Genomic DNA, 72089 nt, shown 5'->3' with positions numbered 1-72089 from the left:
GGATAACTAGTGCCTACCGCCCTTGGGTGACCCCACAGATTTAATTCTGGACTTTGGCTAGGCCATTACAAATCTATTTTTTTTCTCTCATAAAGTTATTCTGTTGTTGATTTGGATGGATGCTTGATCGCACTGTGATACTAAAATATAAAATCCTCCCTCATATTTAGCTTTTTAGCAGACGAATGGCAGAACTGGCTGGTATTATGACATGTTTATAATTTCCATCCACTCTAACAAAAATCAAAAAAATTGAAGACAGGTAACCACTGATCATTATGCTGCCACCACTATGTTTCACTTTGGTGATGGAGTTCTTTTGGTAATGTTCATTGCTGTTTTTGCATCACACTTAACATTTTGAATTTTTAGCCAAAATTTCAAGTTTATTTTTATGAGATCATAATTCCCACAAGGTTTTGGGTGATTATACCTATGGTCCGGATGATTTCATTTGAAGAAAACTCTTACGTGTGTTGTGGATGTTTTGTAGTCCTATCCTGACTGATTCATTTGAACAGTGAGATCATTGTAGCAGTTTTCACCTTTCCGCACTATTGCTTTAAAAACCCCAGAGAGATAAAAAAAAAAAAAAAAAGATGAATTTCATTATAACTGATGTTTATTGGGCTGAATGCTGATATTAAATCAACAAAGTATTGGGTTAAGGTGTGCACACTTGTGACCAGGTCATTGCACCTTTTTATTTTTTACATCTGTTCTACAGGCTGCACGGTGGCGCAGTTGGTAGCACTGTTGCCTTGCAGCAAGAAGGTCCTGGGTTCAATTCCCGACCGGGGGTCTTTCTGCATGGAGTTTGCATGTTCTCCCTGTGCATGTGTGGGTTCTCACCGGGTACTCCGGCTTCCTCCCACAGTCCAAAAACATGCCTGTTAGGTTAATTGGTCTCTCTAAATTGCCCTTAGGTGTATGAATGAGTGTGTGCATGGTTGTTTGTGTGTTGCCCTGCAATGGACTGGCGACTTGTCCAGGGTGTACCCTGCCTCTTGCCCATAGACTGCTGGAGATAGGCACCAGCTCCCCGGTGACCCACTATGGAATAAGTGGTAGAAAATGACTGACTGACATCTGTTCTACTAACAGATTTGCCTGTTTTTCAGGATGCCAGGTATACAGGATGTATTCATAAATATTCCATAAATTAGAAGACGCTTTGCGATGAGGCTCGTTTGTCAGATTAAAACTACCTTTTCAAAATAATAACCTTAAAGCAGGTATGAACCATACGTATCATTAAGCAGACATTTCTGTACTAAAAAGTTCGTTCGTTCGTTCGTCGTCTTCCGCTTATCCAGGACCGGGTCGCGGGGGCAGCAGACTCAGCAGAGACGCCCAGACGTCCCTCTCTCCAGACACCTCCTCCAGTTCCTCCAGGGGGAGCCCAAGGCGTTCCCAGGCCAGCCGAGAGACATAGTCCCTCCAGCGTGTCCTGGGCCGTCCCCTGGGCCTCCTCCCGGTGGGACGTGCCTGGAACACCTCCCGAGGAAGGCGTCCAGGAGGCATCCGGTATAGATGCCCGAGCCACCTCAACTGGCTCCTCTCGATGTGGAGGAGCAGCGGCTCTACTCCGAGCCCCTCCCGGATGGCCGAGCTCCACAATGGACAATGGACCGGCACAGCGCCCCCATTACTGTGGCAGCCGCACCGATCCGTCTGTCGATCTCCCGCTCCATTCTTCCCTCACTCGTGAACAAGACCCCGAGATACTTAAACTCCTCCACTTGAGGCAGGGACTCCCCTCCAACCTGAAGAGGACAAGCCACCCTTTTCCGGTCGAGTACCATGGCCTCGGACTTGGATGAGTTGATCCTCATCCCAGCTGCTTCACACTCGGTTGCGAACCGCCACAACGCATGCTGTAGGTCTTGGCTAGAGGGGGCCAGCAGGACCACGTCATCCGCAAAAAGAAGAGACAAAATCCACTGGTCCCCAAACCAGATCCCCTCCGGCCCTTGGCTGCGTCTAGAAATCCTGTTCATAAAAGTTATGAACAGGACCGGCGACAAAGGGCAGCCCTGCCGGAGTCCAACATGCACTGGGAACAGGTCCGACTTAGTGCCGGCAATGCGGACCAAACTCCTGCTCCGCTCGTACAGGGACCGGATGGCCCCTAATAAAGGGCCCCCGATTCCATACTCCTGGAACACCCCCCACAGGGCATCATGAGGGACACAGTAGTTGGAACACACCCTCCGGTCCCCCTTCTTATAAAGGGGGACCACCACCCCAGTCTGCCAGTCCAGAGGCACTGTCCCCGACCGCCACGTAATGTTGAAGAGGCGTGTCAACCATGACAGCCCTACAACATCCAGAGACTTGAGGTACTCAGGGCTGATCTCATCCACCCCCGAAGCCTTGCCACCGCGGAGCTTTTTAACCACCTCGGTGACTTCAGCCTGGGTGATGAAAGAGTCCAACCCCGAGTCCCCAGCCTCTGTTTCCACCACAGAATGCGTGATGGCAGGATTGAGGAGATCCTCGAAGTACTCCTTCCACCGCCCGATAATGTCCTCAGTCGAGGTCAGCAGTCTCCTGCCCCCACTATAAACAGTGTTGACAAAGCACTGCTTCCCCCTCCTGAGGCGCCGGACGGTTTGCCAGAATTGCTTCGAGGCCAACCGGTAGTCCTTCTCCATGGCCTCACCGAACTCTTCCCAGGCCCGAGTTTTTGCCTCTGCCACAGCCCGGGCCGCAGCACGCTTGACCTCACGGTACCCGTCAGCCGCCTCAGGAGTCCCACAAGCCAACCACAGCCGATAGGACTCCTTCTTCAGCTTAACAACATCCCTTACTGCCAGTGTCCAGGTGGGAGTTGAATACATCCCTGGCCGAGGGCTCCGCCAGGCGTTCCCAGCAGACCCTCACTTTGCGCTTGGGCCTGCCAAGTCTGTCAGGCTTTCTCCTCCTCCAGCGGATCCAACTCACCACCAGGTAGTGATCAGTGGACAGCTCAGCCCCTCTCTTCACCCGAGTGTCCAAAACATGCGGCCGTAGGTCTGATGGTACGACAACAAAGTCGATCATCGACCTCCTGCCTAGGGTGTCCTGGTGCCAAGTGCACTGATGGACACCCTTATGTTTGAACATGGTGTTCGTTATGGACAATCCGTGACTAGCACAGAAGTCCAATAACAAAACACCCCTCGGATTCAGATCGGGGAGGCCATTCCTCCCGATCACGCCTGTCCAGGTGTCACTGTCGTTCCCCACGTGGGCGTTGAAGTCCCCCAGCAGAATAATGGAGTCCCCGGGAGGGGCACTATCCAGCAGCCCCGACAGGGACGCCAAGAAGGACGGGTACTCTGCATTACCACTCGGCCCGTAGGCTTAAATGATAGTCAGAGACCTCTCCCCTACCCAAAGGCGCAGGGATACGACCCTCTCATCCACTGGGGTAAACCCCAACACGAGACGGCTGAGCTGGGGGGCAACAAGCAAACCCACCCCAGTCCGCCGCCTCTCCCCGTGGGCCACTCCAGAGTAGAAGAGAGTCCAACCCCTCTCAAGGAGATGGGTTCCAGAGTCCACGCTGTGCGTGGAGGCGAGCCCGACTATTTCTAGTCGATATCTCTCGACCTCCCGCACAAGCTCAGGCTCCTTCCACGTCCCTAGAGCCAGCCTAAGCATCCGGGGATCGGGCCGCTGAGGTCTCCACCTTCGTCCGCCACCCAATCCTCTTTGCACCGGTCCCTCACGGTTCCCCCTGCAGGTGGTGGGCCCACTGGGGGATGGCCTCGCGTCTCTCGTTCGGGCTTGGCCCGGCCGGGTCCCGCGAGGAGTAACCCGGCCACCAGGCGCTCTCCGACGAGTCCCGACCCCGGGCTTGGCTCCAGGGTGGGACCCCGGCTCCGCCGTACCGGGCGACGTCACGTGCCTCGATATTTTGTTCTTTATGAGGGGTTCTTGAACCATTCTTTGTCTGACCCATCACCTAGAGCCTGTTTGCCATGGGAGACCCTACCAGGGGCATTTAGGCCCCAGACAACATAGCCTCTAGGATCATTTGAGCACTCAAACCCCTCCACCACGTTAAGGTGACGGTTCAAACTAAAAAGTGTTTTTATTCTAATCTCAAATGTCGTGTTTTTATTATACGTAAGAAAAAAAAACTAATATTTAACAGAAATAAAGGTTCGAAAACATTCTGTGTGTAATTATATATATATATATATATATATATATATATATATATATATATAATTAATATATATAATGTTTTTCTTTTAGTGAATTGAGTTACTGAAATAAATCAACTTTTCAATAATATTATAATTTAGTAAATATAACTTAACTTATAATCACAATAAAGGTGGAAAACACTTTTGACATTATTTATCAAGACCCTTTTTGTCACAGTAAAAAAAACACGGTATTTTAACAGGGTTGGTTCAGAATGTTTCAGTTTACTTTTAAAGTACCTGTCCATAACTCCACTGGTTGCCTCAGAAGCACATTGCAAAACCATATTCAATTAATGTTCAGTTTAATATGTTTAATTTTTATCCACATTTCAATTATTCAATTCAATCTACAATAGGCTGTAATCTTTTCATATCAGTTAAATGTATAAGCATTAAAAATAAAACCAGTGGACTTGCAAAATCTTCATGTTGGTTTGACTTCATGCTCTGGTGACAGTACAGATTCCATTGTTTACCACTGTAAGCAAAAAAAAAAAAAAAAAAATACCACAATGGATACCATGTACACATGGGCTAAAATCCAGATGCTTTGGTTTTTTTTTTTTTTTACCCAAAACCAGTTTCAGTGCTGAACCAGTACTAGTAAATAACTGGTGCCAGTAAGGAGTTGAAGATGAGCTGATGGAGACCAACAACATGAAAAATTGGTTAGAACTTGCTAAAAACTCAACAGCTTAGGAGAAACAGGACCGCCATAAACTCAAAGTTTCATGTCACAATGCTCTTTGTTTTAATATAACTCACCATTTAGTCAAAATGTCAATTCACCAAACACAGCTGTGCTCAGCTGCTTTTTAGCCGGACCATCAAAGTTTTTGCATCCCCATTCATATACACCATCAGAGCCTTTAATATTGCAAAGTAGTGTTTATAAATTCCAGCAGAAATGGTGTGTTTATTCCTGTTTGCACCACTAAGGGAATTCTCAGCAGAAATTCAAGAATACAACAAATTGATCAAACATTTGCATGAAGAAAGTGACGTAATGAACTGCCCCCAACATGGTTCTCTGGGTGTTGAAAAGTGAACCGTTTCTTTTGTGGGTTTTTCTAAAACCAAGTAATATCTGACCCCAGCACTAACCCTGGCCTTACACTAGGACCATTTGGTGGAGAAAACCTACCTGAGGTCAATGTGCAAACACGAAGAGCCAAGATTTGATTAAACAGGAGATCTTCAAGGGCTGCGCAGCGAGCCCCTGTTCTAATTTTAAAACCCATGGCTTTAGTCTCAAGGTGTGAGTCTCACTTTGCCCTGATGCAGCAAACCTCAGTCACCAAACCTTTGGCCCCGCTTTATGAGCTTTCTTTAAATGACGGTGGCAGCATGGCCACGCTAAGTGAATGTGGCTTCTCTGACATGTGACCAAAATGAAAAAGTCCGGTTTAAGAAATCCATCGGGGGTACGTCGCAATCACTGGCACCTTTTTGTTACAATCTGCATTGTGGTGCGACATACGGCTAACACGTTCAGATCAGCATGTCAAAGAACATGGACGCATAGTGTCAACACCTGGGTCTAAGGTAATACAATAAGATGTGCAGGTTAATGCTGGTATTCCCTTACTGTGAGCTACTGGCTGCTGGCAGACAGAACACAGACTTCCGAGGTTTGTCAGAATTTTTATTCAACAGAATCTGAACCACAGACAGGTGTTTATGGTCACTGTATACAATAAAATATCTTTTTACAAACACAGTATATGTATGTCAATAAAAATTTATTTTTAGATTAGATTCATCTCATACCAGAAGCCGGAGGCTTGGCTGTGCCCTCATGATGTCAGGGTGTGATGCATGTGTGTGCCAGGCCGACAGAGGTTTCGGCCCCCCAATCAGTGATGGAGTGATCCTCACCAAGGTGCAAATGAAAGCTCAAGGGTCACAGGGCCACAGGCAAACAGTAATGAAGCTGTAATGTGACCTGCAGCTGGCAAGGGAACCATCTCAGCAGAGCAAAGGTCCAGCCATGAAGTTCTGGCATCTCCCAGTTCTCCACTTTACTGCATTTCCATTTCAAGCTATTTGTCCCTGTGAGCTTTGACAGTAGGTGTGTTTGTTCACCTGTTAAACTTAACATGATGAGACAAATCAAATCACATAGATAGATGGTTGTTAAAGACCAAAAGCTGAGATAAAAAACAGTGAAGACTGAAACAGCAGAGTGCCTGCTGACCAAAACATGGATTTTAAAGAGAAAATGTGAATAACTCTACTCTTTCCTGTTTAGTAGTCTGCATCCTTTTGGCTAAAATATACAAATTCCTGCAGTGGTGGAAGAAAAGAGCTAATAGAGGTTAAAGGCTGAACTGTTGTAATCACTTTCAAGTTATTTTCAAGTTATGTTTACTTATTTTATTTCAGCTATCTTGCAATAATTTATTCAATTTAAGGCGGCATGAAAACCCTACAATTAAAGCCTATAATCAGTCATACCCCTGGAAGATTTCCATTTAAAATTATTTCTATTCAACCAAGAAGGTTGTTTCCTACACAAAATCTGACAGGCATCTCTCAACACTGACTACTAGCTCCTTTTGGCTCCCAACGAATCCTAAATTTATTTATTGATTCATTCATTTACAGAATATGTAGTGCTTACCGTCACTTGGTTGAGTTTCTGTACAGATGTGATGTGTGGCAGAACAGTGTTTGGAAAGCTGGATTTTTGATGTGCCTCCGAGCTATTGTGATTCTCTCTGCACGATGGTTTCTTGCACAGGGCAGCCTAACAGTAGTTCATGGCTTCAACTTAGTTGAAAGATCTGAAAATATTTGCAATGTAGCACATCTATAAAATACTTGACTGAAACAATGATTCTCCCTCAGAGTTTAGCACAAAGTAGAGATCCAGAACCATTTTACTTAGGAAGTTTTTAACCTTTCACCAACTGTGACACAAATGAATCAGCTAAATGTAGAAATGTACAGAAAGCTCCTACCTGGTTAATATTTCACCTTTTCTGTTAACTCTGTCCTCTCCTTTATTTTAGCGAGTGCTGCTGACATCAAATCCTGACTCTGTTCATGTTTTCTAAATAGTCAAGCTGATTAGTGTTGACATGGGATTTCCTTCCCTTTGTTCTGATTTTTGTGAAATAAAGATACAAACAAATTACAGATTTGAATTGTCCTTCCACTTATTAAATTTCAATTTTAATTCTATAGGTTATGATCTTTTAAGGTATGTTTAATTTTATTAAATCACTGCTTTGGTAGAAATTAATGATAAAAAACCCAGTATCTCTCTATATTTACCCATAATTAAATGAATAACAGATTACTTCACTGATTTCTTGTTTTTCGTTTGAAATCTCTTTGTATGTGTGTGTGTTTACGTGTGTTTAAGAGCAGTTGTCCAGAACTTGTTGTCCAGTGTTTGCTGATAGTCTTTGCTCAGCCTGGACAGGCAAAGAAGTCCTGCTGGGCCCCGGGCCCCACCTGCCATCCCAGTTACAGTGTCTGTGTTGATCTGAGTACCCTGTGCTCACTGATGCTTTTGTCTTCCAATATGGCAGGTCTGCTCTCCGTAAACCCCAACCTGCAGCCTCTGTTGGCGTTCTCTAATTGACACATAGAGTTAGACTTTGCTCACTTGTTGCCTCTCCACCCATGGAAGTGTGTGTTCTAAGCACACTTTGCAGAGTGTGTCCAGCACCAAGGTGTGGAGGACAGAGGCAGATGTCAGGATGGGTCAAAGATGTGCATTTGTAGGAAAATATGTTTTTGAATACAAGAGCAGTGTAGAATTAATGTTTTTGAACAGAAATTGAGTTTATTCAAAAGAAATTTAATATGGATAGTAACTGATATCACATTTGAGTTTTCAGCAAACCAAACACTGACAGTCGTTGCAGCCATCTTTGTGCTGGCATCCCCTCACGTATACCTCCTTTGCTTCCAGGAATATTCCATCAGATATTCTTACAGAAAAGGACAGAAAGACATGCGCAAGCAGCATGATTGTGATGGTGAGTCACATTGTGCATGGCCTTTTGGTTGATTTATGGAGGGAAAACAAGTCGTCAAGTCTAGAACAGTGAGTCGCTGCAGCTGCAGGGAGGTGTGTTTGCAGACTGCCCATCTCGCCCGCCCCAGAACCCTCATCCCCGACCTTCTGATGTCTGTGTGTCTTCGTTAATGAAGAAATTCTGATACCTGGGTGAGACATTGCTCTTAGCTGAGCAGACTGTGCCTGCTCTGTGCCCTCAACCCCTGAACAGTCATAGTGCCGCCCCACCCAGGCCTAGAAAACCCTCCTGGGCCTCTGGCCTGGACTTTCCTCATGCTTTATTTGCAACTTCGAATAAAACAGCTGGAAAATTAGCTTAAAAACTTCACTGCTTTAATGAACCAAACAGTTCAAAATGTCAAATCCCTCAATGTATATTCACTGTATTGCTAAAAGTATTGGTTCACACTGCCAAATCAATGAATTCTGGTGTTCCAATAACCTCCATGGCTGCAGGTGTGTAAAGTTTGTGTGGAGAAACTTGACTGGCCTGAAGAGTCCTGACCTCAACCTTCTTTAACACCTTTGGGATGAATTAGAGTGGAGGGTGCAACTATGGTTGTCTCGTCTAACTATAAACACACTCCTAAAACTTGTGGAAGATGTTGACATAATAGTCAAAGTTGCTATTGCTGACGACGTTGTGCCCATCAACAAACTGGACCTTATTGATTAAGAAAAGGATGTCATCAAAGTTCACATAGATTTAAAAGTAAACAGACAAATACTTTTGGTAATAAGAGTGTAAGTTTAAAAACATCAAAAAACAGTAAATTTTATTTTAAAGCCATATTACATCATCTATGTTAAACTGTGGACTACCTTGAAAAGCATTCACAATTCTTATACTTTCTCTAGTGTTGTCATGTGACATCCACAGTCTTACAAGCTGGTGATTGTTTCTTGACAACTTGTGAACAAGTTTTAACTATATCCATGAACACCTTAAAACACCTTTAAATATCTTCAATTTCTATGTTTTTGCATAGTTTATGTTGAATAGTTACATGTTGAATTTTGTATTTAGGTTAATTGAAATTCCTAAATTCTAAGATAATTTGCTAAATCTATTCTGAGTTCTGGTCAACTAAATAATTATTCCCTAATTCCTGACAACAAAATTCTACTGTTGCTACAAACCTCCTTTCATAGGAGGGATAGAAAGATAGAGACCAGTCCTCTGATGCTGTTATAAACAGGAATAATATGTACATTCATGTCCTATAATATGGGTGGAAACCTACCACTGCTTACTGCTCCTTTAGCAGCTGCCTGAAGCCGAAGACAGGGCCCAGGGTGAGCATAGAACTGTACTGATAAATGTCAGATCTAAAACTAGGCTGTTTTTAGATTTTGTACACCATCTTCTTGTGAGGGTAAAGTAACATTCAGACCTAAACTCTTTTTTGTTCTTCCTGTATAAATTTAATTTAAGACATGAACTGAAAAAAAAGCATAGACATGAGCAGCACAACTCCTCCAATTCAACTGTGAAGACCTCACAAACAGTTTTATGTATTGCAGCTGAACGGGAGGAAACAGCACTGCTGCTGTGTGCAGTAAGAACTGAATCAGGTTCAGAGACTCAGGTTCAGGATATTTGCCCCAGCTGAACGATTACACATACTTTAAACAGCATGAAGGTTTTTCCTTGTGAAATGTGTACAATATCATGCAAAAGTTCTGCTTTTTGTCACTCATTTCAGAAAGGGAAACTCATTTATTATATAGACGTATTACACATGTGACATATTTCAAGCCTTTATTTCTTGTAATTTTGATGATTATGACTTACAGAAAATGAAAACCCAAAAACACAAATTTCAGAAAATTAGAATATTACATAAGATCAATATAAAACTATATTTTAAACAGAAATGTCAGGCTTCTGAAAAGTATGATAATTTCTATGTTCTCAATACTTGATTTGGGCTCCTTTTGCATGATTTACAGCATCAGTGCAGTGTGACATGGATATCAGCCTCTGGTTCTGCTGAGGTGTGATGGATATCCAGGTTGCTTTGATAGCAGCCTTCAGGTCATCTGCATTGTTGGGTCTGGTGTCTCTCATCTTTCTTTTGATATTCAATAGATTCTCTTATACCCCTTTCCTACCAATGCGATTTGGTAGGAAAGGTAGGAATACCGTTTCCCAAATATGATTACGAACCAGTGACGCGTGTTTCCACCGATGAACAGAGGTTCCAGAGTGCGAACTCCAGTTCAACTCGGGCACGGGAGAAGTCTTGATTTTTCAACACCAACGTTACTCGTGAATGGGTCGCAGCTGCAGACAATAGAAGCAACAAATACAGCGGCTAAGATAAACAACGTACTGTATAAACATTATTTATACTGTATATTTGCAAAACTAATACACTAAACACACATTGTACAACTACTGATTTCCATTACACTCGTAGATGCTGAACATATGCAAATGAAAACATTGTACGTACTATTGTGTTTGCACGGCACTGCCGTCTGCTTTTTCATATTAACTGTAGTTTATGGATGCTCACTTTTTGCCTTCATTCCGCACGGCTCAGCAAAGCTGTTTTGCTACCACACTGTGTAATGCCCACTGCTCTTAACTCATGCTTGGCTCTCAAAACTGGTGGAAACACGAGCCGGTGTACAACCAAACAGCAAAGTTCGATAGCACGCAAACCAAACAGGTTCAAGAATGAGACTTCCTTCGTGGAAAATCGCTGTATGGGGTTCTGGTCACGCCAGTTTGCTGGCCAATCAAACCCAGGAACACCATGGTCATTGAAGGACGAATACAACATTTGTAGTACATGTGCAGGATTCGTCTTTGGGTAGTGGCTCTTAATGCAATGAACCACTCTCAGTCCACTCAAGTGAAGCTCCACCCACTTCTTGAATGGATTATACTTACTCCTGTCATGGCTGCACATTTTTCTACCACACTTTTTCCTTCCACTCAACTTTTAGTGTAAATGCTTGGATAAAGTATTGTGTGAATAACCAACTTCTTTAGCAATTTACCGTACCCTCCTTGTGAAGGGTGTCATTGACATCTGTCTAGTCAGCAGTCTTCCCCATGATCGTGTGGCCTACTGACCCAGAAAGAGGCCATTTAGAGGCTCAGGAAACCTTTGTAGTTGTTTTGATGAGTTTATCAGTTGATTAGATTGTGACACCATGTTTTCCCAGATATTTATTTATTCATTTATATATTTAACTTTTTCACAACATTTAATTTTCTGAGACATAATTTGGCATTTTTATTATCTGTAAGCCACAAATACAGGTCCTTCTCAAAATATTAGCATATTGTGATAAAGTTCATTATTTTCCATAATGTAATGATGAAAATTTAACATTCATATATTTTAGATTCATTGCACACTAACTGAAATATTTCAGGTCTTTTATTGTCTTAATACGGATGATTTTGGCATACAGCTCATGAAAACCCAAAATTCCTATCTCACAAAATTAGCATATCATTAAAAGGGTCTCTAAACGAGCTATGAACCTAATCATCTGAATCAACGAGTTAACTCGAAACACCTGCAAAAGATTCCTGAGGCCTTTAAAACTCCCAGACTGGTTCATCACTCAAAACCCCAATCATGGGTAAGACTGCCAACCTGACTGCTGTCCAGAAGGCCACTATTGACACCCTCAAGCAAGAGGGTAAGACACAGAAAGAAATTTCTGAACGAATAGGCTGTTCCCAGATTGCTGTATCAAGGCACCTCAGTGGGACGTCTGTGGGAACAAAAAAGTGTGGCAGAAAACGCTGCACAACGAGAAGAGGTGACCGGACCCTGAGGAAGATTGTGGAGAAGGGCCGATTCCAGACCTTGGGGGACCTGCGGAAGCAGTGGACTGAGTCTGGAGTAGAAACATCCAGAGCCACCGTGCTCAGGCGTGTGCAGGAAATGGGCTACAGGTGCCGCATTCCCCAGGTCAAGCCACTTTTGAACCAGAAACAGCGGCAGAAGCGCCTGACCTGGGCTACAGAGAAGCAGCACTGGACTGTTGCTCAGTGGTCCAAAGTACTTTTTCGGATGAAAGCAAATTCTGCATGTCATTCGGAAATCAAGGTGCCAGAGTCTGGAGGAAGACTGGGGAGAAGGAAATGCCAAAATGCCAGAAGTCCAGTGTCAAGTATCCACAGTCAGTGATGGTCTGGGGTGCCGTGTCAGCTGCTGTTGTTGGTCCACTGTGTTTTATCAAGGGCAGGGTCAATGCAGCTAGCTATCAGGAGATTTTGGAGCACTTCATGCTTCCATCTGCTGAAACGCTTTATGGAGATGAAGATTTCATTTTTCAGCACGACCTGGCACCTGCTCACAGTGCCAAAACCACTGGTAAATGGTTTACTGACCATGGTATCACTGTGCTCAATTGGCCTGCCAACTCTCCTGACCTGAACCCCATAGAGAATCTGTGGGATATTGTGAAGAGAACGTTGAGAGACTCAAGACCCAACACTGTGGATGAGCTAAAGGCCGCTATCGAAGCATCCTGGGCCTCCATAAGACCTCAGCAGTGCCACAGGCTGATTGCCTCCATGCCACGCCGCATTGAAGCAGTCATTTCTGCAAAAGGATTCCCGACCAAGTATTGAGTGCATAACTGTACATGATTATTTGAAGGTTGACGTTTTTTTGTATTAAAACACTTTTATTTTATTGGTCGGATAAAATATGCTAATTTTGTGAGATAGGAATTTTGGGTTTTCATGAGCTGTATGCCAAAATCATCCGTATTAAGACAATAAAAGACCTGAAATATTTCAGTTAGTGTGCAATAAATCTAAAATATATGAATGTTAAATTTTCATCATTACATTATGGAAAATAATGAACTTTATCACAATATGCTAATATTTTGAGAAGGACCTGTATATAATATAAAATTTTTTACTTTCTGAAATGAGTGACAAAAACATTAAAGTTTTTCAAGGTATTCTATTTTTCTGATTTGTACCTGTACTTTTTACTACTTTCTACTATAGGATGAAAGCTGTCGATTAAAATGTTAAACAGTGTCTATTGCTTTTCACAATGACATAAATGCAAGGTCTGCCTTTCATTTGCCTTGTGTCTGAAGTTTCCTACTTCACCTGGTTACCTGTGTTCAGCAGAGCCGCTCAGTGTTCACTAAAACACCAGAGTCTGAAGGAACGGCTGTTTGAGGAGTGTTTTTGAGGTACATGAGCAATTTCACATATTAGGGAGAGTTGCTATCCAGCACAAGCTAATGTATGTTACGTCCAGTCACCGCAGGGTTTGGTGACAGCCTCTCACCATCCTGACAGGCCCTGTCTACTTCTCCGTGGACAGTCTCACAACCTGACAAAAGTTGTCTGCAAACTGGAGGTCTGTGAGGTAGCATTTAGCAGAGGCCCATGATATCCATTGTTGCCTGAGAGAGAAACAGTGTGTTTCACTGATCTGTGTTAACATACTGGTTCTCCTCATTGTCCACAAGACTTGTCAAATCCTTACAGCCTCACCATTAAAGAGTAAGCTTATATGTGTGGATGATAAATTTGCTGTTTACAATAATTTCCTTGGTATTTGGTCAGATTGCCTTATTATGTGTGACTTTGGAAAGATACTTAAGTATCTTTGCCGAATGTTTTCCTGACCGAACTGAGTCAGGGTTGTAAGGCCACCTCGCTCACACACACCTTTTTAGCTCTGTCCGCTATAAATACACTGCTCAAAAAAATAAAGGGAACACTTAAACAACACAATATAACTCGAAGTAAATCAAACTTCTGTGAAATCAAACTGTCCACATAGGAAGAAACATTGATTGACAATCAATTTCACATGCTGTTGTGCAAATGGAATAGACAACAGGGGGAAATCTTTGGCGATTAGCAAGACACACTCAATAAAGGAGTGGTTCTGCAGGTGGGGACCACAGACCACTTCTCAGTACCTATGCTTTCTGGCTGATGTTTTGGTCACTTTTGAACGTTGGTGGTGCTTTCACACTCGTGGTAGCATGAGACGGACTCTACAACCCACACAAGTGGCTCAGGTAGTGCAGCTCATCCAGGATGGCACATCAATGCGAGCTGTGGCAAGAAGGTTTGCTGTGTCTGTCAGCGTAGTGTCCAGAGCCTGGAGGCGCTACCAGGAGACAGGCCAGTACACCAGGAGATGTTGAGGAGGCCGTAGGAGGGCAACAACCCAGCAGCAGGACCACTACCTCCAACTTTGTGCAAGGAGGAAGAGGAGGAGCACTGCCAGAGCCCTGCAAAATGACCTCCAGCAGGCCACAAATGTGCATGTGTCTGCACAAACGGTTAGAAACCGACTCCATGAGGATGGTATGAGGGCCCGACGTCCACAAATGGGGGTTGCACTCACAGCGCAACACCATGCAGGATGCTTGGCATTTGCCAGAGAACACCAGGATTGGCAAATTCGCCACTGGCGCCCTGTGCTCTTCACAGATGAAAGCAGCTTCACACTGAGCACATGTGACAGACGTGACAGAGTCTGGAGACACCGTGGAGAGCGATCTGCTGCCTGCAACATCCTTCAGCATGACCGGTTTGCAGTGGGTCAGTAATGGTGTGGGGTGGCATTACTTTGGAGGACTGCACGGCCCTCCATGTGCTCGCCAGAGGTAGCCTGACTGCCATTAGGTCACGTTGCACCACAGACTGTCCAAGAGTTGGCGGATGCTTTAGTCCAGGTCTAGGAGGAGATCCCTCAGGAGACCATCCGCCATCTCATCAGGAGCATGCCCAGGCGTTGTAGGGAGGTCATAGAGGCACGTGGAGGCCACACACAATACTGAGCCTCATTTTGACTTGTTTTAAGGACATTACGTAAAGTTGGATCAGCCTGTAGTGTGTTTTTCCACTTTAATTTTGTGTGTGACTCCAAATCCAGGCCTCCATTGGTTAATAAATTTGATTTCCACGGATGATTTTTGTGTGATTTTGTTGTCAGCACATTCAACTTTGTACAGAACAAAGTATTCAATGAGAATATTTCATTCATTCAGATGGAGGATGTGTTATTTGATTGTTCCCTTTATTTTTTTGAGCAATGTATATATCTTTGACACTGAGTTTAGAGCCCTATGATGGCCACTCCCAAATATTGACTGTTGAAGCCACAGCTTAGAGGTCTGAAGCCATTATCTAACTATGTATGGCCAATTTGTGCCCAAGCTTCAACCTTCTGGCTGAAGTTTTGAATGTTGCTTGAATATTTCCACATAATGTTCTTTCCTCATGATGCCTTCTATTTTGTGAAGTGCACCAGTCTCTCTTGGGGCAGAACACTACAACTTGATTCTACCACCCCTGTGTAACTGTGTAGAAGGTATTGCTGATGTTCATTATGTAGCTACGGGTATTCTTTCAGAGCCTTTACTTGGCAGCTGCATATCATGGGCCAAACCAGAAAATCAACATCAGGGATGTCCAAAATGCAGCCCATGGGCCATTCGTGACCCAAGGACTGATTTTGTGTGACCCCAGACCGCAATTAAAAAATTATACATATTTGGCCAAGCAGCACAGGTGGTTACACTAATTATTCACATTTAAACCATCATAAGTTTTGCATTCTTTTTAATTTAATAGAAATAGGACCAAAAACATCCACCAACTTTTACTCACTGATTGATTAAACTTGGTTAAATACAAGCAACTGTCTTTAAAGACAAGACTGACCCAAATCCTGTTCGTGTCGCTGAGAATAGACACAAAAGTCAGTCAAATCTGGAAACTAGTCACATTCAAATTATTAGATTTAAAGTACCTTTTAAAAATAACCTTTAAGCGGCTACAGAGAACACTTTTCATTAAGCCTCGGTATTAAAAATATTTTATTGGTCTGTTTTAATCCTAAATGTGCTTTTATTAGCTTTAAGTGGGAAATCATCATATTTAACAGAAATAAAGGCTTGAGGCATCAGCCTGTGTGTAATTGAATGGCTCTGTATGCCTTTCTTGATATAGCAAACCAACAAAACCCTTAACACGAAAACAACTATGCGTTTTAAAATATTTCATGTGTAATTGAGCAGGTTAAAAAATTAAAAATCATTTTGGAGATTTTTATAAAACAAATAAAACATTTTGTGGCCCGCAAGCACTTGACTGGATGACTTTGGCCCGTGTGGTTAAAAGTTTGGATGCCACTGATCTAAATGGTTTACATTCATTTATAAGTGGACACTACATTTTCCCAACTCAGATTCAGGTTAAGATATTGCATAAACTCTTCGATCTGACCGTCAGTGGCCACCCTGTGGTGGTAAATAATCCCAGCTGTTAGGCTGCTGTGGGATTAGCACCATCAACCTTCCTCAGATTTAAAGAATAACTCCTTACTGCATCCAGCTGCTTTTCACACAGGCTTAGTCCAAGACTTACAGGAAAATGCTGCTCTCTTGTGGCCAAACGCATAACAATGTTCTTTCCCTTTGCATTTTCCTGCAGATAATTTCAAATGTTCCACTTCCTGGACGAACAAAAATTACAGCCTCTTTGAGTTTAAATCCATTTATTTTTCCATTTATTTAAAAAAAATCCAGATCTCTTTAAATATCAGACACTGCATGCATGGAGAAAATGCTGAACTCACATTTATCAAAAAGACTCTCCAGCAAATAAACTCGTGAACGTAAGCATTTAAGAAAAGGAAGTCAAAGAAACAGTTTCCAATAAAGAAATGATGGTTTAGTGCCTGACGACGGATGCAACAGGATTTAACATAAAACAGGACATGGACTGCAAGCCCAACAGCAACTCTCAGCTGAATTTGGCTTTAGAGAAATCCATCTCCGGGTGCTGGGCCATGAACCTGCAGGGAGAGGAAACGTCAGATCAGGAAACAAAATAAGCAAGTCAGGAAGATTAGCGTGGATAAAAATCTGTTTCAGCTAGAGGATGACTGTTTTTAAATGGTAAGGGACTGTGAGCATATTCTGAATAGTCCAGTTCTCAGAATTCATGCTAATCTTTTCTTACAGACCCTGTATAAATTCACAGCAGTTCCAACTCTGATTTACAGAAAGTCAGAAGGACATTTTTGTTTTTTTAGTTATGTCCAGACTCATCATAGCGGTGTAGCAACAGTGGAAAAACACAACCAGTCTCAAAGTATGACACTTTGTGACAGTGAAGTCCAGTTCTCTCTCTAAGACTCATTAAAATGTTAAGTCTAGCAGCCATTTTTAGACAAGATTCAGAGACAAGTTGATTAACGTTAACCAAGACCAGAAGCACAAGAAAAAGAGCCAACCCTTAAAACTGCAGGATCCTAATGTTGAAATAAGACACAAATTCCTGGGAAAGTTCTACTCTGCTGATGTACAGATTAGATCCAACTTGTATCTAATTCATAAAGATCTTTCTTCATGGTTTTATGCCACCAGGCAGCAGACATCTTTAAAGCAGTTTTCATACCTCTGAGCTGTCTCTACCTTTTAGACTGCTACAATAATCCATGTAGAACAATAGAAATAAAACTAACACAAATACCCACATTAACTCAATGTATAGATGCAGGTTCTGATGCAGTCCTAATTCAGCTCACCTCTGGTTGGGAAAACTAAAAAACCTAATATGAAATTAGAGCAATCTGAGTCATTTTACTTTGAGAAGGGGTCATAATCTCTCACATTCATTGGAGTCAACTGGTCTATACTGGATAAGAACCGCAGCTTCAGAAAATATACAAAATATACTATAATGGAGCAAACTAAAACAAAGTTGTATAACCTTTGAACCCAAGAATCAAATAAAAATAACTACAGAAGTCAACAGAGCAGATGAACCTGATGTTGAAACAGAAATTAGGGTCAATCTGCTCTCCTCTCCAATCTAATACAAAAAGCAGTTTGCTGTAAAGATATATTATCTGGAGATGCTCCAACAGTGGGAACTAACTTCTTCAAAATGTCTTGTTTCTTCTGCTCTTCAGATGTTGGCAGGCCCATAGATTTCTGCCTCTGGTCGTACATCATCTTCTCCACCATTCCACGTGTCTCTCCGTCCAGGTCTGACAGCTGCTCAGCAGGAAACACAGCAGAGTGGAGGACATGACTGGTTTATGATCCCTGTCACTTTCTAACAACCAACAGAGCAGAGAGTCGACCTCTATGGTTTACCTTTGAGTTCTCAGGGCAGATTTTCTTGGTGTTCATTTCTGGATCTGTGGTAACAATCTTGCTCCACCACTCCATTTTATTAATCTAAGAAATCAGACATGACAATCAAAGAACAAGGCATTAAATCTCTTTAAAGGTGAAGAGAGAGGATTTTAGAAGGAACCACATCATCTCACCTTCTCCAGGTGGACAGTAACCACTTTGCCATCGTCGATGAGCCAGGAACTCTCCTCCACCTTTACCTCGTTGTAGAGCTGACCTTCTATAACAGGAGGGTGGCCTTTCAGACCAACCTTGATGGAGCGACGCTGGATGTCCACCACGACATCTCTGCCCTTGATGCGGAACTTCACATCAAAAGGCACGGCAAGCTACGGGAAGACAAGAAGGACCAAGTATAATTCCAGCTATTTTACCGTTCAGTACATCCAAGCATCTATTGGACTCAGAGTGACCTCCTGTCTAGGTCCGCCAACAAAGGAAAGAGGCGATACTTTGTTTCCTCCAGCTTCATCAACATGTGAGCATTACTACAGATCCAAATGGTCCAAAAATACAATGTAAAGATTCGACAGGCGAAGAAAGACCAAGACGATTATAGCCTACTGGGTTTGCTACGTTATGCAAACTTTCTGATTATTGATTTATCCTGAATGAAGAGTGGTTCAGTCCAGGGCTGCAACTAATGATCATTCTGCTAATAGATTAATCTGTCAATTATTGTTTTGATAAACCAATTAATAATCGAAGAGCAAAAGGGGCTTTTTTTAAATTATTTTTTTACAGAATTTGAACCAGGTGAAACTTTAGCTAGGCCACTTAAGGAATTCTGGATATTTACAAACCAAATGTTTTTCATCTTAATGTAAAATGTGTATTTTTTTGTACAATTGTGGCCTAATTACTGCTCTGAGTGGGTTGTTCTATCAGCAAAAGGCATGTTTTAGATTCTGTATACTGTAATTAACGACTAGTCGATTACTAAATTAGATGACGATTATTACAATAATCGATTTATGCGATTAACTGCTTTAGCCCTAATTCAGTCTGGGTAACAAAAACTGTTTTGTTCAACGGAGCTTATCTTACATAGTTCATTTTGGGCCGATACTTCTACTCATGTAGTTTTTAAAAACATCATATCAAAACATTCTAACTTTCCAGCTGAATCACTTTGAAGAAAGAAACAATGTCTTCGGGAAAGTCTCCCAGTAAAAATCTGCTTTAAAGAGGTTGGAAAACTGTCAGTCAGGACCACTTTGAAAGATCCCCTAATAAGTGTTTTGGCTTAAAATGAACATATAAAAACCATACAGAACAGCTGAAGATTATTCAGGTGATGTGTCTATTTAAGCTATTCATAAAATGTTTTTTCCTCCCTTCTGGATAAACTGAAAATCTAACCATCTTAACAATAAAATGTTTAAAGTGAAACAAATACTTTCTCAAAAACTGGAGATCAAAATGAATAACAGCTGTGCCCAACCGAAGAGAACGGATTTTCCGTAATCATTCATTCAAGTTTAGTAAAAACAGAACTCAGGAGAAACAGGAGGTGCTCGCTATACCAGTGGCTCTGTTTTTACAGATGAGTGGTTGGGGATGATTTTAACAAAACCTCAGTGTCAGATGCTTGATTATCCAAATGGAAGCAGAGACACACAGTCGAGCATGAAAACGTACATCGATTTCTGACAGCGTTTGTGTCCACTTGTAGTTAGGAAGGTCAGCTCCGTTTCCTGAATTAGGCTTCAGTTTATCTTTGTCCTTCTCATCCTCCTCTGCCTCTGAGTCAGACTGGATAGAATTGAAGATAAAATCAGAGTTAGATGGAAAGCTGCGAGAGCAATAATTTAGAGCTCCAAGGTGCCAAACAGTTCACTCACCCCCTTCTCTCCTTTGTCAGATGTCTTCTCTTCATTCGCTGTTTCGTTCTTCAGTTTCTCCTCATCCTTCATCTATGACATGAACAACATATAAGTCAATCATTTATGACAGAGGTTTGGTTGCAAAGGAATGGTAAATCCAAGCATCCAGGTTTCACCTTGTCGAGCTCAGACTGTAGCTTCTCCGCCTCTTCGTCTGTCAGCTCCTGAATTCTTGGTACTTCGTCAAACTTATTTTTCTTCTCCTCCTCAGCGAGCTTGGCAGCTCTTTCAGCTTTATCCTTCTTTTCCTTCTCCTGTTTCATCTGCTTCTCTTTTTGGGCCTTCAGCGCCAGCTTACTGTGGTGATCGAAGGCCTCCTTGACCAGCTGAAAGTAACGCAGGAGTCAAATTTGGGAGCGAATGAATTATTTCTGACCAAACAGTCACAGAAACTAGAGTGTGGACGTGAGAAAAATTCCAAAACCCAGAGTTTGGTTTGATGTATCACTGGAGTTATAAGCACTGCAGTGACCCCATACATCCACAACATATATCAGTTATTCTCCAGTCATAAAAAGTAAAAGATCAAAATCACACAATTAGCATTCGTCATTTCATGGTGACAGTCTGGAGTTAAAGCTGGATGTGAACCCCTTCTCTGCTTCAGTTAAACACCCCTCCCATCCTGCGCTGCATCACTATCACTGTCACATGACCAAATAAGGCCAACCCCCGCCCCCCTGAAACACATACACAAACAGCAACGAACAAGATAAAAATAAATGTTGGGTATTAATATCAGCCCAGTTTTACTTATCCGACAGGCACCATCCATACATCCATTGTCTATACCCGCTTGTCCTTGCAGAGTCGAGTGCCCATCACAGGGCAACACAGAGTACAACCAACCATGCACACACTCACACCTAAGGGCAATTTAGAGAACTCAATTAACCTAATGTTAATGTTTTTGGATTGTGGGAGGAAGCCGGAGTACCCAGAGAGAACCCAAACATGTACGGGAAAAACATGCAAACTCCATGCAGAAAGATTCCTGGCAGGGGACAGCGCTGCTAATGCTAATGCAGGACCGATATTTTAAAACATCAGTCAATACCAATGATTTCACAATGTCCACAGCCCAAAGACATCAATGGTGCAAGATTTGCACTACTTGCACCATTGAAACCGACGTTTGGCATTGGCATGAGTGACCAAAGGTTTGGCTATAGCAGCCCGGCCGTGTATATTGACCCTGTGGAGCTCCCGACGGACAGTTCTGGTGGAAACAGTTGAGGTGCACAGTTAATTCTGCCGTGATTTGGGCAGCCGTGGTTTTATGTTTTTTGGATACAATCCGGGTTAGCACCCGAACATCCCTTTCAGACAGCTTCCTCTTGCGTCCACAATCAATGAAGACTGGCTAACAGGCTGGTCCAATTTAGCCATTAAACCTCCCACACTAAAATGACAGGTGTTTCAGTTTCATTGTCCAACCCCTGTATTTAGCTATGAAACGTTCCCATTCTTTACGCTATGGTTTTTTCCCAGTCATACTTTTAACTGGCAAGCTGTTCTTTTTTCACACTGATTCTCTTTCCCTCTGTGATATTAATCAATGACCCCTGGTGTCGCCATAGATGAGTCAACATGTTGGACATGTTGCCACTGGCAGGGATTAATGTTTAGCTAAAGTTGGAAGGCGCCCTCTTACTGCTGCTACTGACAGGTCCTGCAGAGAGAGCAATAAGACTGTCTTGACAACCATTGACATGGGTTATGGAAGCTCAAATAGGACAACAGAGATATAATGTACTCAAATGACCTACATGTACCAGGTCTGCACAATATATCGCAAATATAACAGCATCACATCACATCACTGTGTGCAATAATTATCAGCCAATATATTCCAAGTATTAGGAACTTGTATTTTTCATGCTAATGTGTTATTTAGCCTCTTGGACAGAGTTTAATGGCAGCAGATGGTCACAACAGACACAAATGAGATTGTTCAAAAAAAAGGTCAGAGTGATGGAAGCACAGGTGAGAAACAGAGAAAAGATGAGGCATAAATCGCAACAGATATCGTCATCGCAATATTTATCCATATTATCGCCATCACAAGATATTCTAATATCGTGCACCCCTAACATGTTCCCCTTCCCCTTTTATAAACCACCATGGTTAGGATAAAATCCCTGTAAAGTTGCCTCTGGTAATGTATGCATCCATCAGCATCTACAACGGCTCTTTGAGGAAACCATAATATGAGCTATAACAACATTTAATTTCCCTTTGGGATTAATAAAGTATTTTTGAATTGAATTTGAATTGTAATCTCCAGTTCTGGGCCTGGTAGCTTCTGTGTAGGTTGTGATCTACATAAATGGAGTTCATGGTTCCAGGAAAGACACAGTAAAGTAGCTCACCTTCTCTGCAGCCCCTGAATCTCCACCAACGAAGAAATCAGTCTTGCGTCGGAGGAAACTGAAAAATGTGTTGACTAGCTGTTGGAGGAGAAAAACAGACTTCAATGAGAGAAATAATGGAGAATATGTCTGTATTTAATATGTAGACACAGCACAAATGCTTGAACTTTAAGGGGTATGTCTCTACCAGCTTTCCACATCTGGTGACTGAAATTTTTGCACCGTTCTTCTTTGCAAAACAGCTCCAGCTCAGTCAGTTCAGATGGAGAGTGTTTGTGAACAGCAGTAGGTCTTGCAACCGATTCTCGATTGGGTTTAGGTCTGGACTTGAACTGGGCCATTCCATTCTATTGTAGCCCTGACTTTATGTTTAGGGTCATTGTCCTGCTGGAAGGTGAACCTCCACCCCAGTTCCAAGTCTTTTGCAGACTCCGACAGGTTTTCTTCTAAGACTACCCTGTATTTGGCTCCATCCATCTTCCCATCAACTCTGACCACCTTCCCTGTCCCTGCTGAAGAGAATATCCCCTAGAGCATGATGCTGCCACCACTATATTTGACATTGGGTATGGTGTGTTCAGAGTGATGTGCAGTGTTAGTTCTCTGCCCACTTATAACGTTTTCCAGTTTGACCAAAAAGTTCAATTTTGGTCTCGTCTGACCAAAGCACCTTCTTCCACATGTTTGCTGTGTCCCCAACATGGCTTCTGGCAAACTGCAAACGGGACCTCTTATGGTTTTCTTTTAACAATGGCTTTCTTCTTGCCACTCTTCCATAAACACCACATTTGTGCAGTGGATGACTAATAGCTGTCCTGTGGACAGATTCCCCCACCTGAGCTATGGATCTCTGCAGTTCATCCAGAGTCACCATGGGCCTCTTGGCTGCATCTCTGATCAGTGTTCTCCTTTTTCGGCCAGTAAGTTTAGGTGGACGGCCTTGTCTGTGTAGGTTTACAGCTGTGCCATACTCTTTCCGTTTCTGACTGATGGATTAATCAGTGCTTCATGAGATGTTCAAAGCTTGGGAAATATTTTTATAGCCTAAGCCTGCTTTAAACTTCTCCACAACTGTATCCCTGACCTGTCAGGTGTGTTTCTTGGAATTTAAGATGCTGTTTACTCCCCAATATTCTCTTAACCAACTTCTGAGGCCGTCACAGAGCAGCTCTATTTGTACTGAGATTAGATTACACACAAGTGGACTCCATTTAGTCATTAGCAATCATCAGGCAACTTCTGAAGGCAATTGGTTGCACTCAGAGTAAAAGGGGCTGAATACCTTTGCACACTGCACTTTTCAGTTTTTTTATTTGTAAAACATTTTTTAAATCATGTATAATTGTCTTTTCACTTCACAATTGTATAGCACTGTGTTGGTCTTTCACATAAAATTCCAATAAAATATATTTATGTTTGTGGTTGTAATGTGACAATATGTGGAAAAGTTCAAGGGGTATGAATACTTTTACAAGCCACTGTATAGTGCAGCCCTAATGCAAAACTTCTCATGGAAAGAATGGATGGAAAGAATACGGCACACATGCAAACCTACAAAGACATGTCTTTCAGCCTAAACTGATAAGCCATGAATGTTGATCAGAGAAGCAGCCAACATCTTTATGCTCAAAGATGGTCTCTGTGCAACTTGACAAAGCTTGAGCTGTTTCGCAACGAAGATGGGCAAACATTTTGGTTTCTAGACTTATCTAAAATATGTGCAGCTGAAACTGTAGCTGTAAAAAAAAACAGACTCAGGGGGTTGAATACTAATGCAGCCCACGTGTTATACATTTTTTATTTGTGTAAAAACTGAAAAATATGAAGCAACTACAGTAGTCACACCACTGTGACAGTCTGGGGTTAAAGCTGGATGAGACCTCCGACCAGATGGGGAGACATGCTGATATCACAATGCTTTTATTTCTCGGGGGTAACACGCATGGCCTAAAAATTCTCCGGGGGGCTAAATATTAATACAGCCCGCAAAAAGTGGTATTTGTTTTATTTGCTAAAAATTTAGAAAACAATATATAAGTTTTAGTCCTAATTAGGAACTGCTTTGTGTCGGTGTTTCACATAAGATCCCAAATGAAATACATCGTCTTAGGTTGCCATGCGACAAAATTTGAAAAGGTTCAAGTGGTATCTTGGCAGGGACTGTCAAATGAAAAAAAACAACACTGACTCTTACAGAAAAGCGGTTTTCAAATACCTCCCTTTATTCACAATTTTCAAACTATTATCTGAATGCTTTCAATGGCTATGATTCAGGAATCTAATTTCGTGCCACCTCTTAGCCACATATGCATGCCGAATTTACCAGAACAAGATGTTGATTATCGAAAAAAGTGCCCCAGTGGGAACATGGTAGTAATGATCAGATGTCATGACAAAGTAAAATAAATGTAAAGTCTCAATTTCTGCATGTAAAGGTCGAGAGGTGTATTGGCGTAACTATTAGCATGATAGCGTTAGCATATAAGCAGCATGCTGGATTACCTCCTGTACTCCTCCTTCGTGTTGCTGGGCCATAACCAGCAACATACCGTCATACTTTTCTTCTTCACCCCCCATATTGGTAGTGGTTCAACACTTCCACCGGTTTCTCGTTAGCTGCGCGAGTAATAAATAAGTAAGTCTGAAGAAGATGTACTCTAGGCTGAGCCTGTGGTTACGTGACTTACTTCCTGGAAACTAACCCCACCTAGACTACTTTCGACCAATTGGAAGGACGTATTATAATTGACAAGACAAGGATCCAATTCATTGAGAGCATTTGTTAGGGCCAGAACCTCTCTCTCTCTCTCCATATATATATATATATATATATATATAACCTCTCTCTCTCTCTCCATATATATATATATATATATATATATATATATATATATATATACACACACACAATATAACTAGCAGTATTTAATTTAAATCAGTTCAATTCAGTAATACTTTATTTAATCCAAAAGAGAAATTGAATAAAGTAAAACAAATACTAAATGGTAAATCGCCTGCTACAGCGCTCTATCACATCCACAGAGACTCCAGAGTGCTTTACACTTCACTCAGTCATCCACACATTCTTTCACACATTGACAGTGGTAAGGCACATTGTAACCACAGCTGCCCTGGGGCATACTGACAGTGAGACTGCCATACAATCGGCGCCACCGGGCCCTTTGACCACCATCAGCAGGCAAGGTGGGTGAAGTGTCTTGCCCAAGGACACAATGACTGAGACAAAATACAGAGACAGACAGCGGGGGTTCACACCGGCAACCCCCAATTACAGAACGAGCCACCATCGCCCTTGAAGAAAAGCAGAAAGAAGAGTTTATGTTGTTTCAGTCCTAACGTATTAATAATTAGGAGTGTTCACATCAGGCTGAAAATCAATCCTGATTCCTCTGATCACAGTTACCTTCTTGAATAGGAACATTATTTTTGAAGCATAAGAATCAAGTTTTTGAAAGGATATTGTGCATATTTTTGTTAGTGCTGAGTAATGTACACGTCCCGCTGATGTTTTCATGAATGTAAATGCAAAATAAACAGTGAATCCGCTTGTCTAACTTCACATTTATTTAATCCACTTTATTTTACTGGCTTAACATGACCAGATATTAAAAAAGGAAGATTTTTAAAGAAGGCTTTACATAACACGTTAAAAAACAGCAAAGGAAAAAAAGTGCATAACATGACAGATCCAGCTAAATATTCATCAAATCAGTTGCATTTTGTGCTTTTACATTCAAAAGAGAAAGTATTATATAACCTTAGAATTGGTACAACTCCAATTTCAAGACACGTTACAAAACAAAAAAGGACATTTATTATACAGAAAATATATTGACCACACCAGAAAATCTTCAGCTGTGATAAGAGGTAACACAAACATAGAGATCACATATAGAATTGAAATGAAGCATAAAATCAAAGGCTGTGGCTCGAGAGGACCATACATTTTAGATAACCTACAACCAACTACGACCAGATAATGTTAATAAGAGTGTCTGGGAGAGGAAGCTATTCTATTGGTTACAAGGATGTTTCCAACAGTACCTGGAAGCAACATCAACAAACATCTTTAGCAAGTGCTAACTGTTCAACACAAAATTGTTACGGCAGATATCACAATTCAAACTGTAGGAACGTATAGTACAGCTTCAAGTGTATCTTTTACGTTAACCTTTTTATAGACTAAAAACAAACAAAAAGAAAAAACGAAAAAAGCTTTCACGTCTGTCCAGATAATCAGACATACAGGAAGAAGCCAGTTAATTTAGCTCAGCATAGAAATATTTCAAACTCCCTTTCTGGAATTAAGGTAATTTATTAGGTAAAGCAAATAATTTGTTTCAAAGGAAAAATAAAATGTGCAGGAAAATGTTGCTACATTCTTACAGAGCCTGGCTAAGCTCACTAGCCTGAACTGCAATAAAATTTATATTTGTCAATTTTTTTTTTAGACTTTTCTGGCCTTTATTGTATAGTAATCAGATAGGAAAGAGGGTGGAGAGAGAAGGAGAAGATATGCAGCAGTCCCAGACTGGGAATCGAACCCAGGAAAACAGCTTCGAGGACTACAACTGCTGCACAGGGTTCCACCAATGGAGCCACCAGCGGCCCTTGTATTTATAATTTCATCTATGATCAGTAAGAAAGTAAATATTTTCTAAGAACGTTATTTTTTTCTAGTGTACAACGAGGCATGCAAAAAAAAAAACTTCGACAAAAACAATTCATTATGCGTTCATTATTTTACAATACCTTCAACTATTTCGTTTTTACACTGTTGCCACACTGCACATTAAAAATGCATCTTACATTAAACTTGAAATAATCCAAATCAGAAAAATAAACATAAATATTGAACTAAAAGTAATGATAAAACTAAACAAAGAACCAGATCAATAAGGAGACAGGTATAGTGAAATGTGCACTTACAAAACAAAAGAAATATTAAAGCAAAAAAAAAATAGAAGAAAATAATTATCTGATGTAAAAAGAGCACAGTTATCAAACCCACAAGGTCAGAAGACACATTTTAAAAGGACAGGCACTTCAAAAACAATCGGACGGTTGTCATAATAGAAAAGGATCTACAGTGGCTCTCAAAACTGTACGCACTGTGCCAAATTGCCATTCCCCTGCCATTATTTTGACACTTATTGTATTTAACTGGAAAAATAAACCAATGTTTGACTGAAAACTGTAAAAAATAAAAATAAAAACTCTGCAATAACCTGATTACACACCCTTACACTAATTCACATTTTGATCCTAGCATTTAGTCTTCTTGTGTGCACACTTCAGTAATTTCAGAAAACATGGGACAGCAGTAACAATACAAAAACTGGATGCTGATGTCAGGCAAAAAGCCGTACACAAACACTGAAGAAGCTGCGGTAATTTCTAGGAAGTTCTGCTTGTGTTCTACATGTGACAACAACCTCCTGTATTCTGTAGGGTTAGGGTCTGGACAAAGACGTATGGCTGAAAACGTCCTCATCTGACTAAATTATTCTAAAGGCTTGTGGGTGAATGTGTTACGATTTGATCAAATCTAAGTAAAATATTTGGCCCAGAGTTGATGCTCAGTTTTGGCCCACAACAAAACAACATTGTACCCATTATGGGGGTGGTATAGTGATCCAGGGTTATATCAAGAGCTGTCGTCAAAGTGACTGAAATCATGAACAATTCCAAATACCAGAAGTTTATCCAAAACCTTCAGAGTTCAGAACTCTGAGAGAAAGTCACCTGAAGAGGGTCGTGGACAAGACATGTTCTCACAATATTGTTTGACAACTTTGGTAGAAATGGAAAATGTTATTGTAAATATTATTGTAAATGTTTTCACATGTTTTTCAATGGTCATCATGTATTTTACATTAGAAAATATACTTGAACACGGGGGTGTACATTTTTGAGAGCCACTGTATAGGCTTTCTGCAGAACAATCTTCTAATCAAGCAATCCTTCAAAGCAAAATCCAATATTTACAACCATAAATATTTACACATAGAACCCTGAGTTCACTGAAGCCCTTCAGACAATGTGAACCTTCACATTTTCCTTCTTCCACGGTAAAGGCATGGCCTCTCTAAGGAGTCTGGTTCGGCCAGAGACTCCAGTGCAACTAATGTCTTCCTTTCAACATTCTGCATGTGACCTTATTTAAAGAAGGTGGCAGCTATGCAGGGATGATTCATGTCCTCACTGAAGTGTGCAGCAGTGGGACACCCGAAGACTCCATCTCTGAGTGAGAGGGCGAGTAGGTTGTTGGAGAACTTGAAGTGTGATCTATGAGGACAGAACGAAAAATGTCATCAACCTCAACCGACTGAGCACTGAACACTATGCATTTAGATTTTTGCATGCACGGTGTGATGGCAAGCCACACAGGGTTAGAGCCACACCCTACTATATATAACTGGTTTTCCTTTCATTTACTTTGTAGTCATTACATTAAATATTCCTTAATTATATAGTTTCTTTGTTTATTCCTCTATCACCTTATAATGTTTATATGAAGTGCACGCATATTAACACTGCAAGGTCAATTCAGTTCTATGTTGTATTAATACTCTTTTTTTTGTTTGAGTTTACCTGGTTGTTTGGTGTTTGGCTTCCCCTTCCTAATGGGCAAAAGGCATGGCTAAGGGCTGAGATTCCTGAAGTACTGCTGATGGCCTCATTGAACTGAACCAAACGCTTCATGTCAAGTGGGGGGAACCTTAGGGGGTGTTTTGGATTTATTTCCTGTTATTATGTGGCAGCCATTTTGTCTTCCTCTATTGTGTGTGTGTGTGGTTTAGCTAAACCTGTATTTAAGGGCCCTTATGTGTTAGTTCAGGAGGTCGGTTTTGGTTTGTATCTGTCTGAGTCTTGTCAGTGATGATTTTGAGTCTAGTATCTTGAGTTGACCTCTTTTATTGGCATGCCTGTACAGGTTCTTCTCAAAAAATTAGCATATTGTGATAAAGTTCATTATTTTCTATAATGTCATGATGAAAATTTAACATTCATATATTTTAGATTCATTGCACACTAACTGAAATATTTCAGGTCTTTTATTGTCTTAATATGGATGATTTTGGCATACAGCTCATGAAAACCCAAAATTCCTATCTCAGAAAATTAGCATATTTCATCCGACCAATAAAAGAAAAGTGTTTTTAATACAAAAAACGTCAACCTTCAAATAATCATGTACAGTTATGCACCCAATACTTGGTCGGGAATCCTTTTGCAGAAATTACTGCTTCAATGCGGCGTGGCATGGAGGCAATCAGCCTGTGGCACTGAGGTCTTATGGAGGCCCAGGATGCTTCGATAGCGGCCTTTAGCTCATCCAGAGTGTTGGGTCTTGAGTCTCTCAACGTTCTCTTCACAATATCCCACAGATTCTCTATGGGGTTCAGGTCAGGAGAGTTGGCAGGCCAATTGAGCACAGTGATACCATGGTCAGTAAACCATTTACCAGTGGTTTTGGCACTGTGAGCAGGTGCCAGGTCGTGCTGAAAAATGAAATCTTCATCTCCATAAAGCTTTTCAGCAGATGGAAGCAAGAAGTGCTCCAAAATCTCCTGATAGCTAGCTGCATTGACCCTGCCCTTGATAAAACACAGTGGACCAACACCAGCAGCTGACACGGCACCCCAGACCATCACTGACTGTGGGTACTTGACACTGGACTTCTGGCATTTTGGCATTTCCTTCTCCCCAGTCTTCCTCCAGACTCTGGCACCTTGATTTCCGAATGACATGCAGAATTTGCTTTCATCCGAAAAAAGTACTTTGGACCACTGAGCAACAGTCCAGTGCTGCTTCTCTGTAGCCCAGGACTGGGAATGTGGCACCTCTAGCCCATTTCTTGCACACGCCTGTGCACGGTGGCTCTGGATGTTTCTACTCCGGACTCAGTCCACTGGTTCCGCAAGTCCCCCAAGGTCTGGAATCGGCCCTTCTCCACAATCTTCCTCAGGGTCCGGTCACCTCTTCTCGTTGTGCAGCGTTTTCTGCCACACTTTTTCCTTCCCACAGACTTCCCACTGAGGTGCCTTGATACAGCACTCTGGGAACAGCCTATTCGTTCAGAAATTTCTTTCTGTGTCTTACCCTCTTGCTTGAGGGTGTCAATAGTGGCCTTCTGGACAGCAGTCAGGTCAGCAGTCTTACCCATGATTGGGGTTTTGAGTGATGAACCAGGCTGGGAGTTTTAAAGGCCTCAGGGATCTTTTGCAGGTGTTTAGAGTTAACTCGTTGATTCAGATGATTAGGTTCATAGCTCGTTTAGAGAGCCTTTTAATGATATGCTAATTTTGTGAGATAGGAATTTTGGGTTTTCATGAGCTGTATGCCAAAATCATCCGTATTAAGACAATGAAAGACCTGAAATATTTCAGTTAGTGTGCAATGAATCTAAAATATATGAATGTTAAATTTTCATCATGACATTATGGAAAATAATGAACTTTATCACAATATGCTAATTTTTTGAGAAGGACCTGTATAATTGCCCATTTTGTTAACCATTTTTTCATGTTTTTTGGGTAAATAAAACCCACTTTTTTTTAATTTAACACCTGTGTCCTCTACTCTGTACTGCTTGGTTCCTGACACACGGTGTCTGGATAAAATAATCATACCCCCTTTACCTTTTTTTCGTGCCTGTAACTTTTGCCAATTTACAGGCACGAACTTCAGAGATTGGTACTATAAAGTGACAATTAAAAAATTCCACATTACAACTGCAAATTTCAATGTGTTTTATTGGGCTTTAATTTAATACATAAATATAAGTAGTGCATAATTGGGAAGTGAAAGGAAAATGATAAATGGTCTTTAATTTGTTTTACATTTAAAGATTTACCATGCACTACTGTCTGTTGGTCTGTTACATAAACACCTGATAAAATATACTGTATTATTACATTTGAAAGCGCTGTATTAGGAGAACGGTTGCATTGCATATGGAAGAATCACTTAGTTTAAATGTGATTCTTCCATACATTCAGTCTAGTTTTAAAGTTTGCAACAGTATGGAAATGGCTCTTTTAACAGTTTTTAATAATATGCTGTTAGCTGTCCTGATTCTGTTGGATCCATCTACTGCTGTTGGATCTATCTACAGATGTTGCTATAGTAGAACACGAACGCATCTTTTGCTATGATAGGCACAGTCCTACAATAGTTCATATCATACACTATATTGGAAAAGGTATTGAGTCACACCACCAAATCAATGAATTCCAGTGTTCATAACACTTCCATGGTTGCAGGTGAAACTTGACTGACCCGCACAGAGTCCTGACATCAACCTTCTTGAACACCTTTTGGATGAATTAAAGCGGAGGCCGCGATTCTGCATAACTAACTATGAACATACTCCTTAAGCTTGTGGTTCCTGTAGAGTATCAAAGAGCAACGAAAGCAAAGCACTAAAAATTTCCATAACACTTACAGAATGGTTAAAGTTGCTATTGCTGGCAATGATGGGTCCATCAACAAATTTGACCTTATAGATTTAGAATAGGATGTCATCAAAGTTCATGTACATGTAAAAGTAGACAGACAAATACTTTTGGCAATGTAGTGTATCTGTCATATTGGAGTTTTCTGTTCAGCCAGGGAAGTACTCCTCTGAACTGCCCTGTTTTGACTGTGGGGTTCCTCAGGGCTCCACCCTCGGTCCAGTTATTCTTTCCCTATACCGTATTTTCCGCACTATAAGGCGCACTTAAAAACCTTTAATTTTTTCAAAAAGTGACAGTGCGCCTTGTAATCCGGAGCGCCTTATATTTGGATCAATTGGTTAATTGTTTGATCCATACTGGTTGTACACGGCGCTCTGTCAAAATGTTTCAGTACGACTGGTAAACTACAAAGCCGCACCGCTTGCAGCATTACGGCTACCGTAGTCAGGGGCGTTGCCAAAGTAATAGCGGTAAACACCTGTACTGTGCTTACTCCTAGTCCAACACCACTTGTGTGTGTATAACGTTTGAATGTACTGTTGCAGGAATTGCCTGAACTATATGTGATTAGAAGCTCAGTGTGTGGGGTGTATGTTTCGTGTGTGTGTATGGAAGATGTTGACATTACTCCTCCGGACAGAGGTGGTGCTGTGTACTGCCGTAGCTGAGAATCAAGAGTGAAGGAGTGACGTCGGTATTATTGTGTGTGTGGGGTGGGTAGAGACGGCGACCGGAGCAGCGGTGTATGAGTCTGTAAGCCCTGTGTTTTTACGTGCTGCAAAGTAATTAAAAAGAACCCCGAATCTCGTCATCAACTCAGTGTTTTGATGCTGTTTCTTCATGCTCAACTCAGCAACGTATGAGTGAGGGAGTTAACCCCGAGGAAACTAGTAACTTCGGCCCTGGAGAAAGCGTCTCCCCTGTCATCAGACTACGGTCAGGGGACAGAAACAGGAAAGGTTAACAGTACTAACGTTTGATTTAGTGCATCAAACTGTTTCTTTTACGTGTTTACTGAATCAGGGAAAAGTTCCCTTTCACGTTTTAACTAACGTTTGATTTCAACTTCAACTTCATAGACTCCAATGCATTCCTAACGTGCGGTTGGCTCTATTCAATAGAATTCTATGTAGAGGAGACCTTACCATGAGAGTGAATGGAGTTATCAGAACGCTGGTTTGTAGTGTATTAATAAAGTTTGACTGACTGACTTATCTGACTGTTTTGTTGACATTCTCTTTAGCACAGCTCCATCTAGTGGATGCATAACGCAACCCCAGTCAAACGTTTGACTGCAGTAGCTTCTATTCTATGCGCCTTATAATCCGGTGCGCCCTATATATGAAAAACGTTCTAAAATAGGCCCTTCATTGAAGGTGCGCCTTATAATCCGGTGCACCTTATAGTGCGGAAAATACGGTACATGCTTTTTCTGGGGTCCATTTTCAGGCAGTGTAACATGGCCCAAATGGAAAGACCTGTTAGTGTCTTATACTAGCGATTAGTGAAACAGCAGTCTGCATGTATTCTCTCTAGAGAGATGCTTAATATAACTGAGATTTCCAAAAATATTCCATTACAGTCTTGTTTTCTCAAAGCCAAAACTACAGACATGTTTCAGCATGTAAAACTACAGTTTCCATTCAGTTTCGGACTTCTGTATGCTTCGTCTTATCTAATTTTTAAAAACCCAGCGAATTTTGAAAGTAGCTAATTTCAAATGTTCTGCCCCTTAGCAACAGCTTCCATAGTGAAGTGTGTAGCAAGCTAGACCTATCAGGGTGCATTTACTGATCAGAAAAAGATTGCATTTCTGAGTTTTCGACCAGCCAACCACCAGTCAGTCGGTCAAGCTGAAACTCTCCAGCCAATTTCCTGTGCATCTATAACAAGTATTTACAAAGTAACTCAAGTAGGTCAAATTAAATATTTGTTTTTTATTCAATTACCCCCCCAGAAATGGAGATGTTTTTGTACTTACTAATTAACATTGAAAAAAGAATAATCCATACCTCCATTTTTCCTCCACATGTTTCTGGCAAACTTGTCAGTGGAAGTCAAGTCTGATATTTGGATGTTGGGATTAGACTTGTAGTCATCTTGAGTAAAACAAAAAAAATCACCTTATCTGACACCAGAAGACATTGCATTGTTGAGGATTAAGGAGTGAAAACTGCCCAACTTACTGTTGTTGCTTGATGAAAAGGAGCCATTCCCAATCATGGTCTCGTGCCCACTGTCTGACAGCGTCCTCTCCATCCTCGGAATGGGCGGCCTCCTCCTAGTGCTTTTCCGAGTGCTGATGCGGATGATGCCCCGCACCAGCCGGCACTCTGCTTCCTGCTCGTCCATTTTGTGCTCCTCTGCCAGACAGTTGATGAGCTGGGTGATGGCTTTGCTCTTCCTCAGAAATACAGAGTCTGAGGTGCACCTGGCCAGCTCTTCGATTTGATATTCAGAGTACAGTTCCAGTAGCTTCTTGGTGATCAGGGAGTCCACGTTTTCTTCGCTGTCCTCCCAGTCATCAAACGTCATGGACTCATGCAGGGAGGCAAACCCAGCCTGAGTTTGGGCAGGCGGTGGTGCATATGCTGAAGACTTTATGTCAACATCCAAATATTCTTTTGGACTGACTACTTTGACTCCATTAATGTGAAAGTCTGACCATTCGGTGTCGGTCTCTTCTTTGTTGTCTCCTGGGTTGACCCCTCGGAGGCTCACCTTTTCTGGCTCATCTGGGGAGCTCTCATTTGGCGCCAAGCACGGAGCAAGGATGGACCGTTGGCACAACCTGTAAAGTCCACAGGTGATTACAGTGCAAACAAGCGTTTTACAGCTCTTCGGGGAAGAACAGGGGTGACAGTTCGTTGCTGTAGATGAAGGCTCGGCTGCACGAGGCACAAAGCTGATGGTCTCAGACTCATTTCCATTAGCGTCTTTAAGGCGACCTTTGTGGCCCACCTTTGGTTGTGTGGTTGGCTGCCTATCCTCCACTGGGTCCACACAGCGCTCCTCAGTAAACGACACTTGCCTGATGTTCCCTGGCCTCTCGCTGCATCTCAGACTGTCACTGCTTCCTGCAGACATGACTTACTAGCTGCAAGAATCCAAAGAGAAAAGAAACACAACAGAGGGGCTATTAGCACCATATGAAAGCCCTGAAATTATTTCAACTAAAACAATTCTATCAGGCAGAATCTCAGATCACTTTGAACCACATGAGGGCATCTGTCTTTTGAAAAAAAAAAAAAAAAAGGAAACCACTATTACAGGCAGGCATCGGGTAATGTAACCCAACAGGTTTCATAGTGCGAGCACCTGCTGAGAGACAATTACCCATTCATACATCAGATTATGTGTGTGATGTCATGGAGTATTTCAAGAATAATAAACAACAAGTCATTCGGTTCGGTTGCAACAGTGTTTAGTACTTCAGGACTGTTAAATAAAGGTACCCCAAATTCTGAACAATTTAAATAAAAAACTGACGACTATTAAAATAAAACTAAACTTTAATTGAGATGGGTTAATAATTATAGTAATGATAATAATAACACTAACAATAATATCTGTTGTTATGATGCATTAGCATATCTAAAGCTACTTGTGATAACAGTACAATTATTATTCTCGATAATAATTACAGTAACACAGAAAACATTATAGCAGTAATGTGTTTAATGATTGCATTATCACACAAGGTACTTGTAATAATACTAATATTCTTATAATACTAATGTTATTACCACTACTACTACTACTACTACAACTACTACTACTACTATTACTACCTCAACTACTCCTACTAATAATAATAGTAATGTTAATAGTATATGTTGTTACTGTTATGATGCATTAGCATATCTAAAGCTACTTGGGATAATAGTAAAATTATTATTCTCAATAATAATTAGAGTAACATAAAAAAATATAGTAGTAATGTGTTACTTGATTGTATTATCACACAAGCTACTTGTAATAATACTAATATTCTTATAATACTAATGTTATTACTACTACTACTACTACAACTACTACTGCTACTACAACTACTACCACTACTACTACTAGTACTACTACTAATAACAAAAATATAATTGTTAATTATATTAAAATAAACAACTAGCCTCTATAAATCTACTTATAATGTGGTATAACGACAGCCACAGCAATAATAATATATTTTGTGTGTGGTACGCTCTAGGTAAACATGTGTCTGTTTCTTTCATTGTTGTTTATATCCTCTTTAAATTGTTACTATTTTAGTTCATCCATTGTATACTTATTTCTTAGTTTATTCAGTAAATTTGGATCTTCTCTGTTAGATTGTCTTCCTGTGTTTGCCTCTGTCTGATCCTGCTCATGACTCTTCTCTCCCTTAGTTTCTTATTTTCTTTATTAAAGAACTTTGCTTATTTTTGCCACTACTACGCTTTGCATTTGGGTCCTCCTTCAACCACACCATGACACTGATGACATTAGCCTAGAAAAGGCGACTTGGAATAATTAAAATAATGTTAATGATAACAATATGGCTGATATTAGTACTATTATTGTTAATACTACTACTAATACAGTTATGTGTTAGTCCTGGCTGAACTAGCCTGCATATGGCTGCTAGTTGGTCTCTATTTTCAATGTTCTGTGCTGACGTTCTCTACTGCGCCCACTGTTTACAGTCCTCAAAGCAACGTCACTTTAATCTTGTCCATTCAACGACGACGTTAACTGTTTCACCAACATAAAGCCTAATCATTCATTGAATTAGTTACACGTTAAAATATTGGACATATTCGCTCACAGCCACTTTTTGTTGCGTGTATAAATATTATTTTCACTTTCATGGCGACTTGTCAGTGCGGCTCCCTCCTCCATTACAGGACCAACAAATGTCTCACCTATAGTCAGAGTCTGCTGCGTCCACAAGCCGATTCCCTCCCAAAATTAGGGCTTTCCCAGTGTCCTGCGGGCAAACATATATGTTTTAATCCATCTCTGGCGAGCAGCCGGGTCCAGATCAGTCCAATATTAAAGTTTCAGGAATGTTGCGGGGGAAATCCGTGTACCTGAGCGTCAAGGTACAGGAAGCGAACCAGGTAAACTGAAACCAGAGTGTGGACTTCCGGTTAGAAGTGGCTTTAAAAAATAAGACTCAGGTAAAATTCCAAACGCCGTAGATTTGTATGCATACTCACCCACTCATCTACGCCTATATTCATATCCAGAAATGTGCAGGGCGTATAGGTATTTACTTTTGTACGACAAAAATGAGCTCTAACGACGCACAATGCCACTCACATTAATATGTAACTTTATTTTGATAAAAATTTCGGAGCTGCTGCTGATAATGACGACGATTTCCACAAAAGCTAGAACAAAATTTGGGATTTTATTATGCTGACGTTAAATTTAAGGACACGACGTGGAAAAAAAAAAACCAGTGCAGATACACGCAGTGATGAATGGATGAATGAATAAATGAATGAATGTGACGGGCTGGCCATGTATTCCGTGAAGTAATTAGATAGAAATATATTTTAACATATATCTGTATCTGTTTGTTGAATTAGACTTTAAAAGGAAAAAGGGAAGAAAAAAATAAGAATAGATCCTACTAGGTAACTGTTGCTTGGACTGGATTTTGAGCAAATAAAATGCCATTTAATGCTACCTGATATGTTTTTTTCCTCTGGGAACCCAGACCTGATGCCAAATCAAACCTGTCCCAGCTGCAAGTCAGAAAACCAGTACTAGGTCATTGCTAAGTAGGGTGCTAAGGGATCAGGTTAACTAAGGTTAGCCATAAAAGCCAATAACACTGTATTGCTCTGGTTTTTTATTTACACAAGCGCTGAGGGGCATAGCCATAAACAGCTACATTGCTGTTTATGAAGGAAGACAGTTATGCCTTGGCGATGAATGGACGGCGTTCTGAGAGAGGCTGTGTTCATTGGTTTTTATTAGGTTGTTTGTTCCCTTATGTTCTCTAACAAACCTCTGAGGGCTTCACAGAACAGCTGGATTTGTAGTGAGATTAAATTACACATGCCGACAATTTAATAATTAGGCGACCTCTGAAGGTAAATGGTTGAAACTGAGTTAAATTAGGGGCTTCAGAGAAAGGAGGCTTGATTCCAATGCATGCTACTCTTTCAGAATTGTAAAAAAATGCTAAAACGTTGTATAATTTTTTTCTACCACATAATTATGTTACAAATTTGTTAGTCTGTCTCATAAAATCTCAATAAATACATAAATGTTTGTGCTTGTGAAAAAAAGGACGCAAAGAGTCCTTTTGGGGCCGAAAGAGACAGTTCTTTTAGAAGAGTCGAGTCATATGATGTAGATCTCGAAAATGAGCCGCAATTCCCACCACCGTTACAACCATTAGGTTGTAAAAAATGTTTCAAGCTTTTATTGGAAAGCGAAGAAGAATTCAGAACAAGTAGGTGTTTATATTCCTTTGGGGGGGAAAAAAGCGTCCATGAGACCCAGGGCTGCTGCAGGTTAAGAGGAATGAGCAATGCAGCTAGCAGCGCTGATGATGTTCATAAATCAGTTCACAGCTGGATGAACTGGCTGCGCTGAGTGGAAGAGCTAAGCTAACGATGGGCAGTGGATTATCGCTCCAGCTGGGATTCAGTCTTCCTGTTATCAGAAAATAATTATTAATAAAGAGGAATGGCAATTAATAAGAACACCACTTCCTGCCCGGAGTCTCCCGTTTATTGACCACCCACAGTGAGACACTAACTCGTTTTATCCGTGGAATGACGACGCTCGTTACGGCCGTCCACCTCAGCAGAGCGCTCGGGATCCGGTGATGCTGTCGGTCGGTGCCCTAATCGGGACAGAGCTCCCACTCTGTTTTAGAAACCATGAAAAGCCGTGAGTATCAGCAGATCGACCCGCAGGCACTCCCGACACCCACGCAGACCCCTCTGCCTCACCATCACCAGGCTGACGGCGTTGACAGGAGGAAAGAGCCGCGGACACCCAGGAGAAAGTGGGAAGTTTTCCCCGGGAGGAACCGCTTCTTCTGCGATGGACGGATTATGATGGCCCGTCAGAGTGGGGTCTTCCCCCTCACTCTGGGCCTTATCTTCCTCACAAGCGGTTTATTTTTTATATTTGAGTGAGTTGTGTTTTCCACTCTGCCTTCTCTGTTGGGGGTTGCAATCATTGTGCCGTTCTACATTTAAAGCTACTGCTCAGCAGTTCTGTAAAATGAAACTCTCTTCAGATATAGTTTTTCATCTAAAGAACATTGTCTTTATCATTGGCTTTTGTTGTTTTGTTGTAATTCGATGTTTAATCAAGATAATATCCCTTCCTAAAAAGACGTTTTCACGTGTGCATGCTTGTGGTGACATCACACAAGGCATACGTTTTAATATTAGTATTTTTTAAATGTTTTATATCAAAGTCTTCATTTTTTGTTGTTTTCCACAGTTGCAGCAAAATGGAGCCATATGTAAAACACATTGCATGGGTTTCAGGAAAATTTAGCAATAAGAAAACATATTGAGGCAGATTGTTAAGGAGACTAATGCAGATTGGAATGTCCAGCTTTAATTATCAAAGATCATAGGTGGATATACATAGAAGAGCCGATTTGTGGCTATTGACCTTCCATTAAACCTGTCATAAGCATTTTATCAGTAGTGATTAGTGTGGTTAGCAGTTCAAAAACAGCACTATCTGTATGTGTTCTCCTTGGAGAATGTAGATGCCTACCTCAACTCTGAGATTTTTCAAAGGCTTCCAACATTTTCAAATCCAGCTTGTTCCATAAATGGAGGAAAAAAACAAGTAAATTTGCTGTACACTGTTTAGCCTTCCCGTTAGCTGCTGAAAGTCTTGTTCTCTTTCCCTCGCAGCCTGAACAAACAGCAGAGATGTCTCGACATGTTGTAGAAAATAAACTTTCCTTTTAAATAGCTTGAGTCGTACTCAGTAACACAACCTGCACACCTTAAAGAGGTGCTGTCTGCCTTGTATTGCTTACATTCAATTCGTTCGCTGATCTGGAAAAGTTCAGATTCTTGAATTTCCGACCAACTGGTTTCTGGTCAGGGCCAGCCAAGCAGAAAATCAGATTTATGTCACCAGCCGATTCTCTGGATATATTCCTGCTCTTGAGCAATCATTTCAAGCCAGGTTGGTTTAAAAACCACAGGGTCGGGTCAAGGAGAACCCTCCTGTCTCAGGGTTATTTCCTGAAAAACTGCTGCATCCACAGCAGTCTTCATCGCGGCTTGGAGGACCAAATCTGTTCGAAACATATTGTTAAACCCCTTTGCAATACAAATGCAACTAAAAGCTCAACATATCAAAAGTCACTCATCCACCATAATATTCACCAATGCTAACCTATCAGATCATTTACTTCTCGTGATGTAATCAACCCAAACACACACAAAGCAGAGTAATCAGCTGTTCTTTAATGTGCTATTAAAAAAATCTTTTATTTTGAGTATCCCTACAGTCACCCAAAGATAGAACACTTCTTTAAGCTTTCCCCTGAGAATGATGGTGATGTTTCAGTTTGTTCTTGCTACTAACAGCGCTGCAAGAACACTACATCTTTCAGTAAAGATGGTCACTGATAAAGCTGCGATTCTCTCTACGACCACATAGTGAAAAGTGTGTCCTGTCTCATAGGGCTTCAGATAGTAATTAAAAGCCTCAGTTATTAAATGAGAGCAGATGGTCTGGAAGTTACAGTGCAGTTATTTTGATCTGTTCACAGGTCTTGTTAAGGTCAGTGTCTCTGTGATTTGTTCTCTCTCTGCATCTCTGACTGCCACAGCTGCCCATTTCTGGTCAAACACCTGACCCGCTGTATACCTGCTATTGGAGGGGTCCTATTTGTGTTTGTGCTCATCACGCTGCTCCAGACCAGTTTCACTGACCCTGGAATCCTACCTCGAGCGACGCCGGAGGAGGCCGCAGACATCGAGAGGCAGATTGGTAAGAAACAACATCTCCATAACTTAAAAGTTGTCTTGACACATATTCACTTTTATGAAGGACAGCTTATAGTGTTAAATATTGTCAGGACTTGTGTAGTGAGGGACCCCAGAATGCAGACAAGCAGGCAGCATGACGGTAAGTGAAGAAAGGATTTAATGAGCAAAAAACAAAAACTCACTCACAGGAGGAGGCAGGAACAAAAACAATAAACGGGCAGGCGAGACAGGCATGGCATGATCTGAAAAAACAGGACATGAGCATGATTGAAAGAACTAGACATGAGCATGATTTGAAAATGTTTCCGCAAGGAATAAACAGAACAGGTGTGTATATATGGAGTGTGAACCAGGTGGAGCAAGGAGACAGATTATCTTGGAGCAGGTGAACCGAATAAAGATAATTGACAGACAGAACAAAACGTGACAGGGGCAAAACAGAACTTCAAGGATACAAACAAATAGAAATCTAACTAGAAAAACATGAAACCAAAGCATAACCAGAAGCCCAATCCAAGAACACAACTTAGCAAAACATGAATACAAAAACTAAAGCCTGACCAGGAAAACAAACAAAAACATGATTCAAAAACTGTGAGAAGCATATATGAAAAAAACAGAAACCAAACAACTCCAAATCATAACAAATATAGAGATGGCATGAGTGCTTTAATTGTGGTTTTCAACCTGGTGATCCGTAATAGGGTGTAGGTGCACTCTGCTATTTCTAAGTTTTATAAATGTTGAGTTAGCCTAATTTAAAGCTGTTTTCCTGCAAGAAAGCTTTCTGAACTGTCCCCTAAATGTGGCCCGAAATATTATTCAGCCCTCTGACAGCACCTGAGCAGACTTCTTTACTCCAGCCTGTTCACACGGGTTTACAGTGCTGCCAAAATACACAAAGTTATCTTTTTGCGCTTCACGGAACCTCCTACACAAAACCAAAGTTTAGCCAGCAGTGATATAAGATGGTTATCTTATCCAACTGTGCTACTTTTGTTCCAGCATTGTAAGGCTGTGCCATATGTGGGAAACAGGTTATCATAAATATAAGCTTTCTTTGTTTGTTTCTTTTCATTTTCTTTGTTCAGTACAGTTTAGATAGTGCCCATTCACAACAAAAGTCAAGTCAAGGCACTTTACAAGACAAACAAGAGAAGTCCAGTTACAGGCAAACTGTTCACATTTTGTCACTTTGAAACCACAAGCTTCAATGCATTCATCGGAATTTTATAATAAAGCAACACAAAGTTGTGCATAATTGTGAAGTGGAAGGAAATTGTTACATTAATAAACATAAAAACATTGAAACCTCTATTTTACTCTGATACCGCTAAATGAAATCCAGTGCAACCAATCGCCTCAGAAGTAATCCAATCAGTAAATACAGTGCACCTGTGTGTATTTAACCTCTGTATAAGTCCAGCTGTTCTATTTCAGTCTCACAGGTTTGTTAGAGAACATTAGTGAACAAACAGCATCATGAAGACCAAGGAACACACAAGACATGTCAGGGAGAAGGTTTTGGAGAGGATTAAAGTGGCAAGTTCTAAATGAGCACAGTTCAGTTTGTCTTCTGAAAATGGAAAGAGTATGGCCCATACCCAGAACCTACCAAACAATGGCCTTCCTCCTGGACTGAAAGGTCAGGCAAGCAGAGCATTAATCATTGAATAAACAAAGAGACCCATGACAGTTCTGGAGAAACTGTGGAGATCTTCATTTCAGTTGACAGAATCTGGTGACAGGACAACTGTTAGTCATGGACTCTGTAAGTCTGGCCTTCATGGAAGATTGACATGAAGAAAGCCTTTGTTAAAAAGAGACATAAAACATCCTGTTTTCAGTTTGCCACAATTCATGCAGGGGACACAGCAAACATGTTGAAGAACATGTTGGTCTCAGCTCTGGTGAGATGAGACCAAGTTAGGAAGTTTTGGCCTGGATGCAATATGCTGGTTGGTTGAAAACTAGCACTGCACCCTGTGTGCACATTCCCTGGGCTGATACACTGTGCTGTAGCATCCAAGCATCATGCTGCTTGGATGCTTTTCTTCCCAAGTAGAACTGAGAACTGAAATAAGTTGAAAATATATGGCAAGACTTGGAAATGGCTGTTCACAGATGCTCCTCACTCAATCTGACTGAGCCTGAGCTGCAAAGAGGAATGTGGAAAACCTTTGTTTCAGGGTGTGCAAAGCTGGTAGAGACATAACCCCTAAAGGCTTGCAGCTGTAATTGAAGCGAAAAGCTCACTGTACTTTTTAGATTTTTATTTGAAAAAAAAAAAGAAAACCCTATAGCATTTGTCTTCCAGTTAACAATTAAGCACTACTTTGTGTTTGTCCTCATAATTTTGGGATGATGGCCCGAACCAGTCACATATTTTCTAATATGTGACTGGTAAAGGGACCTAATTACAAATGCATACCATGCTTTTCAGATTTTTATTTTTGGAAAATGTTGAAGACCCTGCAGCATTGTCCTTGTACTTCACAAGTATGCACTGCTCTGTTGGTATACCACATAAGATAACAGTAACATACATAATCATAATCTTACTGGTTGTGCTGTGATGGAACATCACATACTCATACACACACACTGTGGGTTTCCCAGCAAGCAATGTGAGAAGCTTTGTCCATTAGAGTCTCTCTGCTGCAGGTGTTGTACCTGTGTTGACAGTTCAGACAGACAATTCCAACATTGTTTCAATAAAAGTGAACACTTCCCATAGCCTAGGTATATAATACTTTTTGAGGCTTTGTTCACAGTTCAATGTGTGACATCTCCATGGCAGGTTGATTCTTTATTAAATGTTTGATGGTCACCACCCTGATGAAGGAGGGCAGACGCCAGGAGAATGACAGTCAGGATGGATTTGAGGAAGAAGTGTCAGAAACTGAAGATGAAATACAATATAATCCAGACCAAGACAAAAACTGTTAGGATTGTGTTCTGTTTGGTGGATCTGTTTGTGTTTACTTACCTTCCAGAGTCAGAGTGGTATGGGCGGAGTTTTCCAATCTATGCACCTGTCCTGGATTCTGCTGATGAGAGCAGCTGGCATTTAAGCTCCTGGAAGTGATCCATTCCTCGCCAGATTATTCAGTGACACTGGTACTGAGTGAGACAGCCAATAATTTGTCTTTGAGACTTTCTTGAGTAACCTGGTGATTTTTGTGTTTTTTTAAGGACACTTATTGGAGTGTGGAACTCGCCTTTTGCTGGAGCTTAAGGACTCGTGTATTTGGATTCCTCTCCTGGAAACTCTCACCTGGAAACCAACCATCCTCCGTCCTGCCACTCTCTCTCTCTCTCTCTCTCTCTCTCTCTCTGCCTCGGACCTGGAACACAAACGGACACCGAAACCTGGAACACTTACCTCCTGGATTTCCCTTACCTCCTCCTCCGAGCTGACCTCCCAAGAGCCTGTAAGAAACAAAGAGACAATCTCCTCATTATACTCACCATTACCCCTGTGGATGACCAGCTAACTTCTTCCTATTCCTTTGCAGGACGAACCCACTGCTTTGCATTCACTGTAAATAAACATCATTTAACTTTTCATCTTGTCTCTGCGTCATTGTTCTGTTTTTGCCTGAACTTGGTTACTCCACTAGTTAAACCGCAACAAAAACTGATTGGGAGGGATCCAGTGATGATGGGGAGAGTCATGCTGAGGTTGCTACATTCAAGTCAAATAATGGGAACCTTTCCTAGTGTTCATCCCCACTTAAGAATCAAGGTATACTTTCAGTTAAAAATGGCATTAGGATGACCAAAAGAACTACAAAATATGCCGTCTCCCAGACTGATGACATCAGATCCTGCTTTTAACTGTTCCCAACTAAGTCCATTGTAACCACTGTAGTAAACATGAACAACTTGGAGCTGGAATGAAATACAAGGACAACTGGAAATTGATACGCCAGACAGACATCAATGCACACACGGGTCTTTTGATATTGGTTGGTGTGTACAGATCCAGAAACAAATCTTACAGCAGTTTATGGAATGCAGATTCTGTTGGTCGGACAATGTTTTGGGCCACCGTGTCACTCCAAATATTCCACATGTTGTCACGGGTGATTCACTTTAACAACCAGGATGCAAGACCAGCCAGTCGTCAACAAGACAAACTGGTAGTGATCAGATAAGTTTGGGACAAGTAGGTTGGACCACTCATCTATAACCCAAGTCCAAATGTCACAGTGGATGAGCATCTTGTCTCTTTTAGGGGCGCTGTGCTTTCAAGCAGCATATGCCAAGCAAGCCATCGAAATATTGCATAAAGATCTGGGCAACCTGTGATGCCAGAACAAGTTATGCCTGGAAAAATGCCTGGAAAATGCAGGTCTATATTGGGAAACCTGCGGATGTTGTTCCTGAAAAGAACCAAGGGAAGTCTGTGGTTCATGCATATACTTGCATATTGTACAACATGTGCATTATAAAAAACTTTACTCAAGTTTGAGCTTGTTTTTTTTGTTATGTTAGTGTTCTTGTTAGTTGTTTAAAGATGTATAAAGACAATAGCCGTAGAATACTGTGAAAAAGTGCTGATTTGGGATCTTTGTGTCCTTAATGACTTTGATCAAATGTACTCTGTAATAAACAGTATACCATGTGCTATCTGAATATTGCTTGTACTCAAAATAGTCCAAAAGTTATGTTTTTCAGAACTTGCTTGCAAGTGTATAAGATCAGATCAATAAGGCACACAGGCCACTAAAAACGTATACAAGTTCAAAAACATGTAATATTCATTAGAACTTAAGTTAATTAAAAAACACAAGTAGTGATAAGAGGTATTTGTACAGTTTTCTGTAGTTAGTCTTAGTGGAATGGTTGTTTCTGACAAGAAACACAAAATAGTTTAACCTGAAATAAACACTATATAAGGGTTAAAAGAGGTCTTGTGATGGAAAATAAGCATAAATAAAAACTGACAAATTACTATATTTCAGCTCACTTCCTGCCAATCAGACCAAATGCTTTTGGTACTTATTTGTAGATTCCGAGAAAGAGGTCAACAGCTCTGTAAGAACATTTAAGGTGTGCTTGGGCTTCAAAGGCTATAATGTTAAGTAAACAACATGTTTTCCAATCGCTCTTTCTATAGACGACACAGGAAACACCAGCTATCGGCCTCCACCACGCACCAAGGAGGTCCTCATCAACCAGCAGGTGATCAAGCTCAAGTACTGCTTCACCTGCAAGATGTTCCGGCCTCCTCGCACATCCCACTGCAGCCTGTGTGACAACTGTGTGGGTAAGCTGTGGATAGACTCCCACTCTGTGACATTTATCAGTCATCAATAGTGAAGGAGGATTTGCAGTGTTACAATGTTCACTGCTCCATTCGATGCATTATTAAAGAGTATTCCTCAAAGTGCTGGAACGTTGTGCTGTTCTAATATTTTGTCATCAAATGTTCTTTATGTTGCAGAGAGGTTTGACCATCACTGCCCCTGGGTGGGGAACTGTGTCGGGAAGCGCAACTACCGTTTTTTCTATACCTTCATTGTGTCCCTCTCCTTCCTGACAGCGTTCATCTTTGGCTGTGTGACTACACATCTGGCTTTGAGTAGGTGACATTGCTTCAGCCTTCTTTCTGGCTGGAATGTAGTATGGAATCTCCTGGCTGATTCACATGTATGTACTTTTGTACTGCATGGAGTTAAAAGTGCCCCACCTGGATGGTGTTGAACTACTCTCGCGTTTCCACCACATGGCGCAATTCGCTTTCTAACAGGTCACCCCATTAAAGTACAGCGGATGGAAAGACTGTTAGTAAGGCTGTTGTTGCCTGAAATTTGAACGTGTTAATTCTGCCTTAGTGTTGGCTCAGACTGGGTTAGGGTTTCAGTTTTAGTCACTGACTTTTACAGATTGCTTCATCGGTGTATAACCTACTCATAGTTTCATTTTTAATTTGTCTTGTGGAGACTGACTTAAAAATTATTTAACTTAGAGACGCTGTAAAGAAATTAAATGCTGACTGAAATCGTCTGATTTTATGCTTGATCGGTGTGATCTGTGATTGACCAATCAAAAACTAAAGATCTGATAATTTTCTGATTAGTGAAGGCATTACATGCTAACAGGTCATACTGACAATAACACTCTTTGGACGTTGCTCCTCCGCATCAGAAGAACTCATGCCCATTTTCCACTGGCTCTATTTAGGCGACAGGGCTCCACTCCACTTGGTCTTGCTCTACTCCACACGGAACCTGATGTGTTTCCACTGACCCACTGACGGCTGGAGTTCTGGCTTGAAGCCCCACCACCAGCTGTCAGTGTACTGTGCTTTTAACATTACTGTGACATCGAGAAACGCGGCTGTCTGGTAATTCCTAAACGTTTGCCTGTAGAAATTAATAAAGAGGACATGGTGCAAAACCACGGGCATTTGACTATGGTGAAGTTAGTTTTAGGTTGGATATTAAACATTCATGCTCCATGGACTCAGCATGGTATTCCTCCCGTTTTATCTGATGCAGGTAGTCTGATCACAGGCACTCTCCGCCTGCTCCCTTTTTCTGCAGATGCTGGTTTATTTAAGGACCGTCAATAAATTTCCGAACCAAACACAATTTTTCATGGTGGTATTGTTTTGTGTTTTGGGGGAAATATTTGTGCGTCTGAACAGCTGATTTTATGTGTGATCAGCTGATTTAGGATGTTATCAACTACATCGCCCCGTCTACAAGTATATCAGAAAGCTGATGTATCCTTTTTCTTTTCTTTCAGCCTTCAGGCATGGTTTATGATTTGTAAATAGTAAAACGGTATTTCAGTTTGACCCGCTTCTGCCATTGTGGTCCTTAATATTATATGTAGTCACTCTTGGACCACTTGTTTGCTGAGTATTGGACTATCTGCACGTTGTTGGACGTCACTGTGCCTCTCCAATGGCATCGGCCATTTTGTATCCAGGACAGCCCGCTACTACATATCCCGTCGAACATGGCGGCTGATATGACATGCCCCAAGTCTGACGTCACAGGGCGCTATATATGGAGGCCTCCATGTTGAACACGCTGCTTTCAGCTGGAGACCTTGACACGGTTACCACGCAACTGAAGCATCCTCTGGAGAAGAAGAGGTCCCACGTGGAGTCTTCATCTATTCTCCTTCGTTGGCCAACGAAAAATTCATGAAAGAGGTTTCTGGAATGAGAAGGCCAGAAATTTCACTTTGCCGATCGAAGACGTGAGTTTAACACGTAACCAAAACCACGGAGTTTCAAGGAGACGCAACTTTCCCTCCTTGCTTGGTTCTAGTCGACTGCTGATGGTCAGATCCTATTTTTCCTTTTCGTCAAGAAGGCCAAAGGACGGGGACTGACCGCTTTCTTGGAGTTTAACTGCGGACGCGCAGCAACGCTTCAAACACCCCCCTCCCCTCTTTCCCTCTCACTCGCTGCCCCAGAAGGAAGCTTCACCAAGTAAAACCCATCTTTTATTTTAATCTTTTATTTCTTTATTAGAAGGCCTGGGCAGGGTCAGAGGTGGTGGAGCGATCAGAATCGCTAGTTAGAATCTCATGTGTTCTGAATGATATGTGCATGTAACCTTGTTTATTGAAACTTTGATGTGTTGTGTTGATGTCTGGAGCCGCTGCATCCTAGCTTTGTGCGTGTTTTACCATCTGAGTCAGCGCAGGTGCGCGGTCAGACTGGACTGTTAAAATAACCTCATGGTGAAATTCTCCATTTTCCTTTGTCTCCAATCTCACTGCTCGCTAGCTTGCCGCCAAAAGCTTTATAACTTTGTCTGCTCAGGAGTTGGGGGAAGTTTTATGACTCAGAATAACAGCGTTACAGTTGGAGCTGCGCCCCCCCACTCTCCACTCACCACCACACCCCTTTTTCATATTTTCATTCCTTCTTTTTGCCATAACTGCTGGTTGATTCAATACACACCCACTGCTGTTTGCTTTATTTTGCTTAGTTAGATGTGTTACCCTTGTTATGTAGAATTTTGCATGTTGAGTAGGTGAAGATTAAAAAATATTCACATAGATAAAAAGAGAGCGTTTTGTGTTCATTGTGTACACTCAAGATATCAGTCAAGATAAGGTTAAAAGTTCCACACGTTTAGGCAGAAACGGTTGATTAAACAGTGACATCTCCGGCAATAGTTATTAATTATTACGGAGTATTCAACGGTCAAAGGCGTTGAGCCACAATTACAACACCAGAAACATCTCTGGTCTCGATTCATAAATGAAGATTTTGGTTAAGAAATTGATTTTGTCAATCAATAATCAATAATCATAACTCCCAACATCACTCTCGAGTTTTATTAACTTTTCCCTGCACTGCCTCTTCAAAAACCTTCTAATTTCTCTTCGTCCCATGGCCAATCAGTGAACATCAGTCTGTTCACATTGCATATAGTCCCTACTTAGCTCTGGTCGTACGATAAAAGTAGGTACCTGTACGGAAAAACCATTAATGGCTACCCGTGCAAAGCGGGCTGAGTAGAGTGGAACCGGCTTAAGCAGAGCCAGTGGAAAAGGGGCACTAGCTGAAGGGGTTTGGATATCTGATCATGATGCTTTCTGGGTAAATCCCACTGGGAGGAGAATCTGGGGCAGACCCAGATTACACTGGGTGGACTACATTTTTCTCCTAGCCTTGAAACGAATGAGCTGGAGAGTCCTACCTGGGAGAGGAATGTTGAGGAATGGCATTTGGTATGAACATAATAAATAAAACTGTTGTCCTAACATGATTCAAATCACTTCTTTTTTCTCTTTAGTGTCATGCTATCCTTATCCTTATGAATCCTTATGTAGTGAACCTAATAGTTTTACTTGTTTTTTAGGGGCCCAGGGAGGGAAAGGCCTGGTGTTTGCCCTTCAGGAGAGTCCTGGCAGATATCCTTAAATGCCCAATGTGTTTAAGGTTTCATTTTCCTTGCCATGTGGAGTTGTGTTTCATATTGAGTGAGCTGCCTAATTTAAGCTCTCGTTTTGGTACAGAATAAAAAACAATGAAATTCTTTAACTGATAATAAATGAGAGAGTAAAGATGAATAATGTTGTCAGGTTGTATAAAATGTTCTGGTTTAGGTTGATGCCTTAACTCAGCTAATTTCAGCTTTCAGAGCGCAAACAAGCCTCATTCCTTCCTTTAGGACTCATAGATTCTGACACTATAAAGTCTAGCTTATAAGGAAATGACAAATAAAATCATGAGCAACTTCAATAAGTAGATCAGTTATTGCATGAATGAGTTGTTCTTTTTTCTAAAAAGAAAATCCTCAACCATTTTGTTGGCTGCTTTTTTTCATATGTGATACACCGTGTATTAAAGAAAACCCACAGTGATATCATTTAAACCTCCACTGAAGCTTTCCTTGACCCACTTGTTTACTGCAGTGGAGCTGGCTATATGCTTCTTCTCAGTCTGGTCCATCTTGGGCCTCTCAGGCTTCCATACTTACCTTGTTGCTTCCAATCTGACCACCAATGAAGACGTAAGTACTGCCCTTTGTTAAGGTAGCAGCACCAAACAAAGGTGGAATGAAAGTTTGATTAAAGCAAAATAATAATAATAAAATAAACAACAAAAACGATGTTAGATTAGCATTGCTACACAGTCTGGAAAAGTATGGTATGTGAATCATGTATTTTCCAGATCTGGATAAGTAAGAAAAAGAAAGTAAGGCCATGAAAAAATATTTAAATTTCCAGACTTTCTTCCATTTGCCATTCTCTAAATGCTTCTTTCTTTTCTTTTTTCCTATAATTTCTTATGCCCTTCATTTCCTCCTTGTGTTATTCAGTTTTTTTCTTCCTCATGTACTTCATTCCTTCCTTGTGCCATATCATACAATCCCCCCTTCCATCCTTGTGTCTTTTATCCCTATCTTATGTCCTCCCTTTCTTTCCTTCTGTGTCCTTCCTCCCTTTTCTCCTTATGACTTTTCCTTGTTCTTCCTTTCGTCCCTTTTGCTTTGCCTTGTTTTCCTTCCTTAACTGTATCCTACCTCCCTTCCTTTCTTGTATCCCGCCTTGTATCCTTCCTTTCTTCCTTCCTTTTTTTTGTTTTGTATTTCATATTTTAGGGTGATTGTAAAAGACTTGAGAACTCTGGAAACTCAAGTGTAGAAAAGTGGGGAAGTTTTACATGAAAAATGTGCAGAAACCACAGTGGCATTATTGCAATCAATATTGCAACATCAATATGTGCAATATACAGGGGTTGGACAATGAAACTGAAACACCTGGTTTTAGACCACAATAATTTATTAGTATGGTGTAGGGCCTCCTTTTGCGGCCAATACAGCGTCAATTTGTCTTGGGAATGACATATACAAGTCCTGCACAGTGGTCAGAGGGATTTTAAGCCATTCTTCTTGCAGGATAGTGGCCAGGTCACTACGTGATACTGGTGGAGGAAAACGTTTCCTGACTCGCTCCTCCAAAACACCCCAAAGTAGCTCAATAATATTTAGATGTGGCGACTGTGCAGGCCATGGGAGATGTTCAACTTCACTTTCATGTTCATCAAACCAATCTTTCACCAGTCTTGCTGTGTGTATTGGTGCATTGTCATCCTGATACACGGCACCGCCTTCAGGATACAATGTTTGAACCATTGGATGCACATGGTCCTCAAAAATGGTTCGGTAGTCCTTGGCAGTGACGCGCCCATCTAGCACAAGTATTGGGCCAAGGGAATGCCACGATATGGCAGCCCAAGCCATCACTCTGGGCATGCAGCAGTCTGGGTGGTACGCTTCTTTGGGGCTTCTCCACACCGTAACTCTCCCGGATGTGGGGAAAACAGTAAAGGTGGACTCATCAGAGAACAATACATGTTTCACATTGTCCACAGCCCAAGATTTGCGCTCCTTGCACCATTGAAACCGACGTTTGGCATTGGCATGAGTGACCAAAGGTTTGGCTATAGCAGCCCGGTCGTGTATATTGACCCTGTGGAGCTCCCGACGGACAGTTCTGGTGGAAACAGGAGAGTTGAGGTGCACATTTAATTCTGCCGTGATTTGGGCTGCCGTAGTTTTATGTTTTTTGGATAGAATCTGGGTTAGCACGCGAGCTTCCCTTTCAGACAGCTTCCTCTTGCGTCCACAGTTAGATGTGGTTCGTCCTTCTTGGTGGTATGCTGACATTACCCTGGATACGGTGGCTCTTGATACATCACAAAGACTTGCTGTCTTGGTCACAGATGCGCCAGCAAGACGTGCACCAACAATTTGTCCTCTTTTGAACTCTGGTATGTCACCCATAATGTTGTGTGCATTTCAATATTTTGAGCAAAACTGTGCTCTTACCCTGCTAATTGAACCTTCACACTCTGCTCTTACTGGTGCAATGTGCAATCAATGAAGACTAGCTATCAGGCTGGTCCAATTTAGCCATGAAACCTCCCACACTAAAACAACAGGTGTTTCAGTTTCATTGTCCAACCCCTGTATATCACAACTGATTGTTTATATCGAAAGTGCCATGCATGCAAATTCTGCATGTCAATAATAAATTTTAAATGTTGGACAGACTATCACAGCCCTTGATCCCTACACTGGATGTACACTCACCGGCCACTTTATTAGGTACACCTTGCTAGTACCGGGTTGGTACCCTTTCGCCTTCAGAACTGCCTTAATCCTTCGTGGCATAGATTCAACAAGGTACTGGAAACATTCCTCAGAGAGTTTGGTCCATATTGACATGATAGCATCACACAGATGCTGCAGATTTGTCGGCTGCACATCCATGATGCAAATCTCTCGTTCCACCACATCCCAAAGGTGCTCTATTGGATTGAGATCTGGTGACTGGGGAGGCCATTTGAGTTCAGTGAAATTGTCATGTTCAAGAAACCACTCTGAGATGATTCATGCTTTATGACATGGCGCGTTATGCTGCTAGAAGTAACAATCAGAAGATGGGTACACTGTGGTCATAAAGGGATGGACATGGTCAACAACAATACTCAGGCAGGCTGTGGCGTTGACACGATGCTCAATTGGTACTAAGGGGCCTAAAGTGTGCCAAGAAAATATCCCCCACACCATTACACCACCACCACCAGTCTGAACCGTTGATACAAGGCAGGATGGATCCATGCTTTCATGTTGTTGACGCCAAATTCTGACCCTACCATCCGAATGTAGCAGCAGAAATCAAGACTCATCAGACCAGGCAACTTTTTTCCAATCTTCTTTGTACAATTTTGGTGAGTCTGTATGAATTGTAGCCTCAGTTTCCTGCATGCCTTGGTTGTAACAAGTGGTTATTTGAGTTACTGTTGTGTTTCTATCAGCTCGAACCAGTCTGGCTATTCTCCTTTGACCTCTGGCATCAACAAGGCATTTGCGCCCATAGAACTGCCGCTCTGTATATTTTCTCTTTTTCAGACCATTCTCTGTAAACCCTAGAGATGGTAGTGCGTGAAAATCCCAGTTGATCAGCAGATTCTGAAATACTCAGACCAGCCCGTCTGGCACCAACTGATGCTCGGTTTGAACTGCAGCGGATATAAAACAGTTAAAACAGTTAAAGTTGCTGTTGCTGGCAACGGTGGGTCCATCAATAACTTGGACCCTGTAGATTAAGAATAGGATATCATCAAAGTCTATGTATGTTATGTCGACAGACAAAAACGTTCGGAAATATAGTGTATGTGGGATGTTTGGGGGGGAGGGTTAATATGAAAAGGCAAACCTTATAATACTTGCTTAGAAATAAATGGCTAGTGTGTAACCATGTGTTTTTTCCAGATCAAAGGCTCCTGGTCAGGGAAGACCGGAGAAGGTGTAACTAACCCCTACAGTCATAGAAACATCTTTATCAACTGTTGTTCGGTTCTCTGTGCACCTATGCCACCCAGGTTAGTCTCTAAAGCTTGAAAGATTCTGATACAGATGTTATTTTCATTGTATCCTCACCAGGAATTAATTATCACTAAAGCATCTCGCTCTTTAAATATTTGGTTTTAACTCTAAAAAAACAAGGAATTTGGAAAACCTATGTGAACATCAACAGTTCATCCTCCTGTTAAGTGTTTTTATTTGTGCTCTGTGTTCATCTTCATCAGTATGTATCCCTTACTAAAGGAGAAAACGTTGTTAATCAGAATTCACTTTCTTTCTGCCTTTAAAGCTTGATTGACAGACGAGGCTTTCTGCCTGCAGATGAGTCAGCCCAGATGAGCGGCGTGGACATCGAGCTGCCCAATCTAAACAATAAAAGCGAGATAAACGTGGTAGGAGAATCATTCCATCTGGTCTTTGACTTGCAGGAATCCTCATCTGATCTTTCCCTGCTCTTGAATCAAACCAAAACTCTACCCCTGCCTCCGAGAAGCCTTGTTGCCTGCTGTAGTCCCAAAACAGTCTCTGTCTGCTTGGCTGTGTGTGAGTGTTCTGTAAAGGTTAATCCCCCCTGTGCAGTATTCAGCCTGCTGTCACAGGTCTACATTGAACATAATTTTAACTGGATGGAGCCCCCTCATAAAAAGGCACCGTCTTTTAATAAATGCACAGAAATCACTGTTTCCCATTGTTCCTTTGTTTAATGGCTGTATAATATATGCCTATGCCTCAGTATTTAGTCCAGTTGTTAGTAGTATTTTTAGAAAGTTCAGGCATTGTAAGAGCATTGTTAGAAGGGAAGACTCTGGTTTCCACCACTTCATTATCTTATTGACTGTTCTTCTGCCCATCAGTAATGAATATAACAGGAAATCTGGAGGCTTGCTAAGAACAGCTTGTTTACAGTAGTATCTGCACCTCAGGTGCAGTTTCAGTCTAAGCTAAGGTAGTTTGATATCAAATAGCTCTGTCTGGCACACAGCTTTTATTTACACTAGAGAAACGCCTATGAAACCATTTGTACAGTTTTTCCCCTATGTTTGAGTGTGTGTCTTGCAAAGGTATTCATATCCCTGAGGCATTTTCACATTTCCTTGTGTTACAACCTGGGATTATTTTTTGAGTTTGACGTAGACCAACACATGACAGCACATATAAAGTGTATATTATTAAAATAAAAAAATTCACAAGTGCAGCCGTATACTTTAAATAAAGTCCAGCGCAATTATTGGCATCCAAAAGTTGCCTCAATAGTACACGTCCAAAAGATGAAAAGAGCATAGCACAACTGCAAACCTGCCAAGACATGGTTGTTTAGCTAAACTGACAGGCCCAACAAGAACAGCATTAATCTGGGAACAGGCCGAGGACCATGGTAACTCTGGAGGAGCTGTAGAAATTCAAATTTTGGACAATCATTAGTTATGCACTTCACAAATATGGCCTTAATGAAAGAATGGAAAGAAAAAAGCCACAGGTTAAAGAAAGACAGAAGTTCTGTTTAAGTGTTATCACCAACAATGTTTGGGAAACAGCAAAAAAGTGAAAGAAGGTGTTTTGTTCAGATGAGACCAAGATGTACCTTTTTGGCCTGCATGCAAAATGCTATTTTTGGCGGAAAACTAACATCACCCAAAAGACATGTCAACATAATGACGTGGGATGCTTTCCTTAAGCAGCCACAGGAAATCTGATCAGACTTGTTTGGAAGATAGAAAGAGCTAAAAACAGGTCAATCCTGGAATAAAACCTACTAGAGACTGCAAAAGACCTGAGACGGCAATGGAGGTAAAACCTGAATTACAATGGAATAGCTTAGATCAACCGTTATTTGTGTCTTTCAATAACCTAGTCAAAGTCCAGACCTAAATTCAATTGAGAAACTGTGGCAAGACTTGAAAACTGTTCACAGGTGCTGTCCCTCCAATCTGGCTGAGCTTGAGCTGTTTGTTTATTTAATTTCCCTTTGGGATTAATAAAGTATTTTTGAATTTTTTTTAAAAATTGCATTTCCTAAAAGACTTGCAGCTATAATTGCAGGGAAAGGTCACACCAAACTTTTCATTTTTTATTTGTAAAAGAAATGAAACCACGAAGCATTTTCCTTCCAATACACAATTACGCACTAGTTTGTGCTGGTCTATCACATGAAATCAGAATAAAATACATTGAAGGATATGGTTCTAATGTGGTTCAAAATGAAAACAGTTCAGGGGTGTGAATACTTTGCCAAGGCTCTGCAAGTCAGGTTCAGCTGATGACAGTACTTTAATAGATTTGTCATTCATTCTGTAACTATGCTGTTTGTGATCCCTTAAGGAAAGTTATCAGTGTCTTGTTCTGTTTATTTGCTCATTAACCTTTAAAGTGGCAGTGATAGACATTCAAAGCTCTGTATTTTCATTTGTTTGCCTTCATGTCTTTGTTCTGTATTTATTGTTGTTTTTTTACAGTGTAGTAAAGTGTCAGACATGTCACAAATTACATTTTTGCTATTTAGTTTGTCCATCCTTACTATTTACATACTCAACAACATTTGCGTCTTTCACATATGGAAAGACAGAACACTTGAGCTTCGGTCCATTCCCAGTTTGTGTGTGTCTTCAGCTGAGTCCTGACTCACTGTTCTGTATGTTGTGTGTCTCTGTGCCTGTGTCCCATTGCCATCATCAGGAGGAGAGGTGTCTGGACTTTGCAATGTCCTGCGCTGGCTAATAAGCTGCTTTTAGAGCAGGAATGATGCGGTTTGAGCATAGTAAGCTTGTTCCGACAAAAGGAGAGGAAGTATGCAGATCCGGTACCTGCTGCCATCTCTTTGGCAGTCTGCTGTCCTGCATGCCTCTGCACCAGCACTGTCATGATGCATGAGTAGGAGTGTGGAGTGTCAGCACTTTATGTTTTGCACTATAATGGCTTACAAAAAGTATTTCCCCTCTCAACAATTTCTTCTGTTTTGGATTTTATTTGCCACACTGACAAATCTTAATATCAGACAAAAAATAATCTGAGTTACTACAAAAGGCAGTTTGAAAATGGTGATCTCATTTTTAAGGGAAGCAAACTATCCAAACCAACCTGGAGCTATGTGAAAAATTAATATACCCCTCATGAAGATCATTTAATCTGATGTGATTAACCACATTTTCACAGTTTCACACCCAGGCCTGGTTACAGCCTGAACTGCAGAATCAAGAAATAATTTAACAACATGAGGTAGGCTGAAATAAATCAAAAAGCAACACATCATGTCCTGAACTATAAAATTAATTAAAAGATAAGAAACATAGTAAACGATATCTATTTCTCTGGAAAGGGTTATAAAGCAATGGCTAGCAAGGTTTCTCCAAGAGCGTATCAACAGCTCATCCTGGAGGCCCCACATAACCTAAAGAACCGTAGGCTTCACTTGGCTCAGTTCGAGTCCAAATTCACAATTCAACGAAAAAACAGAAGACTGCACAAAAAATGGCATCTATGAAAGAGTTCCAAGGTGAAAATCCCTGCTGACCAAAAACAACACAATACCCCATCTGTCATTTCCCATAAAAAAACATCTTGATGATCTTCATGACTGACAAGGAATGGAGATCATCATGTTACATTTGGCTTAAAACTGACACAACATTTGGAAAATGACAATCTAGCAGTCAAACATGGTGGTGGTAGTGTGATGGTCTGGGTTGCTTTGCTGCTGCCCAACTTGGGCAACTTGCTGAAATCTGATTGAAGCAGGATTGTGCTTTCTAGAGGAAATCCTGGAGAGACACACTTTTCTATGAAGAAAACCATTGCCAGTACAGGAATACAATAATTTTAAGCACATCTGTCCCCGTTTTATAATTGCCAGACTGCTAATTAGATTGTTAGAGTGATTTCTGTCTCTTTCACAGCTTCTCCTGTGCTGTTAATGTGATAATAATCTGTAGTTACTGCTTATTCCACTGCAGGGCTAAAAGGAATCTGATCACTCTGCACAATAACCTAAAACTACTTGAAATACCACCAGAAAAACACAATATTTGGGTCGCTGCCATTATTTTGTGCCACGACACCTACTGAGTGAAATCATATAATCCTATAGGAGTAATATGCATTTTATGATATGAATTGGGATATTTTGCTTCTTACCACCAATGCAACTTACCAGCTTTTTATTCATCAAGGACAGCTACTATTGCTGTCACCAAACTAATTTACTGCTATGTTGTGTGTCCTTTTACATTTGCTGGCTTACTCCTTTATTCTTGACTTGTATTTCCATCCCCTTCCACAGTGCACACAGGGAACTAAAGGCTTGCTGGAGTCAGCGGCTCTCTCTCCACTTTTGGCCACCTCGTGTCCTCAGGGGAAACCTCAGACAGCTCTTTCTTGCCCAGATAACAGCTCCACGCTGAAGTCTGACCCCTCACTGGAGCTCTCCCAGAGATGCGGCCAGGCCCACCCCAACTCCAAGACCTATGGAAGTACTTCTCCTCCGCTCCGCACCAACACTGGCTTGCATAAACACAAACAGGCTGCATCACATACTGCGAGGCTCACCTTTGACTCCCATGTTTCCCCTGATGGTGACCATGGCTCCAAAGCCAGCGGCCACCAAGGAACCAAATTTGCTACACTGCATTGACTGATTCTGGGGATACTTTTTCAAAGGAAAGCATTGTTGGAGACCTGCTTCATGTAACATAATCAGACCTAAGAAACATGGCAGTTTTCCTTATTGCTGTCAGAAAAAGTTTCAGGCCTGATCAACGAATATGATTGTCATCAGGATCAGGGATTAGATTGTGATCTGTGTGAGTGGAAGTTATTGCAGATGAAGTTAATCATTATAGATATAGAAAGCACGCTATAAACTTCAGCTTTAAGATGTAACTAGAGTGGAGATGGAGCTATTTATGGGGTTTTAATGAGATCTTAGGTCAAGGTCGAAAGGCCTGAGTTCAGATCAGTAAAGTTGCTTTTAAAGGAAGCATAAACTACCTTGAAGTTTTGGACTGGAGTTGTTTTAAGACAGTAGAAACCTGTTTTGGTCTTGGCCCCTTTTGGGACCAACTAATCTGTATTTTTACAAATGAAGATGCAAAAAGAGTTATCTACTGCCAGTAAGATATTAACTGCTTACAAACTTTCAACTTAACCTCACTTAAAAAAAAAACCGAATTACCCCTTTAATCAGAATCAGAATCAGAATCAGAAAAGCTTTATTGCCAAGTACGTTTTTGGATATACAAGGAATTTGTTTTGGCGTAGTCGGTCCAATACAACACAAATTAAACAGTATAAACATATCTACAATATAATATAAATATATGTGCACAGTTTTAAGTGAGTGAGAGTAAATATAGAGCATTATTGGATGTCAGAGCAATACAACAGTGCAGGTGATTATTGTGCAAGTATGGCAGTGCAAGTAAAGCAAGAGTCCAAGCTGAGCGTTAATGTAACGCATAGAGTTACAAGTTACAAGTGTCCTGTCAGCAAAAAAAAAAAAAGGGGGGGGGGGGGGGGGGAATGTCAAGGTGGTTTCCGGGCTTTGTTAACAAGGCTGGTGGCAGATGGGAAAAAACTGTTCTTGTGGCGTGAGGTTTTGGTCCGGATGGACCGCAGCCTCCTGCCAGAAGGGAGAGTCTCAAAGAGTCTGTGACCGGGGTGGGAAGGATCAGCCAGAATCTTCCCTGCCCGCTTCAGGGTCCTGGAGGTGTACAGTTCCTGGAGCGACAGTAGACTGCAGCCCATCACCTTCTCAGCAGACCGAATGACACGCTGCAGCCTGCCCTTATCCTTGGCTGAAGCAGCGGCGTACCAGATGGTGATGGAGGAGGTGAGGACGGACTCAATGATGGCTGTGTAGAAGTGCACCATCATAGTCTTTGGCAGGTTAAATTTCCTCAGCTGCCGCAGGAAGAACATCCTATGCTGGGCTTTCTTGATGAGGGAGCTGATGTTTGGCTCCCACTTGAGATCCTGGGAGATGATGGTTCCCAGGAAGCGGAAAGATTCCACAGTGTCAATTGTGGAGTCACAGATGGTGATGGGGGCAGGTGGGGCTGGGTTCTGCCTGAAGTCCACAACCATCTCCACTGTCTTTAGAGCGTTGAGCTCAAGGTTGTTCTGGCTGCACCAGTCCAACAGATGGTCCACCTCCCATCTGTACACGGACTCGTCACCATCAGAGATGAGTCTGATCAGAGTGGCGTCGTCCGCAAACTTCAGGAGCTTGACAGACTGGTGACTGGAGGTGCAGCTGTTGGTGTACAGGGAGAAGAGCAGAGGAGAGAGAACACAGCCTTGGGGGGAACCGGTGCTGATGGTCAGGGAGTCAGAGACGTGCTTCCCCAGCCTCACGCGCTGCTTCCTGTCAGACAGGAAGTCAGTGATCCACCTGCAGGTGGAGTCGGGCACACTCAGCTGGGAGAGCTTCTCCTGTAGCAGAGCTGGGACGATGGTGTTGAAGGCAGAGCTGAAATCCACAAACAGGATCCTGGCGTAGGTTCTTGTGGAGTCCAGGTGCCGGAGGATGAAGTGAAGGGCTAAGTTGACTGCATCATCTACAGACCTGTTGGCTCTGTAGGCAAACTGCAGGGGGTCCAGGAGGGGGTCGGTGATGTCTTTTAGGTGTGAGAGCACAAGGCGCTCAAAGGACTTCATCACCACAGAGGTCAGGGTGACGGGTCTGAAGTCATTAAGCCCTGTGGTCCTTGGCTTCTTGGGAACAGGGACGATGGTGGAGGACTTGAAGCAGGCTTGCACATGACATGTCTCCAGTGAGGTGTTAAAAATGTCTGTGAAGACTGGAGACAGCTGATCAGTGCAGTGCTTCAGGCTGGCTGGTGAGACAGAATCCGGTCCAGCAGCTTTCCGGGGGTTCTGTCTCCTGAAGAGTTTGTTGACGTCCCTCTCCTGGATGGAAAGAGCCGTCCCCGGCGTGGGTAGGGGGCTGGTGGGGGGGGACTTCAGGGTGGGGGTTGGAGGTGCCAAGGGCCCTCTTGAGTTTGGGGAGGTGGTGAATTGTGGCTGCAGGTGTTGGGGGGTGTCGTGGGGGATGGTTGCAGGACTGTCCCTTTGTCTTTCAAAGCGGCAGTAGAACTCGTTCAGGTCGTTGGAAAGGCGTCGGTCGTTGATGGAGTGGGGGGCTTTCGGCTTGTAGTTGGTGATTTGCCTGAGCCCTTTCCAGACAGACGCAGAGTCGTTGGCTGAGAACTGGTTTTGGAGCTTCTCAGAGTACAGTCGTTTGGCCTCTTTCACTGCCTTGCCAAACTTGTACTTCGCCTTTCTGTATGTGTCTTTGTCCCCACTCCTGAAGGCCTCTTCCTTATCCAGTCTTAACCTTCTGAGTTTGGCTGTGAACCAGGGTTTATTGTTGTTGTAACTCACCCTGGTGCATGATGGTACACAGCTGTCCTCACAGAAGCTGATGTAGGAAGTCACAGCCTCTGTGTACTCGTCCAGACTGTTGGTAGTAGTCCTGAACACATCCCAGTCTGTACAGCCTAAACACGCCTGGAGATTCTCCATAGCCTCACTGCTCCACTTCCTTGTCGTCCTCACAACAGGTTTGCCGAGCTTTAGTTTCTGCCTGTATGCAGGAATCAGGTGGACCATGATGTGGTCGGATTGGCCCAGTGCAGCACGTGGGACGGCGTGATAAGCGTCTCTGATGGTGGTGTAACAGTGATCCAGAATGTTGTCTTCTCTGGTCGGACATTTTATAAACTGTCTATATTTGGGGAGTTCGTGGGTGAGATTACCTTTGTTAAAGTCACCAGCGACGATAACTAAGGAGTCCGGGTTGGTCCGCTCCACACTCAGTATCTGGTCGGCGAGCATGCGCTGTGCGACCTGCACGTTAGCTTGCGGCGGGATGTAAACACCGACCAGGATGAACGAAGCGAACTCAAGGGGGGAATAGAAAGGCTTACAGTTTATGATGAAGGCTTCCAGGTCTGGAGAACAGTGCTGCTGAATCACTGTCACGTCGTTGCACCAACCACTGTTGAGGTAAAAACAGATTCCTCCACCTTTCGCTTTGCCGGAGAGTTCCGTGTCTCTGTCCGCTCTGTAGAGCTGGAATCCTGCCAGCTGCAGCGCAGAGTCTGGTATTAATCCACACAGCCACGTCTCCTTGAAGCACAAAACTGCCGATGAATAAAAGTCCCTGTTTTTACCCAACAGCAGTTGTAGTTCCTCCATTTTGTTGGGAAGTGAGCGCACGTGAGAGAGAAATATTCCAGGTAACGGTGTTCATAGTCCACGCTGGCGAAGTCGTACCAGCACCCCAGCCCGTTTCCCTCTCTTCCGGCGTTTCACCGCGTGAACAAAGGTGAGCGCACCTTTGACCAGAATGTCCAAAAATTCCAGAGCAGTAGGCAGAAATGTGGGAAATAACTCCTCTGGTGTAGTAGCCCTGATGTTCATGAGTTCTTCTCTGGTGAGAGAGCTCCGGGTACCATCACAGAAGACCGTTTTAAAGCAAAAAACAAAACAAAGTGAATCAAACCTTATATTGAGTGTCATATTTTTTGTTTCAACATAGATTTTATTCAGGGAATGAAAACATTAAATCCTGGGTCAAAACTAACTCACTGTATAAATAAAGCAATCACAGCTGAATCAGACATTCTGCTAACTTCTGCATTGATTTTTCCTTCCATTTTCAGCTCTTATGTTGATCATCAACAGTCTTCTAATACCTATGATAAGCATCCAAATGGCACATAGAGTTTTGTGAGTCAAAACAATGTCAGTGTTAGCTACTCGGCTGTTTTGTTGAAAAAATGTGAATACTGCACGATGTGAGTTTTTTGTGGATTTTCCCTTTAAGTTTGCTCCCACAACCTTAATAGGTCAAATGTCATATCAGCTGTATTGGTGTGTACTCTTACAGTGCTACACAGATGACTGAGAATGCAACTGCATGGTGACAACTAAACCTGGATTTTATTATATATCTTTATTTACATCTCTTTAAACATCAAACCACATTTTTATTACAGCTTAAGCAGCTCAGATCAATGCATTTGTTCTCGCTGTCATTAGTTATTTCCTCGTTTAAAAATACCTACTTGCACTTTCAGCTCCAGCTTATCAACAGCAACACCTTTTCCTGTCCCTTTATCCCTTTAATGCTTTTATTTTATGTCCTTCAACAACTCTGTTGTATGTTTTACGGAGAGATTTGTTCTCAGGATGCAAATTGTAGTTTAGCAGTTAAATATGCAAGTTTTATGTGATATTTGATGGCAATAGCTGCACAAAAATGCTCTAACCCTGTTGGTCATGAACTTCTCACTTCTTCTGTGTCAAAACACCATCTCAGCTCCTACAGTGATATCAGACTGTGAATGCAAGCAATGCATTTACAAGTAGAAATTTACAGTTTTTTCTATGAACGGTGGGCTTATTTAGGCCAATGTTCCACTTAGAATAAAAACAAAAGGAAATCAAAGTCCAGTCAGATAAATGTGTCGTTTTGTCAGCTACTATATTTACCACCAGATGGCAGCAATGAATTACTCCTGTTAGGGGACGTTATGTTGTCTCATTTAAAACTCTGGCCTTCCAGATGTTTAAACCTTTGTATTTGACTTTCTGATATCAAAATAAAATAGGCAATTAAGGATCAGTGTTTTATTGACACATAAACTGAAAACAACATGAAAAACAGGTGTCATCATGTTACTCACCTATGTCAGGAACCCACACAATGAATCTCAACAAAACATTGACTTTAGGTCCAACTGAACCCAGTTAGAAAAAAGGGCCTTATTACGGACAACTGAGAAGAAAGGTGAGTGCATGACCTTGGTTGATAGTTGGACTGGAAGAAACCAGGCAACCAGTCACAGCCTCCACCGGCACCGATTTTAATGAATTGCACAAATCAACATATATTATTGTAATCTAAAACATTTGAATAAAGTTAGCTGTTCTTTGATATTTTATAAGTATATAAAACAAAAGTATTGTGCAAAAGATCTGTATTTACAACCATAATAAACTGATAAGCCAAATACTGGGCCAATTTTTGTCATTTTCGAAACAATCACAATCGACCATATTTGAACATATTAAGCAAATTAAAAAGCAGTTAAATATGGACACATTGTGTTTCCTGTGCATAACAACATAATCATTATTTAATCTAGTGGCTCAAACTCTGGCAATGTTCTCCTCAGGAACCACTACAAAAACGTAAAAAAAAACAACTTAATTGTTAAGCACAAATAATAAAATACATGCCCTTTACCTTTTTTGTGGTGGGAAAAGGATGAGCAGAAGTTTAAATTTTGGTTTCTTTAAACTTTGAAGACATTAAATAAAAAAAAATCACCAGCAGAAAGAAAGAAAAAATGTCCTGTTTTTCATATTTTCAGGCTTTTTAATTTTGCACCATTTACATTGACTGCAGATGGAACTGATTATTCTTTTCACCCCAGTGTTGTCCCATGTATTTGTTCCACCATAAAACAAATATAGGGGAATGAGAAAACAGATAAACATATATCTAAAATCTTAAAATGGTCACATGAGAATAAATATATATTTAAAGCTCAATCTGAGCCTCAGAATGGGGAAGAAAGCGGATTTAAGTGACTTTAAACATGGCATGGTTGTTGGTCGGAGTTTTTAAGAAACTGCTGATCTGCAAGGATTCGTACACACATCTCTCTTTTAGGTTTACAGGGAGTGGTCCAAAAAAAAAAAAAAAAATCCACTAATGAAAAAGGCTTGTTGATGAGATTAGAGGTCAAAAAACACTGTGGTGTTGCCAGGGGAGATCCCTCCCCTTCACCTAATGAGTGGGGTCCTTGTCTGGGTGTTCGGCTTCAGATTGAAACTTTTTTGTCACCCTTTACTAAGCATTCACTCCTTGGTACTGATAATATCTAATTGAACTGTGTCACTTAAATTCACCCAATAATGTTTCTGCTGTCTTAATGATTCTCTTGTGAGCCTGCTTATCAGCAGCAGACCATCCAGCAAACCACACAAAGATGCAATAAGCCAGGATGCTCTTGACTTTTGATTTGTAAGAAGAGACAAGCAGCCTTTGACTCAGATGGTTGATTGTTAATATATGATACAAAATACATTGTAGGAAAAAAGGAAGCGTGTTGTAAGGCGCCTTGGAAAACCTAACAAAGGTTAAAAAAACAACATAATTAAAGAAAAATCAAAGGTTCTTGCAACCACTGATTGGGGAACAATTAATAACAAGATACTGGTTGGATGGACGAATTGGCTTGAAGAATAATAGTTGAGTTTTCCTTAAACTTAGATGAAGGTACCTTTTAATTAATATCTTACCTCAAAATGAAAGCCAGGATACCCAGTGTCAATGATCTCATGAATCCTTGCTAAACTGTAGAAGCATTTCTAGACAACTGAAAACATACCAATGATTATGATGACAAAAAGCATTTTTACTTGGGGGCTGGCTCTTCTGGATGAAGAATGTGATCTCTCTGAAGCTGACATGTAGGGCATAAAATTATGACCTTCTTAACAGTGTGTTGGTCCCAGCCTTTACCTGTTGAGCCAGGGACTCCACCTCTGAAAGTGTGCTGTGGTATCTGGCACAAATATTTAGTTCTGTAAGTTACAAGTTGGGGTTTTCATGGATTGGACTTGTTTGTCCTGTACATCCCACCGATCCTTGATTAGAATAAGATCTGAGTCATGACCTCAAACATGTGTATCCTGCCTAAAGAGGTCAAAGCCATCATGAAATAATGTTTCTATTAAAGGGTGGGTGTGATCTGCAACAATGTTTAGGTCAGTGGTACGTTTCCAAGTTACATCAACATGGACCAAAGACGACAAATATTACTAAGAAAAAAGTGCCCAAAGCATCTCACTTACCTTCATCCCAAAGTCTATCATAGGGCCTTGTGTTCCCCAAACAAACTACCCACACTCATCTCATATAGATGCCTCCTGGGTGCCTCCCTTTGGAAGTTTTGGTAGTCTGACTGGTAGGAGACCTCGGGGTGCAGTGATTGTGCTGGAAGGACTATATGTTCCTTGTGGACTCAGAGTTGCTTAGGAGAGGGATGTCTAGGTGTACAGGACCTGATGCTCCTGCGACCTGAACTTGGATAAATGGAAGACAGTGAATCTATTTCTCAGACCATGACTCCTTCCTTCCTTGGAAAACATTTGATGGATGCTGGCCACTGCGGACTGGAACACCCCACAACAGCTGCAGTTTTGGAGATGCTCTGACCTCATCATCCAGTCACAATTTGGCCCTGGTCAAATTTGCTCAAATCTTTTCTATAACCTATTTTTCCTGCTTCTAAAACATAAACTTTGAGGACACAATGTTCACTTGCTGCTTAATAAATCCCAGCCACAAACACGTGCCATGGTGAACAAATAATCAGTATTATTCGCTTCCGTTGTTTGTGAAGGTGTATTAGTAAAAGTAAGTATATAATGAGTTAATGCTGAATGGTTTAGTCATCTCTAACTTCTCATTTTCTTAAGACAAGGCAGGTAATAGTATATCTCGATTCATACACAAGGACCTCCAAAGTTGTTCACAGCACATGAAAGGAAAGATAGAAGAAAAGAAGAAAAACCTTTAGATTTTTTCTCAGATAGACAACTTAAAAAGTCAAACACAACCATTGCTTAAAATAAACATATGGGGATGTAAAATATAAGCTTTTCTGTTCTCATTACAACTACATTATACTTACAATTTTGGGAAACACAGCAGCAGGTATCTTGATTTTGTAGACTCCTATCAGACATAGGACAGTGATCACATAACAGCATTACTGAAATCAGATTGATGATGTTGGCTTCTAGCTCTGGCAACAAGCTAGCGTTTCATCCAAGCAGCCAGTGTCCTCTATAGCTGTGAGCAGAAGAAAGCTATAGGAACAAAGTTCCAACACCCTAAATGTCAATATGATGATATTAATTCACATTTTTGGAAGCATTGCTGATCTAGGAAGATAAAAAAAAAACAACTTTGGCGATGCTTGTTTTTCAGACAGACCTCAATAACATCTTCATGATGAATTATCTGTGAGTAAAACATCTTTTGTATGCAGTATCTTTTGGCAGATACCTTTTTAGGGCTACGGGGAACAAAACGTGATTGCTATATAAATTATACTTTGGCTGTCAACTGTCTAATAAAGTTATTTGCAATGAGTAATAAACACCCAATTACACAACTTTAAAAACTATAAACAATGAGAACCCTCACCACAAAACCTGAAGCCATGTCTCTGGAAAAACCTTTGACCATGACTGTACATCGCATGTAAATCCCCAATGCAATCACAAACGGGCAAACAGCATTTATTTTCCATTAACAAATGGATTTACCTTAAACAGATGGATAAAACTAAACATTTTGTTGTTTTTACTGAGACTGGTATTCTAGTTGATGATCTTTGCATTACCTGAAAATTGAGATATTGCCTCTCTAGTTTGTCCGTAGTTTGATTTTGATTTTATGTGATTGAACTGGACATGTCTGTCTGAGCAGCCTCAAATGGCATCAAGGGAAGAAAGCTGAAAAAGAGAAACGTTTCATTGCCCCACAATGTTTACTTCTGTGGACACTCAAGACCAACATCTACCACAAACGACCTTTAAGCAGCTATTCTGCTTTTTTCATCCAAAGAACATTTTCTTTTGTAATGGTAAATGTGGTGTAACATTCTCACATTGCAGTAAATGACAGTGAAGAGTAAAACTGGGGTTAATTATTGGGTAGTTAAAGAGCATTGAAACTGGAGATCCTCATTATTTTCCTTTGCTTCAGGTCACTGGTGACTCTCATCCTCTAACAAAGAATTAGATCTTTAGTGTACACCATAACATGTTCACACTGTACCAAGTGTGCTGACCTTTGAGTATTTTGAGTTGCTGGGAAAATTGTTCCTGGGTTTTAATGGTGCACATAAAGGTAGCTTTATTTACGTATTTATCATTTCAGACCAGTTAGCATATTCATGTGGTCTTATAAGTGCATATATGCTAAGATTCATGTCTGGCCTTAAAGATTCTCCTAAAACTTGCTTTATCTGCTCTATTCTCCTCATATCTGCAAAAGGAAATCTGCTTGCTCTCTGTGGCTGGAATTAACTCCAACATGGTTCATTTGAACCGCCATTAGAGTTCAGTTTTTCTGTCCTACATAGGGTTACAGTGGGCCTTTAATTACAATAAATAAAGGTTTGAAATATTTCGCTCTGTGTTTCATAAATCTATATAATATAAATAATCTTAATGCATGCAAACTTATTAATTGTCATAGAGTGGTTTCGGGTCGGACCAGCTTGCAGGGAGATACGCGGGACCTGTGAGGTAAAATTGTGAGTCATATTTATTATGAGATTGAGCTGAGCAGGAATCTAGGCCCGGAGTACAGGAAACAGAGAACAGGACGAACAGAACTTGCAGGATCTGAACAGGAACTAGATTGACAGGGAACTCAGGAGAAACGCAGGAGCTAGACAGGTGCATCACATGAATCTGACAGGTAACTTGCAGGACGAGGCAACGGGGAACAAATTAAACCGGTAAGCTTATATGCAGGGAAGGTGAATGGTGAAACAATGGAAACGAGGAGATAGTTAATCAGATGAATGCTTACAGGTATGCTGGCCGGGTGAAGGGAAATGAGGTAATGGAGGTTGCTATGGTGACTGTAGCTAGGAAACGCAGAGACAGGAGGGCAAATTAACAATAAACTAAACTAGGAGGAACTGGGAAAAGAAACCTAAACATAAGCTGATGTAAAACATAACTCAAGGAAGAACTAAATCTAAGGATGTGGAAGGAACTATGTAAATGAACAGAATTACTGAATAACAGAATATAACTGACTGAGAGGAACTAAAACATGAGAGATTAACAAAGAGAACTATTACTATAAAAACTAACCGAGAGGGAACTATACAGTAAAGCAAGGCTGGGGAAAGAACAAATAATTTAAGGAGAACAAGCAAGTGGGTAAATAATAGTAACACAAAGGGGTTTAAGGCCAGGAGGAAGAACTAACACAACTAAGCACAACGCAGGAGTGAATAAACCTAAATAAACTGCTAAGTCAAAACAAACACAACACCGAAACAAAGTCCAAAATGGCAGATCCTGACATTAATGTGAGGAGAGTAAATAAAAAATAGTCTGAAAAATACTCACATTGTCAAACAGAAATGATTTTGGCACATCTACCCTGCTTAAAATAGGACATTTTTAATCTAATTTAATGTCAGATAGTGAGAAAAAAGCTGTTGTTTTATACAGTGTGTGGAAATAAGCGGTTTCAACTGTATCTGGCAAAGGGACATTTAAAATTGTCCCTGTATAGGTAGGCCAGTTAAAAGAAAACATTCATAAAAAAGAATTTTTTTTAGCTTTCAGCCCAGTGCTTCATAAATCAGTTTGCACCACATTTGTTGCATTTTAAATCTATAGTATAAAGACAAAATGCTAAATACCTCTTAGCAGGGAATGAAGGTACAGTAAGTCCCAAAGTCAAACTTATGTGTCAAAGTAAGGATTGCGAGTGACGCACACTCCTGTGACCAGTCCCCCACTCCTACTATTTAGCAAACGGGTTTGTATGTAAAGCTTACATGGATATGGCACTGAGACACATTAATTTTTCTTTTACTTACAGGGAACACAGCTGGCTTCACCGCAACATATTCCTTTATACGGACAAGATGTAACTAATGGATCAAAAAGCTCTGAGATATTAAGCAGTGGCTACTGCCAGTATCATAAAAGTAGAAACGTTTGCCTAAATAAGGTAGTTTTAGTGTTAACCTGCACGGCAGCATTTATTACATGAATGTAAAGATACAAAACCATAACAAGCAGCAATTGGGTGGTAGTTTATCGTCCTTACTTAAGTATGTTTTAAACATTTCAACCATTACACTCTAAATACAGCCAGGTTAAAAACAACCCAGATTGCATTAATTTGCTAACCGAATTCCAGGTTAAATATGGACCCGTTCAGCCACTGGTTGATTTAACACAGGACCAGATTCTATGTTTAACCCAGAATATAGGGTTAAAGTGAGTAATGCCTAATGTCAAGGGATCCAAAATCTGGTTGAATAATCTCGTGGCAGATTATTATGCATAGAGAACATGCAACCTGCACACAGAACGGCACTTCACAGGGCTCAGGACCTTCTAGCAGCAATGCTAACAATAACCCTACCCTGCAGCCCTAATGGTTTGTATTTAGCTAAACTTAAATTTTGCAAGATCAGAAGGTTGAAAAATAAAGATATCTTGATCAGGTTTAATAACCGTTTTATCAAGAAAATAGTGGAATTTGGACAGCAAAATTTGTACTCCATATATAACACTGTCTAAAACAGTGCCTGTGGACACTAATGTTTTGGTCCAGTTTTTTGATCAAATTGTGAATGTTGACTATAGTTGCAATTCCATTGTGCTGACTCCTTAGCATGTAAAGGGCTAATATTAACTTAAATGAACAAACTCATGACTTGTTTAATCATAACCTAACCTATTGACATGAACGTTAGTTAGATGATAAAACTGTAGTATATTATAACGTTCTGTTATATCTGTTAAACCATCCTCTGCCAGAGATTTAGTGAATTTAGTCAATTCAATTCAATTCAATTCAGTTCAATTCAATTTAAATTAAAGAATACTTCATTAATCCCAAAGGGAAATTAAATGTTTTTGTAGATCATATTATGTGGGTTTCTTCAAAGAATTGTTGTAGATGCTGATGCTGTGGGCAGGAACGATCTCCTGTAGCGGTTTGTCTCACAACAGATCTGAAGAAGCCTCTGACTGAAGACACTGTTGTTGTACAACAGTCTCATTAAGAGGATGCTCAGGGCTCTCCATAATGTTCTTCATTTTATGAAGAATCCTTCTTTGGACAATGATCTCCAGAGGTTCCAGAGGAGTCCCCAGAAGAACCTTCTTTATTAATTGTAATTAATTAAACAATTTCTTAATTTCTTATATTAATTAATTTATTTATCACTAATCAGGCTGTCGAATGGTTTAAAATGCCAGAATGGGAAGAAGATGTCATGTATTGTTGTGGACAGGTTGGACCCAATAATAACATAAAGTTTGAGAAAAACCTGACTTTTAAACTGCTGGGGAGGTTGATGAACGAAAGGAGAACCAAGTGTTATTACTCAGTAGCATACAGTGTAGCTGGGAAGGAAGCTGAGCAGAAAAAACTGAGGCAAGTAGACTTATAATTGTTGGGGATTGAAGCACCACTAAAGTCTGTTCTCCCCAAATTCAACTAGCAAGTCAAATGTGCAACCAGCAGAGAAAACACACTGGATAGTGTTTACTCTAACATAAAACATGTATACAGAGGGAGCCCCCTCCCCTACCTTGGACAATCAGATCACCTCTCTCTGCTCCTCTTCCCAGCCTACACCCCCTTAGAAGGCGAACAAGACCAGCCACAAGGACCATCAAAGCCTGGCCTGAAAATGCTCTCGCCCAGCTGCAGGGAGTGTAGCATTTTTGAACAACAGGACCTGGATACACACACCGAGTCTGTACTCTTCTACATTAGGTGCTGTGTGGATATTGTTACCGAGGACAGACACACCTGGGTATTTCCAAACAGGAAGCCCTGGATGAAGACGGAAGTCCAGACCCTGATCAGAGCTCGAAACTCGGCTTTCAGGACAGGGAACAAAGCCCTTTACAGCACCACCAGAGCTGATCTGAAGAGGGGTATCAACCAAGCCAAGGACTCCTACAAAAGGAAAATAGAGGGATACCTGATGGACAACAACCGTAAGATGTGGAAGTGCATCCAGGCCCTAACAAACTACAAAGGCAAACCCCCTCCCACATCCTCCAACAGCAGCAGCACACTGGCAGAGGAGCTACCTCATGAGGATGATGATTCCTTACCTCATTGTCCTGGAGCAAAAAAACCTGAGAGCAGTAAACTCCAGGAAAGCTGCAGTGCAGACCAACTGGCAGCGATCCTCACTGAACTCTTTTTTTTTTGTGGCACTTTATTGTCTTTATTTTAAAATTTTTCCAACAGTAGGTAGGCAGGAAACAGGGGCAGAGAGAGGGGAAGACATTCATTAAAGGTCTC

At 41.3% G+C, this 72089-nt stretch overlaps 3 protein-coding genes across 4 annotated transcripts; 1 reads left to right on the top strand and 2 right to left on the bottom strand.

The window, feature by feature from the left end:
• Positions 1-16740: 16740 nt before the first annotated feature.
• nudc (nudC nuclear distribution protein) lies at positions 16741-25370 on the bottom strand. The gene is made up of 9 exons (XM_047383030.1): positions 25169-25370; positions 22667-22744; positions 20411-20620; positions 20253-20324; positions 20050-20163; positions 18543-18737; positions 18367-18450; positions 18146-18264; positions 16741-17057 (listed from the first exon to the last, which is right to left on the bottom strand). Exons 1-9 carry the CDS (start codon positions 25241-25243, stop codon positions 17006-17008), a joined length of 999 nt encoding a protein of 332 aa, XP_047238986.1. The 5' UTR covers positions 25244-25370; the 3' UTR covers positions 16741-17005.
• An 860-nt stretch (positions 25371-26230) lies between these two features.
• kdf1b (keratinocyte differentiation factor 1b) lies at positions 26231-37466 on the bottom strand. Of its 2 annotated transcripts, XM_047384263.1 has the most exons (5): positions 37347-37466; positions 37050-37252; positions 34338-35248; positions 34164-34250; positions 26231-28975 (listed from the first exon to the last, which is right to left on the bottom strand). In XM_047384263.1, the coding sequence occupies exons 3-5, from the start codon at positions 35236-35238 to the stop codon at positions 28881-28883; spliced, it is 1083 nt and encodes a 360-aa protein (XP_047240219.1). In that variant the 5' UTR covers positions 35239-35248; positions 37050-37252; positions 37347-37466; the 3' UTR covers positions 26231-28880. The 2 variants fall into 2 exon arrangements, with proteins under 2 accessions (XP_047240219.1, XP_047240218.1); XM_047384262.1 differs by having other exon boundaries at positions 37050-37463.
• A 424-nt stretch (positions 37467-37890) lies between these two features.
• LOC124879584 (palmitoyltransferase ZDHHC18-B-like) lies at positions 37891-59245 on the top strand. Its single transcript, XM_047384261.1, has 9 exons — positions 37891-39286; positions 40964-41124; positions 46249-46398; positions 46576-46713; positions 49964-50015; positions 50515-50617; positions 53888-53997; positions 54270-54372; positions 58254-59245. The coding sequence occupies exons 1-9, from the start codon at positions 39030-39032 to the stop codon at positions 58602-58604; spliced, it is 1425 nt and encodes a 474-aa protein (XP_047240217.1). The 5' UTR covers positions 37891-39029; the 3' UTR covers positions 58605-59245.
• Positions 59246-72089: the final 12844 nt, after the last annotated feature.

Source organism: Girardinichthys multiradiatus, chromosome 13 (assembly GCF_021462225.1).
Source record: "Girardinichthys multiradiatus isolate DD_20200921_A chromosome 13, DD_fGirMul_XY1, whole genome shotgun sequence".
Taxonomy (NCBI): Eukaryota; Metazoa; Chordata; class Actinopteri; order Cyprinodontiformes; family Goodeidae; genus Girardinichthys; species Girardinichthys multiradiatus.
Note: the sequence above shows the minus strand (reverse complement) of the source record. Positions and strands in the feature narration are given on the sequence as shown.

Excerpts from the sequence above, each read along its gene's own strand:
- kdf1b (XM_047384263.1), bottom strand. The coding sequence starts at position 35,238 with ATGTCTGCAGGAAGCAGTGACAGTCTGAGATGCAGCGAGAGGCCAGGG. Across the intron at positions 34,251-34,337 it reads CTTTTCATCAAGCAACAACA|ATGACTACAAGTCTAATCCC; the intron begins GTAAGTTGGGCA and ends GTTTTACTCAAG. Across the intron at positions 28,976-34,163 it reads CATGTGGAGGAAAAATGGAG|ATCACACTTCAAGTTCTCCA; the intron begins GTATGGATTATT and ends CTGTCCTCATAG.
- nudc (XM_047383030.1), bottom strand. The coding sequence starts at position 25,243 with ATGGGGGGTGAAGAAGAAAAGTATGACGGTATGTTGCTGGTTATGGCC. Across the intron at positions 20,621-22,666 it reads ATTCAGGGGCTGCAGAGAAG|CTGGTCAAGGAGGCCTTCGA; the intron begins GTGAGCTACTTT and ends CGTTACTTTCAG. Across the intron at positions 18,738-20,049 it reads AAACGCTGTCAGAAATCGAT|CTTGCCGTGCCTTTTGATGT; the intron begins GTACGTTTTCAT and ends GTCTTCCCGTAG.
- LOC124879584 (XM_047384261.1), top strand. The coding sequence starts at position 39,030 with ATGAAAAGCCGTGAGTATCAGCAGATCGACCCGCAGGCACTCCCGACA. Across the intron at positions 46,399-46,575 it reads CCTGTGTGACAACTGTGTGG|AGAGGTTTGACCATCACTGC; the intron begins GTAAGCTGTGGA and ends TTTATGTTGCAG. Across the intron at positions 46,714-49,963 it reads GACTACACATCTGGCTTTGA|GGGCCCAGGGAGGGAAAGGC; the intron begins GTAGGTGACATT and ends CTTGTTTTTTAG.